The sequence below is a fragment of the Leptonychotes weddellii genome, chromosome 13 (genome assembly GCF_054177405.1).
Source record: "Leptonychotes weddellii isolate Sample4059 chromosome 13, ASM5417740v2, whole genome shotgun sequence".
NCBI classification, from domain to species: Eukaryota; Metazoa; Chordata; class Mammalia; order Carnivora; family Phocidae; genus Leptonychotes; species Leptonychotes weddellii.
The window spans coordinates 42698317-42770405 of record NC_138381.1 but is presented as its reverse complement, the minus strand read 5'-3'; positions in this window follow the sequence as shown (position 1 = coordinate 42770405).

The window sequence follows — 72089 nt, the reverse complement described above, 5'->3', positions numbered from 1 at the left end:
GGGTCCTGGGATCGAGTCCCACATCGGGCTCCCTGCTCGGCGGGAGGCCTGCTTCTCCCTCTCCCACTCCCCCTGCTTGTGTTCCTGCTCTCGCTGTCTCTGTCTCTGTCAAATAAATAAATAAAATCTTTAAAAAATAAATAAATAAAAATAAAATTCAAGTCTTTTAAATTTGCCCTGGAGGAACTTTAAAATATGTTTTTCATTATAAGAAAAGTAATATGTACCAATCATAAAAAGAAAAGACAGTAATAAAATAATTCCTATACCCAAGAAACAGACATAATTATTAGTTTGGTGTAGGTGTTTCTAGGGGGAAAAATAACATAATTCCATTTTTTAGAAACACGTGTTTGTATATCTAAACTTCTCACAATCTCCTCGGGTGAATTTTGCCCTAAAATGAAGGCTCCTATTCTAGTATGAGTAATTACTGTATCCTTCCCACAAATGGAGCTAGCTTATAAATACTTATTAAATTTTAAATAAAAAATAATTCATTTCAAATTGATTTAAAATACTTCAATACTTAATATTTAAGTATTTTTAAATACATATTTAAAAAAATTTTAAATACTTACTAGGTCATCTTAAATCCAGACCCAAAACCACTGGTATAATTGTCAGAACATTCCTTAGAATGTGGGTTCCTAAGTGTTGACTTTGGTTGGCCCGTTTAGAAATAGATTCAAAAAGAGTGAAGAGAGATTTAGGGATATAAATGCCACTTATGACAGATACTTCAGGTCTAGTCTTTTATTTTTAAAGATTTTTATTATTTATTTGACAGAGAGAGAGAGAGAGTGAGTACACAAGCAGGGGGAGCAGTAGAGGGAGAGGGAGAAGCAGACTCTCTCCTGAGCAGGGAGCCTGACTAGGGGCTCAATCCCAGGACCCTGAGATCATGACCTGAGCCAAAGGCAGACACTTAACCCACTGAGCCAGCCAGGCACCCCCAGGTCTAGTCTTTTTATGAATCATGAGGGTTTTGATTTAAGTAACAGAATAATCATATCTGTTTTACAGGAGAGCTTTTTGTGGCTGTTTGGTAACTATTTCTTGCAGCAAGGATCTTGGCATTTGAAGAAATTATTTTTCACATTATAATTTCAGAAAAAGAAATTCTAGCAGACAAAGTAAACTTTTGGTTCTAATGACTGTTACCAGTCAGGGTTGAGTCAAGAAAACAGAAGCCATGTTAATTATTTCAGACCGAAGGAATTTAATACACAGAACTCGGTGAATATTGGAAAGCTAAATGAGCAGGAAGTAGATGTTGACAGAGTCCAGACATAATAACTTAAACGAGGAACTACCATCTTCAGGAAGACAGAAATGAGAGAGAATCAAAGAGAATCTGGGATCCCAGAGGACCCATGCTTGGAGCTCTGACTGGTCCTCATGGCCAATAGTTAAGGCCTGGAGGGCCAAGGGGTGGGGCCAACTGGCACTCAGAGTTCCTGGGGGTGGGGCGGGATACTTACCTTTGTCATCTCCATTTACCTGTGGTTCCCCCCAGGCATGGCACTTGCAACTCCTGCTCTGTATGCAAAAGGGAAGAGTGATTCACGAAACTAGTGAGTCCCCCAGAAAGTACGAGCATGGCCTTTTCTGTTTGAAGTCTTCCGTTTTGGGGCTCTTTCAATTAGGATTCCTCTGGTTACAAGCGACAGAAACACAATTGGAACCACCTGCGCCGAAGTGAGCCTCTTGGTTCCTGTTGCCAAAGAGCAGAAAGACAATGGTGGGAGACAGTCCAGTGACTCTGTGACAACTTCATTTTATACTGTAGCTTCTCCACAAGGCTGGGATAATGAATGCTCACGTTTTCCATCAGATAGGGAAAGGGCCTCTCCTAGTAACTGTGAGAAAAAAAAAATCTTGGAAAATATTCATCGAGTGCCCAATGGTTATCTTGTGTTGGTAACGTGGGACCCATCCCTGCCGCGGAGACTAGATACCAGCACCGCCCTCTTGGGTCAGGTCCTCCTTCAGACTAATCACGGGCAGGGAGGTAGGGTCAGCCCATTCAAACCACGTGACTTCGCGAGAGGGAAACCGTTTCCTTAAATGAAGAGAGGTACGGTTGCCCAAAGAAGAGGGAAGAGATAATAAAAGTCTACTCCAAGGGCTATTCAAAAATTGAGGATGTCGGGGCGCCTGGGTGGCTCAGTCGTTAAGCGTCTGCCTCCGGCTCAGGTCATGATCCCAGGGTCCTGGGATCGAGCCCCGCATCGGGCTCCCTGCTCGGCGGGAAGTCTGCTTCTCTCTCTCGCTCTCCCACTCCCTCTGCTTGTGTTCCCTCTCTCGCTGTGTCTCTCTCTGTCAAATAAACAAATAAAATCTTTAAAAAAAAAAATTGAGGATGTCATGAAGATCTGATTGTCTTCCCTACACATTGCGAAAGGCTGCCCAAATGGACACAATTTTCTATCCCTTCCTGTATCCTCACCCTTTGCCACGTGACTTTGTAGCTCTTCTCACCAAGAGGGACTTGCTGTGGCCAATAAACTGTGGCTAATAGGCAGGTGAAGGGACGCCATGTCAGTGTCAAGCTTAGGTCTCAACAAGTGGCCTGTGCACATCTGTTCTACCTCTCAGAAACTTGCTCAGCTGCCAGGTGCACACACCCAGGCTAGACCACAGAAGGATGAGGTTCCACATGGAGCAGAATCAAGCTGCAGTAGCTGAGCCCGTCTTAGAGAAGCTGCCCCCCGCCCCCCCACCCCTATGCCCCAAGGCTGACTCAGCAGCCGAATGGTGGTGCCTGGGCAAATGCAGGCTAACCAAGACCGGCTGAAAGAAGCCTCGTGTGGCCCAAACCACTGTGCTCACCCAGAGACTACTGAGAACTGGCAAGACACTGCATTTGGGGAGTGGTTTGTATTCAGCAATAGCTAGCAGACATGGCAAGCGCTTTCCCTCCTGTGTTGATTTCAAGAGAGATGTACATATTTACATCACTCATTCTTCTTGGGGAACTGAAACCAGAGACATAAAAATTATTATGTAATAGGACAGACATTTTTTTAAGGCCACACTTACTTCCCCATGGAAACCCAGTTATTGCAAAATGACTTCATAGCAAGGACAAACGATTTTGCAACATCACAAACCACACAACAAAACAATAGTAGGGTAGATGCAACCATGAGGGTAAAGCTGCACTGTGCGGATGGAAGAGAAAGGGCATCACAAGTTCCCACAAGCTGTTCTTAGCTACACACGTCTCTCCCTTAATTGCCTCCTTCAATTTCTTCATGTTTCTATCTTAAGTCAAATACTGCAACCTCAGGACTGGTTATGGGGTTTGTATTAAATAGTCTCTCTTTTTTGGCTGCTTTTCTCCTTGCTCAGGCCTGTAGGCACATCTTTCTAGGCATAAACTTCTACTAGGAAAGAAGAGGAGGAGGGAGAAGACTTTAAACGGAACCAGCCAGTCTGGCTAGTGCTGAGTCGCTCTACGAAAGATGAGCAGCAGAAGCTGAATTGATCTCTCATTCAGATTTCCATGCTGCCTTTCTCCACTCTCTTACCACAGGTCACAAGGAGTGGGCCATAAAAGGAAACATCTTGCAGGAAAAGTTAAGGTGACTGTTAGTTAACCAGAGCCTAAGGGAGTTAACCAGACAGAGCAGGTTAGTTTACCTGCTGAGGTGGTACAGAGCCTAACTGACCTGGGGGAAGAAAGTACCCAACTCCAGCTGGCTACAGCCATCCTGACCCATTTAACTGTGGAGAAAAAAAATCCAGGAGCATTTGTGAGTTCCCAGTCTAGAGTCAAGGGCTCACTGAAAGACCCGGACCTCATCACAGGACTGAAGAACACATCCCTTTCCCCACACACCTCCCTACCACATTCTAAAGGCCTATTTACAGGAGGTCCTTTTACTCAGTACACCCTGTCTGGCTATCAGAAAAAATTTCGAGGCATACCAAAAGGTGGAAAACACAATTTGGATAGACCGAGCAAGCTTCAGAACCAGACATGGCAGGGACGTTGGAATTATCAGACCTGGAATTTAAAGTAACGATGATGAATATGCTAAGGGCTCTAATGGATAGAGTAGACAGTATGCAATAACAGATGGGCGGTGTCAGCAAAGCCGTGGAAACCGTAAGAAAAGGGAACAGTTGAAACATTTTTCTGATGTTCAGAAAATCTAAAACTTTTAATAGTCACAATAAAGACATAAAAGATACACTTTGCCCTTGATAGAAAGGCTTTTATCAGGTCCTTCTTAGAATTGAAAGACGAATGGTTTAAAATGATTACTGCATCCTTCCGGTGCTCTTGCCCCAGTCAGAAGCATCTGGGTCATGGCCAAGGTGGCAGTTAAGAAACTGGTTGGATGTTCTGCCTTTGCTAGCTTCCTATTTCTGGAATACAACTGTTTTGAGTTCAACCCTTGTTTCTGGGGTTTGTTCCTCGGGCTTCATGTGGCTCATGCTGGGCTAAAGTTCATTATTCTTACTGAGCTACGGATAGCTCTCAAGGGGCTGCCGTCCTCCTGGAATGGAGTGGGACACCATGGTCTACTCCTCGGCATTCTTCCCTCTCCCGCATTCACGAGAACCCAGAAGAGGATGGCCTGGAGTTCTGACCGCCACACTCTTGTACCCCGTTCTCTGGACTGAGGACAGTATCTGCTGCTTGAGGTATTAGCTTCAATGGGGTTCATACCACGGAAAGGGTACTGGGGGGCAGTACACCTTGCCTGTAAGGGTTACGTGTCATCTGGCTTGGAATCAACATGGACATGCACACAAATGTGCGCGGCCGTGAGAGACACAGCATGATGAATAGTTCCTTTTATAGCGATGTTTGTAGGGATGCAAGAGCTCGGCTCCATCTCTCCAAGCAACCCAGTCCCCCCACGGCAAGGCCACGTAGCTCCTCTCCCTGACCAGCACAGACAAGGCTTCGACTAGAAAAGGCTAGAATAGGATTTGCATGGATAACGGTAACGTGGAAATTTATGTACGTGCCAGACAGGATTAATGACCTGTTTCCTCAGAACACCGGTGTAAAAGGATACCGTTGTTATTCTTATTCCATGGACAGGGAAACTGAAGAGGACAGAGAGTAGATGACTTGCCCCAGCGGTACAATCAGGAGGTAACGAAGCCAAACGTGAACTCGGGGAGTCTGTCCCCGGAGCCCAGATGCGCGAGCCCCATGCCACACGGCCTCTCACCACGTATCAGATCTGCGCTCACGCCTCCCACACAGGGATGTTAGTGGGTCAGAGCTTTCACAAGGAAGGGAATGTAAGTGAACTCCACAAAACCCCAATCAAAGCAAATAAAAGCAAAACAAATCAAAATCAACAAACCCCAAATCGCAGGGTCTTTCACGACCTTCACAGCCGCAGTGCCTGTTTTCTCCACAAGATGGCAGTAATTCCGCATAGTTTCGCGCCCGCGTATTTCTGTTTGCGCAGCCACTGAATAAATACATGGGTAATAACTGTTTTTTGTTACAATTTAAAGAAATCTGATAACAGCCATCTCACTTGTCAATATTTTAAATGGAATTAACTCATAAAATCAGGGAAGGCTATCTAAACTCTGGAAAAACAAAACAATGACCTCTTCCCCCCGCCCCAGAAGGTATGACTGCCCCAAGGTGCTCACATAGGGGCACCAGTGTGCACATACGTACATCACACACACACACACATACACCCACACATCCACCTTGTCTCACACAACCTCCCACATCCTCCCACACACACACATCCAAACACCTACAGCAACCCATACACACGTCTATACACCCACACGCATATACTCCCCTCCACAGCCTCGTAGACATAAACACGCATACATACATAGATACACACATTTCAACAGGAATCTTTTTTCAAGGAATCTTTTAAAAATCCCTTAAGAGGAAAGAATAAAAGTTTTTCTGTGCCTATTTCATTAGTATTATTTGCTAATCTTTTCTTTGTAAAAACATTACAAATTACTGTCTTTTAAAAAAACACTGCATGACAGGACCTCCAATGCCTATACGAAATCTTTCTTCCCAAAAAGAGCTTCTGCAAAAAGAAACCATCAACAAAGTGAAAAGACAACCTATGGAATGGGAAAAATACTTGCAAACCATGCATTTCATAAGGGAAGGGGTCAATACCCAAAACGCATAAAGAACTCACATAACTCAACAGCAAAAAACCCCCAAATTACCCAATTAAAAAATGGGCAAAGGTTCTGAACAGACATTTTTTCCAAAGACGATGCACGAAAAGCCAAACACAAGTACACAAAAAGATGTTCCACATCACCAGCCGTTAGGGAAATGCAAACTAAAACCACAGTGAGATATCACATCACACCTGTTAGAATAGTCATCATCAAAAAGACAAGGGATAATAAATGCTCTTTGGATGTGGAGGAAAGGGAACCCTTGTGCACTGGTGGTGGGATTGAAAATTGGTGTAGCCCACAGTGGAAAACAGGATGAAGGATTCTCAAAAATTTAAAAATAGAACATACAATTCAGCAATTCCACTTCTGGGAATATATATCCCAAGGTAATACAGGATATCTGTACTCCCATGTTCAAAGCAGCAGTATTTACAATAATCAAGACAAGGAAACAACCCAAGTGTCCATTGATGGATGATGGATAAAGATGTGGTATATACATACAATGGAACATTACTCAGCCATAAAAAAACAAGGAAATTCTACCATTTGTGATGACATGGACCTTGAAGGCATTATGCTAAGGGAACTAAGTTAGATGGAGAAAGACAAATACTGTCTTATTTCTATGTGGAATCTAAAAAAAAAAAACCCAAAACAAAAAAACAAAATGCCAACAAACTCACAGATACAGAGACCAGATTGGTAGTTACCAGAGGTGGAGAGAGGTGCTGGGGATTGGAGGAAGGTGGTCGAAAGGTACAAGCTTCTGTTACAAGATAAGTAAGTACTGTGATACAGTGTACAGTATGATGACTAGAGCCAACACGGCTGTATGATATATAGGAAAGTCATTAAGAGAGTAAATACGAAGAGTTCTTAATGAAGGAGAACATTTTCCCCCTTTATTCTTTTCTTTCTATTGTCTCCATATGAAAAGATGGATGTTAGCTGAGTCTCTTGTGGCAATTTTTTCACTATATGTATAAATCAAGCCATCATGCTGGACACCAAGCCTGTGATATATGTTAATTATTTCCCCAAAGAATTGGAAAAAAATTTTCTTCTCCACAATTCACTGAAAACCAGTAATTCTTATCTTACAGACATACTAGCTTATGCCCGTCTTTCTGAAACTATTATTTTATTGGCATTTCTTTTTTTTTTTTAAAGATTTTATTTATTTATTTCAGAGAGAGAGAATGAGAGAGAGCACATGAGAGGGGGGAGGGGCAGAGGGAGAAGCAGACTCCCCGCCGAGCAGGGAGCCCGATGCGGGACTCGATCCCGGGACTCCAGGATCATGACCTGAGCCGAAGGCAGTCGCCCAACCAACTGAGCCACCCAGGCGCCCTTTTCATCTATTCTTTACATTTCTCGGTGATCCCCCAAAGTAGCTATTTCTTATAGTAAGATCGGTATACCAAAATATCCAAAACTTTAACAGTCAGAGGCAGCTGTGAACTCATGATCCTCTAACTTCGAAGATCTTCATAAAAACAAGTTTCACCTTTGTTTTCTCCTTTTGAGAAAGCACCACCTACTGACTAGATTTGGTATTGCAGCTCAGGTCTAGCTAATGTCCAGCCCCCAAAGCTTATATTATCAGAAGATAAAAAGAGAAATTATTTTAATTACAAAATAATTTCTAATTTCATGTTACACCGTGTTCCATGAGTCTAAGCCACATTTAAAATCTTTATCTTGGCCTCAATTTTCCATACCTTTTAATTGGGGCATCCCTCAGTGATGATAGGTCTTTTAGATTTACACACAATTTTGACTAAGGAGAGTTTCAGATACTGTTGATGCAGATTACACTTTCATTCCATCTCTATCAATCAACATCCATTTCATGTATTAAAATCCTGTGAGGTTTGTTTTGCAATTTGGGAAAGAGAAAGAAATTTATTTTGGGAGAAGAAAAACTGGCAAGAAAGAAAGGAGTGGGTAATAATGTCTATTCATCTTTCTGCCTTATATTTGAACTACTCCGGAGAAAGGAATGAGGACTGGAAGTTGATAAAATTATTTTACTTGAGGACTTCCTTCCAGGCAAGGGATGATCCAGAAGTTGATAAAAACTGTCAACAGAGACTTTGTGATTCTTTTGGTCTAACAGAACTGCCTTGGTGACCAGATGTCAAAATGTGACACAGAGCTAGGAAGGAAGCCGTTCTCCTCCACACTGCCAGGAACCCAGCACTGTTCTGAGAACCCGGCCTCCACTTCATCTGGAGTTGAGTATGACCACTGGATTCTCCTGACCGGCACTGGCCGTGCTTAGCCTTCCCCAGGCAGGAGGCTTCGCACCTGGTAGGCAAGGAGAAAGGAGAGCCAGAGATAAGAAAAATGGCGCTTGCCTCATGCTGACTGTGGCTGACAGCCTCGCTTGTGGGCATGTACCAGGGTGTCTGTCAGATAGGACAGGACAGGTACAGAAAGGTCAATGTATGGGGATCAGACAGGTGTGGGTTTAATCTATCACAGTTTCTCCAAAAATTAAATGCTTCTTTTTCTCTGTATATATTTATGATAAAATTATGATACCTACACATATATATTCATGTTTAAAGTAGTCACAGGCTAAGGAGGTCTGGGATATTGGGGCAACATCCCCTATCACCACCAGCCGCTTCAGTAGTAAACTTGTTACCCATGGTGCAATGCGAGCAGGTGTAATTGGGATAATCACCACCCCTGGGGGAAAGGGGTAGGGCACGGAACCCACTCTAGCTTCTCTATCGCCACTGCATCCAAGATTGGGTGGGAAGGAGAAGGAGGGTGAACGTGGGGAGAGGGGCTGAGGAGAACTGTTTTCAAACTCATGCCTGTAGCTTCACTGTTTACTTCTAGAAGTTTACTTGGCCATCGATCAGGGTTAACTCGGGACTTGGCTCCTTCCGTCTGAAAAGCACCCATTAGTTTTCACAATGGCGTGTCAAACGTCTAAAGCCGTAGAAGAACAGAGACGGGAAATGAAAGGTGATAAAGCCACAGAGCCCGGCCGCCGCCGTTCTCCGCAAGTCTGCGCCGCGTCCCCGCACAGGCCGACTTCAATGGAGGCTCTGTGCCTGCAGAGCTGCCCCGGTACCTGGCCTCCTCACCCCTCATCACATTCTGAGGTGGGCAACACCAGCTTTTGACTCAGGAAGCAATTTTAAAATCCGTCCTGTTTTGATCCCGCAGGCCTGGTTTCATCTGGTTAATAAGCTCTGCGTGCGAGGCCCCATCCGTTTACCTCCCCTGGGTAGCTGTCCTCCGCAAGCCCACCCTCCAAGGGTCTGCAGACAGGACCCTCTTCCCCCTGGTGACCGAACCCCCCCGGCCGCGCCGCCTTACGCAGAAGGACCCGCCCCGTGCCGGCCTGACCTTGCCGGGAGGAATTTCTCGCTCCAGCTTGAATTTCCTTCCCGTCTACCTTCAGGCCTTTACTGCTGGCCACGCTCCCCTTTGACCACCCGGAATAAATCTTCCCTGCCTCCCTGACAGCTGCTGATTTGGCTTCTTTTCTTATTTTATTTTATTTTTTTAATTGAAAGTAAATCTTCAAAGGGGCCCAGCCACCTGAGAAGCTCCGCCGAGCCCTGCAGCTGGGCGAGTGAAGCTCAAACAGAAGTGCTGCATTTTATGGTGTCCCCCCTCCTGCCTGCGGGGGGAGACGGGGATCGCGGGGGCTTTGTGTGCTGCCGGGGCCACTCAGCTTTCAACTCTGCTTTTGCATTAGAAGAAGGGAATTTGGACGTGGGTAAAGTGGTTGGGGAGAGGTTTTGAATGTGGCTGTGTGACCTGAGACAGGTGCAGAGAGAGAGAGACAGAGACAGAGACAGAGACAGAAGGAAAGAGCCAGAGAGGGAGGAAGAGAGACATTTGCAGAGGGAAGTGTGAGTTTGCAGGCAGAATGCAAGTTCAGTTTATTTATAAGAGAAATCTGGGGTGTCTCTGTGTTGTCTGCCTAGACGATTGGGGGTACGTTGCAGAAGGAAATTTATTTTATTTTATTTTTTTTCATTTTATTTATTTATTCATAAGAGACAGAGAGAGAGAGAGGCAGAGGGAGAAGCAGGCTCCCCGCTGAGCGGAAAGCCCGATGTGGGACTCGATCCCAGGACCCTGGGATCATGATCTGAGCCGAAGGCAGATGCTTAACCATCTGAGCCACCCAGGCACCCGAAGGAAATTTGTTTTAAAAAAGCGTATTCAAATTCAAACGATCAGTTTGTGGTACCAGGAAGCAACGATGTGTTGGACCGCACAGAATTAGGAGTCAAGGATCCTCCATTTTGTTCTAGGGTCTTCTTAGGTACTGTGTCATTGTCAGGGGTCCCTTCAGGTTTCTATATCCACCCCCAAACACAAGTTTTTATTACAGAAATTCAAAAATACGCGGGGCAAGTTGAGAAAAGAATGTAACAAATACCTTTGTACCCACTACCTCAGTTCAACAGTGGTTAACAGTTCTTCCATATTTGTTTTATCTTGAATTTATCTCTGTCTCTGGGTGTATACATTCTATCCCCCTCCCCACACAGGCATATTTGTTATTTGTTGAACTGTTTGAAAGTAGATTACAGACATCCTGACGCTTCATCCCTAAATACTCCAGCTTGCATTTCCTCATAAGGACATCCTCCTATCCAACTACATGGTATGATGATCACACCTAAGAAAGTTTAAAATGATTCCCTAATAACATTTCACATTCGGTCCATATTAAAGCTTCTGCAGTTGACTCCAAATGATCTTTTATAACTGATTTTTGTTTTGAACCAGGAACCAATCAAGAATCACCATAAATTTGGTTGTTAAGGTTTTTAGTCTCTTGGCCTCTCTTCTCTCCTTGAAGTAGAACCTCCATAGAAAGTGTACAGATCTCGAATGTGTATCTTGATGAATTTTTAAACAATTGATTTTGTTTTTAAGAGCAGTTTTAGGCCTTGATGAATTTCTATTAAGTATACTCCTATGTAAGCACTAACCAGATCAATACATCGGATATTTTCATCACCCTGGAAGGTTTTCTCATAGCTTTTCCTTGTCAATATCTCTTCCTCCCATCTCCCAGAAGGGGTGAGGATCTGGAGTTCTCATACCTTTTGGCTGGGAGTATAAACTGGTTCAACCACAATTTTAGGAAAATTGTTTGCCAGAATCTAAGAAATTTCAACTTGTACTGACTCTATGATCCAGTAATGCCATCTCTCCGTATATACTCAAGAGGAAATGATTGAATATGCCACTAAGAGACCTGTGCAAGCAGCTTTGTTCATAATTTCTCCAAACTGGAAATATCACAAATGCCCATCAACAATAAAATGGGTAAATATGTGGTGGTATATTTGTGCAAAGGAATACTACGCAGCAGTAAAAAGGAGAGCACTATTGAATCATGCAATAGCTTGGGTGAATCTCAGACATTATCTTGAGTGATACAACTTGATACAAAGAGTATAAAATATATGATCCTCATAGATAAAGGTAAAAAAACCACAAAAATAATCTCTTGTGAGAGGTCATTAGTTTTCCTTTAATTAACAAACACCACTTTTCTTTTCATGGCATTTTTTTTTTTTTTGAAGAGACTAGGAGAGTTGTTTTGTAGAATATCTCATATTCTGGATTTGTCTGATCATTTCCTTGTTTAAGTTGATCCTTTGCAACTGAAGATCCATGAGAGAACTGAGCTGTCATGTCCTAAGGCACCCATTTTATGTTATGAATTAACTTCTATCCCATGCAGATAGAATGGGACTAGTTGTGTTTCATTGGGAAGATTGAGTAAGTCATTACTCAACTCATTTTCTGTGGCCTCTGGTTCAGTTGAGGAACTCCAGTCGAGAAAGGCATTTCATGGCAGATTGTTCCATTATTAGTGATGTGGATGTGAAGTTTGATCACTTGGTTAAGGTGGTAGCAGCCAGATCGCTCCATTGTAAAGGACGTTTTCCCAAGTCTCCATGGCTTAACAACCTCATTTGTCAATATGAAGCACTCATAGGTCAGTATCTCCCACTTGATGAAATAGTTTATTTCCAGCAAATTTGGCTGCAAGGTAAGATTGTTCAAAACAAAATGGTTATTTCACCTACAGGGCTTCACCCTGAAATGGGAACTTCATAACATGAAAAAGACATCTTTTTTTTTTTTTTTTTACAAGACCAGTGCTCTAACCCCTGAGCTATGGAGCCTTTTTTTTTTTTTTTTAAAGATTTTTATTTATTCATTTGACAGAGAGAGAGACAGCGAAAGAGGGAACACAAGCAGGGGAGTGGGAGAGGGAGAAGCAGGCTTCCTGCGGAGCTCGATCCCAGGATCCTGGGATCATGACCTGAGCTGAAGGCAGATGCTTAACGAGGCACCCTGAAAAAGACATCTTAACCATAGTAGAACATTCTTAATCTTTGAGATTTTTAGGTGACATAAAATAAATTCCCTTGTTACTTGAGATAATTTGATAAGCATGATATTTTTGATATTAAAATTGCTTAGATTAAGGACACATGATACTGCATTTGTATGCATTTTGGTGGTGATAAATATTATGGGAGATAATGTTTAAATCATTGGCAGGAACCATACTAAGGATTTCATGTATATACCTCGAAGGCAGACCTGGGAGAGATGTGTTTCAAAGCATTTTGTATTTTCAAAAGTAACTTTTAAGAATTCACTTCTGTACTCTAACTTGAAGAAGGAAAAGTGGTTTAAACATGATTATCCACTGGCTTCATGGGAAAGAAATAAGTGACTTGGACAGGTTTTGGTGCCATAATCATCATACCAATCCAGAATAGTTTAGTGGAGAAAGCCCAATGGTCAAGTCTCACTTACTACCTGAGTAACCATGGCCAACTCACTCTAAGCCTTGACATCCTTCTGGCAGATTAAAGATAGCCACAAATTGATTTGTTGTTCCTTCCTTCAAGGGGTTGGGTCCATGTCTGCTCCCCTTGAATATTGGTGAGTTCTGGGACCACTCTGGCCAATACAATATAGCTCAAGTGATGATGTGTCAATTTCTGGACCCAAACCTTAAGAGACTGGAAGCTGCCATTTCCTGTCTTTTGGGACGCCCACTTTTGAAACCTACCTATCATGTTCGAGGAAGCCCAAGCAGCCTTGTGAAGAAACCCATGTGGAGAATAACCCTGAGCTGACATCACTGACTGAGCCACCAGCTGACAGCTTGTCCCACCTTGCCAGCCATGTGAGAGAACTATTCTTAGAGGTAGATCCTCTAGTCCTCAAAGTGCTGGTGCACGGAGCAGGGATAGCCATCTCCACCAAGCACTGCCCATAATTGCCGAGTGGTGAGTAACATAAATGAGTGCTCCTCTTAAGCCACTAGCTTGTTATTTAGCAAAGATAATAGCAACAATCTTCATTTGCAATATGGTGGTCAACCCACTTGTCTTGTACACACAAGGAAGGTCAAATAGGATTGGCTATATGAGAGTGCCTTGCACACCATAAAGCAATTCTATGCCAGTGTAAGGTGATAGTCTCTGAAGTAACCAATAGCATGGAAGGATTCTGTAAATATTATCAATCTGAAGTAGGCATATTGCTCTAATTTCTATTGAGCCCATCTCCTGAAGTTAGAAACAGTACCAATTACTTTTTTTTTTATTGTGACAAGATAGACATCACATAAAATTTACCATTTTAACAATCTTCAAGTGTACAGTTCAGTGATACCAGGTACATTCGCCTTGTTGTGTAGACTACCATCTATCCCTCTTCAGAACTCCAGTTGCTATTGATAACAGGAAATACATCTTCTTAACAAATATATTTTTCTATTCTAAATATGAAGTGAAGCTAAGTCATCTTAGCACTGTATATAATTATGGTAATTTCAGGAATGAGCCCATGTGCTGTAAAGATAGATAGGTTTCTAGAGAGACCGTAAAGAATGGCAGCCCACAGTCTGCAATGGAGACTCTCTTTCTTCCCAGAGCCCATTTTATTCCTGTAGAACCTCAATTAGTCATTAGTCAGCATGGGGATGGGGGAATATTTAGAGAGAAATGAGCACTTATTAAAAAGGGCCAAGAGAGCAAGTTTTCAAAGTTAGAACACTCCAATGAAACCATTTTATATATAAGCAGGCCCTCCAGAGTTAGCACACATACTTGCACCTGGGCCCCACCTGGACATAATTAGTTTCCCTGTGCTCAGAGCAGAGAAAACACCAAAGAAAATGATGTCAAAAAACTGAGCAATCTGTCATGATCTGTGCTGCACAATTAAAGCGGTGTGCTTTCTGTAAGAATTATGTAACACAGATGACATGGTATTTAGATAGCCAAGACTGGGAAACCATCTGGTTATGTTTGACTTCACAGCTATTATGTCTGTTTCCTGAATTGTTTGTATACTTCGGGGAGGGACTCATGTGAAGGAAGGATGAAACGCTCTTGGTTGATCTGTAAGAAGTACTTTTTATCTATCTGCAAATTAAAATGTTCTGGGAAAGACTTTTAATTCCAAGCAAGCAGAATCCTCAGGACTCGAGGACCAAAATAAAAGGTAGGCAAAGACTGGGTGGACCCATTCGTCACAGCAGCATGTTTGGGGTTGGAGAACAGTTAGCATATCTTGAAACAAATGGGAAAATGTATTGTGTAGCCTTATGTGATCCATCCACCCAACTCTCTCTTTTTGGCAGGGAGGAGAATCAGTGTCATTGCTTGTGGTCACAGACTTTCTGTCAGAGTGATAAAAAGCTTTGGATATACTGATGATGGTTGCGTAACACTGTAAATGTAATTAATAGCACCGAACTGTATACTTAAAAATGGTTAAAAGGACACATTTTACATGATAGGTATTTTACCACAACTTAAAAGAATTCGTACTATAATAGACCAAAACCCATTGAATTCTACCCTTAAAATGGGTGAATTGCATGGCATGTCAATCATATCTCAATAAAGCAGTTGCTTATACCTTAGGGACACTCACTTTTCCTTCACTCTGCATTTGGCCTACAGAGACCATGAAAAACCTGAACTGGAAAAATAATAAAGCACGCCTCATGGGGGAGAGGGATCTCCTCACAGCCTGAAGAGATTCAGATAATGAACTCAGAAGCTTGCCTTGCTTAAGAGGCTGAAGACCACGGGATATGGCCAGGGCAGAGCGTGTGGTTTAGAATCATTCCATGGTTGGTAGGGTTATTCTCCTGAAAGGTAACTTTGACAAGCATAAAGCTCTTCCCAGAGAAATCACCATGTCTAATGATGGCCTTGGCTCTGGGCTGCAGTGGGGGCATAACCACCTTTTGAGTATCAACCTGAACCCTCACTGGCTTGAAAAACAGTGATGTGAGTTTGAGTTGAGTCTGATGAGCCATTTCTTCCTGCTCTTCTCTGTGATGCTATGTCTGCGATGGAGAGTGATCAATGTTTTTAAAATGTGCATTTGGAGTTACAGGAGAGGCCATCCAGAGTGTCCACAATGTCACCGGAGGAGACAAAACCATTCATGGTTCAGCAGCAGCACACCAAGAAAACAATACCTCCCCAAACAGATCAAACCGCTGCTCATCAATCTGGTGCAAGCTGCAGGTTGCCTGACTAAATTACTGTCGGAGAGGCAGACGAGCACAATTTGTCAGTCAGCACTGAGTTTAAATGAGCAGAGATACACATAAAGCCAGCAATGCAATTGTAATTAAGAATTATAGGCATCAAGTTTCAACCGACGCTTTCTTAAGGTAGCAGTGACTGAGCTCTTAGAAACATCTGAGGGATCCAGAGTGAGATTAAAGCCAGAGCATGGGCTGCTCTACAGTTTAAGCAACTTGTCATGTATAAACGTGATGTGCTGATGATGGGGAATCCATGAGAACTCGATTTTTCCTCTTTTCTTAAAAAACTGTATATCACACATATGAAAGAATAATAATAATTTAATATTAATATAATAAAATGATGCTCTTGGACCCACTACCCGGATTAAGAACCAGAACACCTTGATTTGTTTTAATGGTGGTTGAGATCATTGTGAGAATTGACACATCTCTGGGTGCTGAGTTGAGCGGGGTTGAATACATGTTGCGTGCCGACAGTGAGTTAGCGATGAAGCGCGTGAAGATGAATAAAAGCAGCCTTGCCTCAGAGAGCTTACAGTCTGGAAGGGAGAAGAAGATGACAGCACAATTAGCTCTGCATCCCATGAACCCACAGGAAGAGTAGAGGCGTCACAAGAGAGGCAGGCAGCGTTATGGAAGCTTGGAAGAAGTTGGATCGGATGGGATGGGGAGGGCTGTGAGGACAGGAGCTCAGGGAAACCTTTGTGAAGAAAGTGGCATTTGAGCTGAACGTCACTGGTAAGCAGGGGTTTTACGAGATATGAGAGGGTGGAGGGACTTGAGACAAGCTGAGACAGGAAAGTCTCAGTCCTGTAAAAAGATAATAAATGTAATTTGTCTAGAATAAGAGAGAGTGGAATTATAAGATTGGACAACTGTTCTGATTCAATTTCTTATAAGACCCCCATGTCCTTAGGATACATTCCATCCTTGAAGGACTAACTTTCCTCGTCACCTAAAGACTAGCAAACCCAGAGTCAATCCTACTGAGGGGAATATGGGAGGGGAAATTATTGGTTTTGGCCATTCATCATCTATTCTGCCTTCCTAACAGCACCCCACATTTATTTGGGCAAACACTTCTTCCTCAATATTAGCCTGTGAAGCAGAGAATGGGATTGACTATATTTTAGCTCCAGGGTTAAACCTCCTAGCATAGTTGTTTGGTTTCGATAAAGGCAGGTGACCTAGTTAGGCCCAATGAGAGCAAGGCCCAGGGCTTTGGGGAGACTGTCAAGGAAGTTGAACATTTTCTTCTCTGCTGATCATAAAGCTGAGAGAATGTGAGGACTAGGGCTTCTGCAGACATCTTGTCATCATGTGGAGAGAGCCTGCCTAGAATGAAGTCAACACATTGAGGCAGGGTCAATATTCAGTATTTGATAGAGGTATGCCATGGACACCAATCAATCAGAATGGATACCAGCTGATATGCTCTACTGGGGCTCTGCCTGGAGGAACTCATAACTTTAAAAAAAGCTTTATTTATGATGTATTAACTCAAACAAAAATACTATCATATAGTGGTCTATCTATAATTTTTATTTTTATACAACCTTATCATTTTACTCCTAAAACTATTTATAATAATTTCATCTAAAACTGGTTAGATTCAGTTTTCCCCAGCTGTTTAAATTTTTTTCTTAATAGTTTATTTTCTTAAATCAAGAAATAAACAATATAAAAAGAAGTCTTTATGCTGGAAACTATTAGAAACAACGAATGCATGAAGTCATGGGTTCAAATCCTGACTCCTCCATTAGCTATGCCCTCAGACAGTCCACTTACCTCTTCACTTACCTCAATAATATCTAATTCAGAAGTTGTTGGGAAGATTCTGTGAAAATCAAAATTAACAGTCTGGGTGAATAAAAGAGGTTCCTTTGTGTGATGGTTAATTACGTGTCAATTTGATTGAGCCACAGAGTACCCAGATATTTGGTCAAAAACATTCAGGGTGTTTCTGAGAGGATATTTCTGGAAGAGATTAACATTTAAATCAGTAGGCTGAATAAAGCAGATTGCCTCTAATATGGGTGGGCCTCATCCAGTCAATCGAAGGCCTGAATAGAACAAAAAGGTTGACCTTCCCCAGAGTAAGAGAGAATTCTTCCTATCTCATGGCCTTCACACCAGGATATCATTTTTTCTTTTAATGCCTTTGGACTCAGACTGAAACACTGGCTCCTCCTGGGTCTCGAGCCTGCCAGTCTTTGGATTGGAACTACACCGTTGACCTTCCTATGTCTCAAGCTTGGCGACTCACCCTGAAGATCTTGGGACTTGCCAGCCTCTGTAACTGTATGAGCTAATTCCTCACAATAAATCTCTTTACAAACACACACACACACACACACACACACACACACCCCTTATTGGGTCTGTTTCTCTGGAGAACACTGACTAATTCACTCTGTAAGAAATGCCCACATCTCTATGACCAATGGTCCCCATGGTGTAGCTCCAGCACATCATCCCTTCTCTCTTTCCTCTGTCTTCTTCCATTATTTCTGAGCTTCTGAGGGGATTATCTGATGTGGGCTTATGAAGAATCTTCTCACGGACCTCTTCTTGTTGCTGAATGCTGTCCAGCAAACCGAGACCCTACTGCAGGTGCTCTTGCTCTGTTCCTGCTCCCTGGAAGGCACAAAATCCCAATGACCCCAAGACTCACCCCTTAAGTCTTATATCTCACAAAATCCCTCAAGAAAATAGCCCCAGCCAGCCCCTGCCTCCAGCCTCTTAGTATAGGGCTCAGACCTAGTCCCAAAGGCTAGGCTCCCAGTCGACCTTATATTGCCATATTCATATCAGCTTCTCCCCACCTCTGCTTGCTACAGGCTCCATTCCTCTGGATAGAAAGATCCTTGAGGCTGCTTGGGGGTCAGCCAGACACTTACTCCTCATTTCAACTCAACTGTGACCTTCTCTCTAAACCCCTTGCATAGTTGGAGCTCAACATGCATTAGTCTTCTCTTTCTTAGGTTTAGAAGTGGAGTGATTGCAACTTTAGAAAAGCCAGTGTCAAGACAAGAATATAGTCAGGCTTGCTCCTTTTTTAAGTATGTTCAAGGACTAGATATGGTTATACAGTCTGGGGAATATTTTAGTTTCCGAGCACATTTTTGGGTAGAACTCTCTAACTCTATGAACTAACTTTTTTATGCTCTTCTGTTTTCAAAATAAAGGCAGGTGATATCTAAAATTAAGAAATTACATCTTTATCTCTGGGGTTAATACCCAGTAGTGCAATTGCTGGGTCGTAGGGTAGCTCTTTCTTTTAACTTATTATGTGGAATATAAGAAAAAGCATAGAGGATCATAGGGGAAGGGAGGGAAAACTGAATGGGAAGAAATCAGAGAGGGAGACAAATCATGAGGGACTCTTGACTCCGGGAAACAAACTGAGGGTTGTAGAAAGGGAGGTAGGTTGGGGGGATGGGGTAACCAGGTGATGGGTATTAAGGAGGGCATGTGATGTGATGAGCACTGGGTGTTATACACAGCTGATGAATCACTGAACCCTACATCAAAAACTAATGATGTACTATATGTTGGTTAATTGAATTTAAATAAAAAAAAAGAAACATTAAGCTAAAAAATAAAACATAAGAAATTAGGTTTTACCTTATAAAACTATTTTTGTAGGTAAAACACGCTCAAGTATTGGTGATCTCATATGGCCCAACCTAAGCGAGGATCATTTGTAAGTGGGCCAGTTTAATTCTGTCATTCCTGTAGATGGAAGAGAACAGGATGGATGGAAGCGAAGTTATATCTAGGATGCTAATTTAGGTCCCCTAGTCTTTCCTTTCTTTGTCCATAGCTCCCCCAGTTTCTATTTCCCTTGTGTCATATGCTGCTTTCTGAAAACCCGGACCCAGTCATGTAGTCCAAGCCTGCTCCACTCACAGTGGCCTGAGTTCTAATACCATCTTTGTTTCTCCTTAGTAGGCCAATCTTCAGCCTTAGGAGGATAGAAGTCTGACTAAAATTTTCTTGCACTTAGGATGTGAATGACTAATAGCTTTATTTCACATTATGTAGCATCATTAATGTCATTCGCAAATAACTGGATTCTCTTCTCCTCTTGGGCATGTGGTGGATCACCTCTCCATTTTTTCCATTTTAGATGTAGTCATATGCCTTGACTTAGCCAATAAAATGTGAGTGGAAATGACACGCTGCTTCTAGGAAGAAGCTTTAAGAAGGGTACCATTGAAATACTTCCTTTCAAAAGTGGGGGTGAGGGGCGCCTGGGTGGCTCAGTTGGTTAAGCGACTGCCTTCGGCTCAGGTCATGATCCTGGAGTCCCGGGATCGAGTCCCGCATCAGGCTCCCTGCTCGGCAGGGAGTCTGCTTCTCCCTCTGACCCTCCTCCCTCTCATGCTCTCTGTATCTCATTCTCTCTGTTTCAAATAAATAAATAAAATCTTTAAAAAAAACAAAAAAACAAAAAAACAAAAAAACAAAAGTGGGGGTGATTGTGAAAGTGTGTGCTAAGATGATGTCCCTGTTGGCCTGGATTTCTGAGTGGCTGCCAGGAACAGAACCCCATGCCATGGCATCACGCATGTCCTAGCCATAAGGTCAACACAGTGGACAGGGAAGGGGATGGTCTAATCCCCATGGTTATTCAGGAACCCAAATTCCTTGCTTTGGGTTGTCCCCCTGGGGCAGGGTTTGGAAAACTATATATAGTCTGTGGGCCAAATCCAATGTGTTTTTGTAAATAAAGTTTAATTAGAACACAGGCACATTCATTCATTTACATATTGTTGATGGTTGCTTTCCTAATACAAGAACAGAGTTGGGTAATCACAGCAGACACTGTATGGCCTCCAAAGCCTAAAATATTTACTCTCTGGACCGTCATAGGAAAGAACTTGCTGGCTTCTATTCTAGGGTCTTGGAGGTTTCCCCTGAATTCTCTGAGTCTGGCTAGCAGATGAAAGAAGAGAACAGGGAAGATTGTATGGAAACTTTTGTAGCCCAGGCTTGAAGGTGGAGTATGCCACTATGATCCGCATTCCAACGTCCAGAGCTCAGTCACCAGGCTACATCTCACCACAAGGGAGACTGGGACATGTAATCTAGCTGCGTGTCTAGGAGGAAAAGGCAAATAACTTGGTGAACAATCTCTGCCAATTTCTGCAAAATCTGCCAACCTGTGTGGTCAGTTCAGCTGCTATGCTGTCTCTAATCAGCCTCCACTGGGGCAATAGCTGTTGAAAATTAGAAGAGACTCCTCTGCTCTTGCACTAAGCTTCCTTGCTCTGATCTGCTATAGTAGTGGGGATTCATTCCTCAACCCTGCCCTCACTCAGTGATTATCCACACATTCCAGTTCATAGTGAGCAGTGTTGGGTAGGGTCTCGCTGAACCATAGATTTCATTCTGTTCCAGGGAATGCACCATTGTTAGAGCAAGTTCTGCATCACAGTGCAAGAAACTGAAGTCTGGTGCTGGGAATGTTTTGATCTCATACTTGAAATGCAGAACATAATGGTATCAATCTCTGAAAATCAAATGAAATCTTGTGGGAGTAGGTTAGGTCCAATGAATAAAATTATATAAAACAATTTCATACTTGACATTTACTGAGAGGGGCTTAACTTTTCCTACATATTTTAGTCTGTTCAGCTGGCATTATTTATTCATGTCTCTTTCCCCATTTGGTTCACAATTTATCTTTTGGGAGCCCAGAATTAAACTGTAAAAATGTATATATGCTAGATACTGTTTTATGTTCCATCAATGGAGAAGTCATCAAAATCTCTAACAGAATAAGATTCAGCCTATTACAGGGGTGATTTAGCTGAAATAAAATGTAATGTTTAACTCAGAGAAGCTGGAAAAAATGAGATTTAAGAATATGGAATTGAATAATCACTCGGTGAAATGACAGTGGTCTCTTTGTCAATCTCCCAGTTGAAGGAATATTAGGACATCAAGATTATGAATGGCCAGAACCAAATGAGGATTCACGATAACCCAGCAGGACAAGATTGGCTTCTGATTCCAGTGATAACACCTTGTTCCCTAACACTGACAGAGTTATATAAAAGAAATTCAGTGTTCCGTGTCATAGCCTTTTGTTGCTCTGTCATATTTTGCAGTAGGGAAAGAATCAATGTATAACAAATTAAAAAGAAAAACACCAACCCTAAAGAACAGGGCAGTTTCTGACACAGACCACTGTGACTAAATATTTCATCTGATGTTTCATAAGATGAGGGGAAATTCATGCACGAAAACGTGAATGAGAGACACTGGGGAGGGAAGTTAGAGAAGGAAAACCCGTAGAGGGAAGGTGGAAAAGCAAAGCTCAGGGTATCCATTTCCTAGGGCTGATATAATAAATTACCACGAACTGAGTGGCTTAAAACAACAGAAATTTATTCTCTCACAGTTCTGGAGGCGAGAAGTCTAAAGTCAAGGTGTCTACAGGGCCATGCTCCCTCTGAAGGCTCTAGGGGAAGATCCTTCCTTGCTTTTTCCTAGCTGTTCATGGTTGCCGGCAATCCTTGGGTCTCTTTTGCTTGTGAACATATCACTCAATCTCTGCTTCCATTGTCATGTGTCATTCTGTGTGTGTGTGTGCACACATGTCTTCTCTTCTTATAAGGACACTCATTGTATTGGATTAGGGTCTACCCTGAGCCAGTGTGGCTTCATCTTAACTTGATTATATCTGCAAAGACCTCATTTCCAAATAAGGCCACATTGACAGGTTCTGGGGCCTAGGATATCAACATATTTTTTGGGGGGGAGGGGGACATAATTTAATCCACAAGAATCAGTAACTGAAGTCATCTATGATAGTGTCATAAGATGGGTGGAACAGTCCACAGTCCATCAGGAAATGCCACTTGGAAGGCTCCCACAAAATGCAAAATGAGGGAGAAATGGATTTTTAGTTGGTGAGAATGGCAGTACCAATGGACACTTCTAGCACTCTACACCTGCCATGCTAAGAACTTTACATTGTCTTATCTTGTTTAATTCTCCCCATGATCCTATGATATAGGTGATTTTACAGATAAGGAAACTGAAGCATAAAGATGCAAATGTGGAATTGAGAAAAAAAACCCCACTAATATAACGGGAATGGAGGATTTTGGGTGGCAGGAGAACTCAGGTGGGGCCGGCCAAATGCATCAAGAGCAAAGAGAGCTGCCCTTCCAGAGCACTATAGGTTACTAGCAAAGCTTCCTGGACTGGAGCATCCTTACATTTTGGATTTTCCTGCATACTTGGGGCTGCCTGACATTCCACAATAGGAAATTTATTCATTGAACCAAAGACTTAGATCCCAGTCAGTTTTGAAGGGATGTTGGATTTTTTTTTCTTTTAGAGAGAGAGAGAGAGAAAGAGAGAGCACGAGCAAAGGCAGGACGGAACAGGGGCAGAGGGAGAGGGAGGGAGAGAATCTCAAGCAGACTCCATGCCCATCTCAGAGCCCAAGGCAAGACTTGATCTCACAACCTTGAGATCATGACCTGAGTGGAAATCAAGAGTCAGATGCTTAACCAACTGAGCCACCCAGGTGCCCCAGGGATGTTGGATATTCTGTCATAAACTGTTTGAGTCTGTATTCAGGAATCTCAAAGACTTGGTATGTATTGCTCAGACCACAGAGAATGAGAGATGACCTGTCAATATATTCAATATATTTACTCTCCCCACCTGCTGAAATTGTCTTGAAAGAGGGATCTTTTGGATGATTATAGGGGTGTGTGTGTGTGTGTGTACACATTGTAAGCCCAGAGACAATAGATTGTCATGATTAAGATCTCAGTCCTGGACCTGGATGACCTACATTCAAATTCTAGCTTTGCTCTCTAAGCCTTGTGACCTGGGATGAGTTATTAAAACTTTTCTGTGCCTTTGTTTCCTCATCTATAAAATGGGGATGATAGTAACATTGTCTACCTCATAGAGTTGTTGTGATTAAAAAATATGTTAACATAGGCTTTAAAACAATGTCTAGTATATAGTAAGTGTATATAAGCACTTGCTTTTATTATTATCTATGTGTTATGGATGAGATGAGTAATATATGAACACAGGGAGAAGGTTCTAGAAAATGCACAACAGGGATAGAAGTTGAGGGGTCATCATTTTCATTTTACATGTGGGTACTGTTGCTAGATATACCTTTAGTTTATCTGAAGCTCAACGTCATTTCTGGTGCCTAAAGGTATCTGCCAGCCCCTCAGGACAAAACTCATCTGTATTGCTGCTTTTTATCTGTGATCAACATATCACAAAATTTTATGCTGCCTAAGAAACAGAGTTCAAAATATTTTTCTCTTCTGAGTCACCAGGCTCTCGGGCTGCATTTAGCATATCCCTCCTCTTGCAAAGACCAAGGTAGGATAAGGATGGGTGTCCTGGTACAGGCTTGATCTCCTGTGAGCTTATCAGCTGGTTATTGATTGATGATAGTACTTCATGAGGAGGTGAATCATGATAAAAATTTTTAGTTCTGCTTCTCTGAGATGAGTTTGTGTATAGAAACTGATCATCTATGGGGTCAGTCCTCAACCCTTTCCCACCCTGAAGTGGAGATCCCATCACTGCTGTGGATGTTGAGGAATTCCATACTCCTGGCTGCCACTGAATAGCAAGTGCTTTTGGAATTTTATTTTATTTCAAGCAATATCATCCATTACTATCATTACTATTTTGATGCTCAGTGAAAGCACCTTCAAGTTGGCTTCTGTATTCCTTTGACATGTCCTTTTCATTTTTGAACACTTCCTTACTTCCGGCACACACAAAAAAATATTCCAGGAGCATCTTTTCCTTTCCCTGCCCCAGTCCTGGAAACAGACTTTCTTTCAAATAACCCTTGGCTTCTTTTGGTGGAGAACAGTGTTCAGAAATCAAGATCTTAGTTCCAGACTTCTTTTTTTTTTTTTTTTTTGAGTTTAGGTATGAAATCAATCCATGGTCTGTGAGAAATCTTGAAGAATTCTTGTTCTGCATAAAGAATTCTGACCACGACTCTGGCCTTCCAGGAGTAAATACAAACCTTCTGGAGGCCTGTTGGTCATGGGCTTCCTCTGACCTTCCCCTCCCCCAACTCATTCCCTGTTTCCTAGGACAGCCAGCCCTCCTAGGGCATCAGCACTAAAATCTTTCTACAGTCCCTGAAGCTTCCTGCTGGTGTGGGTTTCAAAGGCAGCAGAGTCAGTGTGGAATTAATGCAGAGAGGTTGAGAAAGAAAACCTCAAGCCATGTGACAGGATCTCAAACTGTTGGGGAACAACAAAGCAGCTAAGCTGATAAAGAATTGGGTGTTATTAAGAGGGTTTATTTTCATGTTTTGAAGTCAGAGTTTTGAATCAAAAAGCACATTTCTCTTTTGCAAAATATTTAATATTTATAAAGGATTGGCTGTGTGCCAGGCACTTTTGAGCTATGCACCCTACGTGAATTATCTCATTTAATCTCCATGGCGACATTACATGGTGGCTCGCTTGCATCCCCATGGAAGCACAGAGACATTAAGTAGAAAATGATGGAATTGGGATATGTGTATCCAAGCAGACTGACTTCAGAAACTGTCATTGTGCTGGACTCCCAGTCTCATGCAGAGGGTGTGCTGATGAAAAGGTGGGCACTGATCTCTCGGCACCAAGTGCAGGCATAAAATGAAATCACTTCTCGTAGGATCTTACTAGAAAGCAGAAAACAATGTTACATGCAGTGTGAGAGGAAGTCCTGGAGGGCAAGGTTTCTGAGTCTGTCATTAGTAAGTAAGGAGGCCAGTGAATGTGAATAAGGGCACACAGATTTTAATTTTTACTCAATATTTTTTTTTCTGATTACTATAGTAAAAATACCCATCTTGGAAAATTTGGATACCCTGAAAAATACAAAGGAAAAAGATTTTCTGTAATCCCATTTCTTAGATATAATTATCCTTCATATTTTAACTTTTTTTCTATGTGTCTTCACTTGAGATCCCAGTGTATAAAAATTCTCTGGTTTGCTTTTTTCACTAAATCATATAAGCACGTTCCCATGTTGTTAAAAGCTCTTCATAAACATTTTTAAAGGCTGCATAATATTCCCTTTTATTAATGTAACATTATCTCCTTAACAGTTTCCTTAACGTTATGTATTTAGGTTGCCACCATTTCCTAATTATTAAAACAAAACAAAACAACGAACAAACAAACCCTTGTGACAAATATCTTTGGGCATATACTTTGGTCTGTTTCAGATTATTTTCTTAAAATAGAGTCTTAAGAAATGACTGTACTTTATTACAATATGGATATGTTAGTTATTATTTAAAATAGTTTAATAATTTAAGTTATTTTTAATAAGTAATATAAACATGTATAAAATACAAATTCAGAAGACACAAAAGGTCATACAGTGAAATCAAGTCTCCTTTCCACTCTGTCTCCCAGCCACCAAGAATTCAGCCTCAGTTTCTTGCTTTTTCTTTCAGAGAAATCTTTTATATTATGAGCACATATATCCTGGTGATCATTCCATGTCATATAAAGAGATAAATTTTTTCTTTTTTTAAAAAAATATTTAATTAATTTTTTTAAAAGACTTTATTTGAGAGAGAGAGAGCACGAGAGAGAGCACGAGAGAGAGAGCGCACACGCGCATGCGCCAGGGGAGGGGCAGAGGGAGAGGGAGAAGCAGACTCCCCGCTGAGCAGGGAGCCCCATCCTGAGCAGGGAGCCCCATGCTGGGCTCCATCCCAGGACCCTGGAATCAGGTCCTGAGCCAAAGGCAGAGGCTTAACTGACTGAGCCACCCAGGTGCCCCTGTGTTTTTCTTTTTAATAGCTGTGTAATATTTGAGTGTCTCTTGTTGATGGACATTTACATGAATCCTAATCTTTTCCTACTATATACAATGCTGTATTGACTGTCACTGTGTAGACTTTATTTCCCACTGTGTAAGGTACTAGGAGTGGAATTGTTGGTTAAAAGTTATGGACATCTAGTGATGCCTGGGTGGCTCAGTCGTTAGGCGTCTGCCTTCGGCTCAGGTCATGATCCCAGGGCCCTGGGATCGAGCCCCTCATCGGGCTCCCTGCTCCGCGGGAAGCCTGCTTCTCCCTCTCCCACTGCCCCTGCTTGTGTTCCCTCTCTCACTGTGTCTCTCTCTGTCAAATAAATAAATAAAATCTTAAAAAAAGTTATGAACATCTAACATTTTGATAGGTACAGAAGTCTCCCCTTATCTGGGGAAATATATTTGAAGCCCCCCAGTGGATGCTGACCGTAGTACCCAAACCTATACATACTGTTTTTTCCTAGACATACAAATCTATGATAAAGTTTAATTTGTAAATTAGGCACAGTAAGAGATTAACAACAACTAATAGTAAATAGAATAATTATAACAATACTCTCTCACAGTATCTATCTTATTGTATTATATTCACCCCTCTTCTTTTGTGATGATGTGAGCTGATAAAATGCCTATGTGATGAGATGAAGTGAGGGGAATGACGTAGGCACAGTGACGTAATGTTAGGCTGCTATCAGCCTGACCATACATCTGGGGAGCATCATCTGATTCCAGACTGAGGGTAACTGAGACTGGAAGGCAAAACCATGGATAAGGGAGGACTACTATATTACAAAATCATTGCCATTGAGGTTATATCAATCTATGTTTCTACCAGTAATATGAGAGAAAAGAGTCTGTTTTCTTATTCTCCCCATCTATACAATATATCATGAATTGTTTCGATCTTTGCCAATTTAAGAATTTAAAATGTTATTTCATTGTAATTTTAATTTCTTTTATTTTGGGTGAGGTTGATTATTTTTTAATAGACACTTATTATTTCCTTTTTTGGGGGTGGGCTATTTGGGGAGGTGTTTTCTTTTGGGTTTTTAGTTTTTTCCTTATTAATCTGTCAGCATTGTTTTTATATTGATGACATTTAAGCTCTTTGGTTGTGATATTATTTGCAAGCTTTTTTGTCCAGATTATACTTTCAGTGTTTGCTTTTGTTTTTGCCATTCAGAAATGCTTTTTTTTCCCCCAGAAATGTTTTGTGTGTATGGTTGTCTATATCAATTTTTTTTATTTTAAAGATCTTGAGTATTGTCATACATACAGAAAGCCTTTCTATGCTTTGAGATTTTAAATATACTATTCTCTTTTCCTTTGGTACTTTTATGAGTTTGTATTTTATACAAATTTTTGCTAAATCTAAAATTTATTTTTGTGTAAAGATAGGGATACAACGTAATTTTTTAAAAAAATATGTAATCAATACCATTTGTTGTATGATATAATTTTCCCCATTATTTTAAAATGCCAGCATTATCATGTATTTAAATTCCCATATATATTTGGGTCTATTTTTCATTTTTCTATTCTGTTCTTTGATCTTTTTTTCATGAACTGTACTTTAAAAATTTTCTAGATTTATAATATATTTCAATTCCTGGCATAGCTGGTGTCCCTTCTTTATTATTCTTTTTTTTTTCCTTCTTTATTATTCTTTTTCAGATTTCTTTCTTTCTTATTTTTTGGGGGAGACACTCTTATCCATTTATATTTTCCATAGAAACATTTCACACGAGTGAAAGATGCTTTGACAGTAATGGGAGTATCAAGGGTTGGATTGGCCCTTAAATTGTGTTCATTAAGTGTTGTATTTTTTTTTTTTTTTGAGGTTTATTAAGACCCTTGAGAGGAGACTAACGCCTTTCAACACAGAGAAATGAAGATGCTCATTTAGGACTATAACTTGTCTCCCCTGAGTTTTTTTAAATGTTATTTTTGACACACTTTTTTGGCATTTTGACATGCTGCTGTTACAAATCCAGTCACAGCACAGTACTTCCATTAGACAAAAACAATAGCATTCTTCTCTCTAGGCAAAAAAAGAGTTTGAATTGAGATATGAATTGACTTTCCCAAACTCTTCAGTGAAGAGAAAGAGTTGAGGAGATAAGATTAAGATGATATTTGTGTGATAAGAGGAGGCTAGGTCCCTACCTCGTCCTCCAGGAACCCCATCTCCACCAGCTGAGTCGCCGTGCGGGGCAAGATCCCAATAGCAGCACATCTTTGACCTTGTGCTCAAGCATTTTGGAAAGCAGAATATTTCACACAGGTACTGTGCATTTGCTAGAAAAATGGAGGGAGTTTGGCTTCTTGCCAGAGAAGAAGTTTTGAGTGTGACATCTCAAGGTTGCCATCCCGATGACTGGAATATGAAGTCTTTGACAATAGTTTAGACAGACCTTGGGAAAACTTGGGATGCAGAGAAGCCATTTCTGCAGGGTCTGAGGGCTATCTAAGCTCTGATGGCTACTCTCACCCCACTCCTCAGTCTCTTCTCTTCCTGCCTTTCTCTTTCCCTTCAATTTCCCCTCATCTGTATGGATAATAAAATAAGAGGCACCAAGTTCTATACACAAGACATCCACAGCAGGTGTCTGGTCCTGGTGAAGTGGAATCCTAGAGGCCCCTGAACCCACTTATACCTCTCACAAAGTTAGACCAGGAGAAGTGTTCTTAACTCCCTTGAGCTTCCATTTTTCAATTTACAAAATGAGGATAGTTGTATTTACCTCATGGGGTCACTGTGAGGCTTGATGCACTCGCCACCACATTTAGAACGAAGCGAGTGTTCCATCAATGTTTGTTTTTCTTTTCTCTTTTTCATTTATTTGGGGGAGAGGAGGTGTAAACTTATGAAAAAGTGATTAGCGTTAATGGAATATTTGCAGACACAAAAACTTCCAATCTAGACCTTCTTCATCAAGACAAGCTATAACCATGGCAGATTAAAAAAAGTGTTTTCTGTGGTGATGCACGTGCTACTTTACTCAGTGGTGGCAAAGCAATAGTCCTTCAGAAATGTATACAAGCTGGTTAAAGAAACAATATGAATTAGGATAAGCTGACTAAATTAAATGAATAAGAATGAGCTCATGGAGGAGGAGCTTAGCGAGGTTTTGCAGTTAGACCACCTGGGCTCAAATCCTGGCTTTGCTTCCCACACCTTAATAAGCTGTGTAATAACCTCATTCTGTTTAGCCTGCCTCATTCTTCTCCTCCATGTATGGGCATGATAATAGGGGATGACAAGATGAGGATGAACTGAGGTCATAAAGAATATAAAGCACGCAGACAGGCATGGTATATAGTCACTTAACGTTAGCTATTACTAATAATACAAAATGCAAGGGTGAGCAAGGTTGCCTCTTTACACGTTTGTGAGGGAATAAGGACAAGGAAACAGACTTTAACACAATTCAGGGTGTTTCTCCATACAAGTACTGACCATTCCAAAAGGTGTTAGGGCATTTGGGAGGTTGCTGTTTGGAAGGGATTTGACCAATGGCTAACAACCCTGCTTCCCCCGCCTCGTGCTGTAGATCAATGCCAGCTCTGTGTACGAAGCATTACTCATACTGTCTCTTCACACAGCAGTTAACCTTACTTGTCACTGCTTCCGGTGGGAGATCAAGCACATTGAAATTATGGAGGTGGCACAATAAATCATGGTCATTTCTTGACATGGCCAGACAAAGCAGCTGGAAAGAGTCTCACCACAATGTCAGCTCAAAGTTGAAATGCAAAGTTTTAACATATCAATTTTCTCTCTTTTTTTAATTGTCATCTTGATGTTTCCCTTCTTCCCCCAAGACTCAGATGAGTGAATTGGAGATTGATCTTGGCAGCTTGGTGGGTTAATTCACCATGCATGGTTTTGCTTTCTTTCTTTTTTTCTCCAAATGTGAACATTATGACTTGAGAATGAAATAATTGAGCAAACCTAACAAGAGGTTGTGAAAGAACTGTTTTCACCTATGAAATCTCAAGTTTCAGTCTCTCATTTTCTAAAGACAAATTCCCTCAGGCTATATCCTCAGGACTTAGTGGTGCCCCTGGGACCTAACAGGCACTTACCAAATATTTGTGAAATGAATGGATGGCAGTTCTAGCCTTCCAGCTTTCTCTGGCTTGCTTTTGTTTCTCCTGTTCTTTATCGAGATCTCCTCAACTGATGCCTCAAGTGTCTCCCAGGTATCGAGTATAAACACTTCCAGAAGAGTTGCCTTCTGGGTTTGATTCTTTTTCTACTCCACTCGGACTCCAAGATGGAGGACTTGAACTACACACTTGCCCTTAGGAGGGTTTAGAATCCTGACCCATCTCTGTTCAGTTGTGTTTTCTTGGCTCCTAATACTGGGCCATTGGATTTTATGAAAGCTATAAATCTTGCCCTAGAAAAATGCACAGACACACAAAGCACACATGGTTTGGCACGTGAGTTTCTGGGACCTTTTGGGAGCACATTCATGGGTCCAAGATAAAGACCTTTGCAGTTGCCTTTTTAATTATGGATAGCCGCTGCTGTAGGGCTCTGCTCTCCTGGAGGGCAGAGGATCTTTCTCAGTGGCTCTTCATTTCTCTATCCACCGCAGTAGGGTTTCTCTGCAAGAAGGATAGAGGTGCCCCAAGGGCCACTTCACTGCCAAACCTCATACCCAATCCTGGGTCACATGATAGCTCGGTACTGACTGATGTTATTGTCCGCTCTTCTCCCGGCTCTCTTTCCTTGGCTTTTGCAACATCATTCTTGGATTCTTCCTTCTTCATTTCTTTCCTGGCTTCTCTTTGCTCTACCCTTTGCTGGTGTATCTAAGGACTCTATTCTTAGTTTCCCTTTCCTCACACTCTACATCCTCTTTCCGAGGAATCTCATCTCTGTTCATGATTTCAAACACTACTGCATACTGATGGCATCCAGATGCACGTCCCAGCCCAGACCTCTCTCCTGAACATTCCACATCTCTTTCTCTGTATCTGCCAGTGGGATGGTCCCCTGAGATTTATGGAACCTTGCACTCAACATATCCATTAAAGGAATAACCCTTTTTTTTTTTTTAAAGATTTTATTTATTTATTTGAGAGAGAATGAGAGACAGAGAGCACGAGAGGGGAGAGGGAAGAGGGCAGAGGGAGAAGCAGACCCCCTGCTGAGCAGGGAGCCTGATGCGGGACTGGATCCCGGGACTCCAGGATCATGACCTGAGCCGAAGGCAGTCGCTTAACCAACTGAGCCACCCAGGCGCCCTAAAGGAATAACCCTTTTTCACTTCTGATGTTTTCTTCCAAGGGCAGTCATATCCATTAGCATAACACTGTAGCCACTCTCTACTCTCCACTTTGGAGAGGAAACACCTCCCTGATTGGTGAGCTGCTCTCAGAGAGCTCGTGCTCCTGATTGCTCTTGACCTGCAGCAAGCTTAGTGGCAAAGGTCTGACATCAATCAGAGGAACCAAAGGGCACCCAGTCCTCCCAGAGTGGGGAAGGTGGATCGAATTCAGGGGCTCCATATTAGAAAGCCCATTTGCCTGCCCGTGTACCTATGTTCTATATATAAACCTTATTTGGAATAGAGGGGGCGATTTGATCTTCTATTTGCTTTGTTCTTTTGTTTTATTTACTAATGGTTCAGAACTTCAAGAGTTTTTTCTTGGAAAAGGCATATATTTGGCTAGAGTAAATGGGATAGAGTAGGAATTTCAAGTGCTAATATTACCCTAAACTCAATTAATCATGTTCTCATATTTTTTTCTCTGCAATTTGCCTTTCCTTTGGTTTCTTTTGTTTTTCTTAATGCCAGACCTGTTTTTTTTCCTCTCAGTGGTCTTTCTAGAACTTAGCTACCTGCAAGAAAAATTTTCTGAAAACACCCTTAACCTATGTTCATTGAAAAACCGGGAGATTTCATTCAGGTTGCTTATTCTGTCTCAAGCACAAAGGACATGTGGATTCTTTTTAATGCTTCTGGAGGGAAGGAAAAACAGACTTCTCAGTCATGACTGTAACCCATGATTAAATGAGTGAAATTTCCCTAAGTATTGTGAGGCAGTACAAAGGAGGTAGAAAACATGGTTGTCATGAAGTTTATCATTTAAATAGAAGGATTGAGTAAACAAAAGATGCATAAAATCACAAATAATGCTAAAATATTAAGATATAGAGAAGATCTATACATAGGAGATCAGGAAGGATTTCAAATGGAAATGGGAGAGCAGGCATGATTAGATGGGGTGGGAAGGCTGACCATGTGTTAGTTCTTAGCACCTATTAACTACTATTATCAGCATTCATGGAGCTCACTGTGTTGTTGGAGTAGGTCAGGAGACTTGACTTACTCTTGCCTCTTGCCTCTTAAGTCCAAATAAATTGCTTTGTACCCCAAGACTTCTTAGTTTGAGCTCTGCACTGCTGCTGGTACTATTTTGGGTATCTTGGTGGCTTACTGTATATATATGGACCTGGTTTCTGTTTTAATTCCTTCTCAGGCTTTATAGTATACATCCTGACCTAATTCCAGCAGGTATGAACTCAGTCCATAAACAACAAGAAATATGACATTCTGTATTTCCTTTAAATCAATAGAAATCTGTCTCTGAGCCCCTATTCCATAGCACTGTCTGGAAATTCAATATTGGTCATTACCAAGGCTCTCTGCAGACTCCCAGTCCTGAATTTTGCAAGGGACTTGGGACTTGGAGCCTAGACATCAGGGAAGACCATCTAGACTCTTGGTGTCTTGATCTTCAGCTTAGGATGCTCTGTTCCTTGAGTATGGTTCTTACAGAAGAGGAATAACGGAGGAGGGTGAGGGACCTCTGGGTTTAAGTCTGTCCTTCTTAGTTACCCCACAGAGAGACTCCTTCGACATTGTATCACATTAATGCCCACCAGACTCACACACCTCTCTCTCTATTCCCCCAAATATATTTCTCTGTGTTTGGGCGAAGTAGTGTCCCCCCTCCCCTTTCCTATGTTGAAGTCCTACCTGCAGTACTTAAGAATGTGACTGTATTTGGAGGTAAGGCCTTTAAAGAGGTAAGCAAGTTAAAATAAGGTCATCAGGATGGGCCCTAATCCACTATGACTGGTGTCCTTATAAGAAGAGAATAGGACACAGACGCACACAGAAGGAAGACCATGTGAAGACAGAGGGAGGAGAAGGCAGCCATCCTATCAGCCAAGGAGAGGGGCCTCAGAAGAAGCCAGCCCTGCCTGCATACACCTTAAATTTGAAGCTGAAGCCTCTAACATTGTTATGTTATTTAGTGCCACCCATCTGTGGTATTTTTTATAGTAGCTCTAGCTGACTAATACACTTTGTCCCTTAACAAATTTTTTTTTTAAAGATTTTTTTATTTATTTCAGAGAGTAGGGGGAGAGACAGAGGGAGAGGGAGAGAGAAACTCAAGCAGACTCCATGCTGAGCAGGGAGACCGATGTGGGGCTCGATCTCGTGACTTGAGATCACAACCTGTGTGGAAACCAAGAGTCGGTTGCTTAAGTGACTGTGCCAACCAGCCGCTCCCCCCCCACCGAATTTTTTTTTAAATTACTTTGGGATTTTTCAAAAGACAGAAGAGCCATTGGCTTTATGTAGCTTCTGCTTTGTCTCTTACATTTCTATGGAAAGAAAATAGTAAGGACAGTGCTACTTGGAGGTAGTGTAGAGGAGGCAAAGAAGATGTACCGAGAACCCAGGCACATTGGTGACTTGGCAGGTGAGTTACCTGCCACAGTGTGCTCTCTGCTTCCCCATCTTTGTGTTTTCATGCCTGCTGCTTTTCTCTTTGTGACAAAACAGGTTCCCCTGGCTTCTCCTCTTCCTCATCCCGTCTTTATGAGGCATCTCTTTGTTTGGTGCAAAGTTCTTGGTGTATTATTCTCCTGGAACTGAACCATATAGGAAGAACTGGAAGATTTAGGGACAATGACATACTAGATGTTAAAATGACTTCTGACCACACTTGTGTCCCAGGAGGGAAGCGGGGTTTTCAACGACTTGTCCTCAATGGGATTTGTCAAAGGCTATTCCGTAGAAATATCCTCAATACGTATTGAGGCTCTGGCCAAGCTGTTAACCAAGTGAGCCAATTCATTGTCGATCCCAGTTTCCACATTCACATTAAAAGTCAACTGGAAAAGACAGGATTTCCAAGCAGTTTATAGCTCACTTTATTTCCCTCCCTTTTCTACCACCGTATGATTTTGGTAGCTCTAATACTCTGATTGGAAAAAATTGTTGTCTAAGGGTATTAAAATGTACGACCACTGATAAACTGTGAACAGTTCTTGGCTTTTTGTAAGACTGGGAATATTAAGATGTCATTAAATATTTTATCTCCCTTCCTTCATGCTATGACTTTAATGCTGTGTTCAAAGATCATTACTCAGTTACCCTGGCAAGCCTCCTCTCCTTTGAAGACATTCTCTATGAGAACATGTAATATTCATTATCATTCTCAGCTGCTTGCTTTTTCCCATAATATTCTCTCCCCCGTCCCCCACCCACCCCTACCTCCGAAAAGGTTTTCCTGAGGGCAAATTATCTTAGGTGGCACATATGAATTACAGAAAGTTATAAATACACACAATCCAGATTTTCCACAGAAATTTGTAGGGTGTATTTTAGATCAAAATGTGTTTTTACAGAAGTGTGGGTTCTGATTAATATGAAGGCTTATTGACTTTGGGGGCTGGTGTGCTGAGATTATATACACATACAACTTTCAAAAAGTGGGACTGTAGGGTGGTTCTTTCTTCATCTTTATGGAGTGGAGGGTTAGAGAACCAGCGGCAGAAAGGAGACAAGAATGCATGTAAAAAATCTGTGAGAAAGAACGAGTAAGAAGGAAAAGTATTTGCAGAGCTGTGAGTCACTGGACGGTGTGTCCAAGTTTCCCTCCCTAATGACTGTTTTTAACAATGGGAAAACCAACCATGTCCTACTTGGAGAGGGCTGAGGCATTGCCTTGAGAAAGGTTAAGAAGACGAAAAAGATGAATTCAGGTGCCGTGGAGGCTGGGTCTGATGGAGCCTCCTTGGGAGGCGTCCCCAGAGGGATAATCTCAGGACTTGACTCCAGCAGAGCTGCTCTTGAACAGTTTGCTTTCAATCTCACAACTCTTCGTCTTTCTGTCATTGGTATGGTCACTAGGAAGCTTGCAGTCATGCTCTGCGCTCACCTCCTGCAACCAGACAGGGTCCCATGCTGTGCACGTCTGTATTCTGGTCTTATCTCTGGGGTTTACTAACTTCCTGTCCTCTTTACCTTTGCCCTGATTCCTTCATCCATTTTTCTTCTTTTGTTATGTGTATACTTTTGCAAGTTGCCTGAAATCCTTTGTGGATTGAAGGGAGGGTGAATATAGGCAAAGAAAGAAAATGCCTTATGGAGTTTCTATTGTCCCAGCAGGACAGTTCTATGTAACGGGATGTTGGTAGTTTGGCCATGACGAGGGACTACTCTTTCCCGAGTATTTTGTGTTTTGTGCTTATTAGACACTTATAGCTACTTTTGGACACTACAATTAGGCCATTCGTTCCGAGGTAGGGTCTGACACATTGATAAGAGGGTAGAATATTTGCAATCATGCCTGCAAAAATAGAGGATGAATGGTCATAATACTTATAGATTAAATAATACATAGAGAGTAAAGGAGAAGGCAAGGAAGAGAGAGAAACTACTTTGTTTTATTTGACCAGTTACAGACAAAATATTTAAAAATTCATAACATTAAACTGCTACTTAGAATCTTTTTTTTTTTTTTTTTTACTAAGACTAAAATGTCTTTTGGATTGAAGGGATTTAATAATTTTTTTTAAAAAAAGACTATAATATTTTCCTTGTCAGTAAATAGTGCATTTGAAGATGTATTCTGCATCTATCCTTAACGATCAGATCTGAAATCTGAAATCCCTTAAGTCTGCTCATTCTCCTTTTAGGAATGACAACTTCAGGGTCCGCTGGACGCTATCAATGTGACTTTAACTCATACCGGGACAAAGAAGTGGGTTTTGGCTAGCGGTTGGTGCCTTGGCATTTCAGCCGTAATTCTGAATTTTACGGAGCATTAGTGTTTCTGTTTTTACTATAGAGCAGAGGTAGGGAAGCGCCTTTCACTGCTCTCCCCTGCACCCGGGAGACTCACTGCCGTCAGCCTGCATTCCAGTGCTCTGTCTCACGGCCTCTCCTGAGGTTTCTGGAGTTAATGAAGTAAATCAAAATCTCTGAGCAAAATGATTTCAGTCTCTGGAGGTAAAGTATGCCATGTGGGACGATGCCCAGATAAGAAACCATAATCACATGTCTCCATGGCAGAAATATTTGCTTAGGGTCTGAGCTAGGGCGGGTACAAAAACCTTAATCCTGAAATGTAAGAAGCTTTGTGTGCGCTTGGTGGAAATGCAGTCCTCCAGCCTAAGCAACGTTTTTTAGACAGCATATTGGCAATACAAAACATTTGAATAAAAGCAGTGAGGGCATTAGTCACAATCCACCCTTGTCCTTGAATCTCTAAGGATGTGCGTGCCTGAAGCGCATGCTAAAATACACTTAATCTAATCACCTCCGGAGATTGAGAAGCGTGTGCTCATATAAATGTCAAGTTGGGACATAATTTAGCTGATCTCTGGGGTTTATCGCTATTGCCAGACTCCCTTTTTATTTGATCTGGTGAAGAAAATGAAATGTGTCTCTTTGGTTTTAAACCAGGTAAGATCAGGAGATTAGAATCTGTGGGTTTCTTATTTGGGTACAATAATCATGCAGCCAGCCGTGATTTAAGGAGGCTGCAAGGTCCGTTGTATGTGCGCATAGGAAAAACGGGCAGGAACCAAGGTCACATTATCTTGGCCTAGCTGTTATCTGCTAGCTGGTGGCTGTCTCCTTGACAGCATTACTAGATGTATTAAAGGTAGGGAAGCAGAGGTTAGTTAAAAAACAAAAACAAAAGTGGACTTAAATATTAGAGGGGGAAACTCTCCTCGTGCACAGCTGGCCCTGGTCATTTTTCTTAGCCATATGAGAGCAGAACCTCCAATTTAGTGCATTTGAGTTGCTTAGATAAGGAAAACTCATCCAGAGACACAATGGCCTCTGCTTAAAGAAAATATAGGTGTTGACCGCATGTCAGGAAAATCAGAGCTCAATTATGCCTGCCCATTGGGCTCGGAGAATGCACCTTGAAGAACAGTCTGGGACATCATCGCTAACTGGGGTGGCTTTGCCCTGTAGTAGACATTTGTCTGAAGACATTTTTGGTTGTCCCATGTGGGGGGTTGGGGGTTGCTGGCATCTAGAGAGTAGAGGCCAGGGATCCTGCTAAACATCCTGTAATGTGAACCTGCAGCCCCCATCACATGAATTACCTGGTCTAAAATGTCAATAGTGCTGAGGTTGAGAAATTGGTCTAGTGAAACATTTATATTCCTTTTCCTTACTTATAGCATTTGCTGAACTAAATGAATGAATAACGAAGAAAAACAGAGGGACTCGTCTCATCTTTCTAAATAAATGCAAGTTCTATGATAACTGGGATGTTAGTATTCTAGATGTACTGCAGAGACAAATTTTCAGCTATGAGCTCTTTCCATTATATCACTAAGCAGCAAAGCAAAAACATTATCCTGAAATTGTGGAGCATACATATCTTTCTAATGGCATAAAAGGAATAAAAAACAAAGCTTATAGAGGTCCTGTTCACAATATGAAATAGGCACATCCAAAAGTTCAATTTGCAGCATCCCTACTGCTACCCTCCTTAAAATACGTTTTCAGGTTTAGTTACAAATAGCTGTTCCAATCATGTCGATATTCATAAGAACATGTTTCAACTTCCTCTATATGTAGACTCAGAACAGAACATTTTAGTGTGATGGGATATTGCATAAAGTAGCTGATACCTTGAAAATGGGTCATTTCATAAAGTGGTGCTGTAAATATTTTTGTTCAGTACACAAAATTTCAGTTGGCAGGTCCCTAACTTCGGTGCCTCTGCTGAGGTGTGCACATTTTTTCTTCTGGCCCTGCCTCTGTAGAAACTGCTGGCTGTAGGAAGAATCTCTAGGTAGCATGGCAGAGATTAAAATAACCACCCACACCTTCTAGTGATAGTTAGGGGAAATCAGTCCCTTCCACATGTAACCCCCTTGTATAACTCACTTCTAAAGTGGAATGACTTTTTTCCTTTTCATTAATTGTGATCCTGCACTTTGGCTTTAAGAGAAATGATTTACATTTAGCGACAACTGCCCCATGGCATAAACCAGATATGCATTTATGTGACTATTAGGGTTGTTTTTTGATTGGACAGTGTTGATGCTTTTTAGCTATTTTTTTCCCCTTAGGACTCTGGTGCCTGCTGGCTTGTTTTAATCATAAAGGCAAGTTGGTGTGATGTCAACCTGGAAATCTCTGAGGTGACCAGCATTCTTTAACACCCTATGCGTGACTGCACTTGCCTTTAATGCTGTCCAGTAGGGCTCCCATTCTCATGACGCCTGGACAAATAAATGACTCAGAGAGGCACAGCAGCATAGTGATTAAAAGTACTGGTTTTGGAATTGTGGCTCTAACACACTGTCATTGAATGGATGTTGAGCAAGTTATTTGATTTCTCTGGGCCTCAAGTCTCTTCATTTATAGAATGGGGATCGTAATACCGCATAGGTGGTCATGTGGCTTAATAAGGGCCCAGTTAATGTAGCTTTGGGAAATGAGAGACAGAGAGGCTATTCACTGAAGACCTTGCCTCCATTACCTTCCTTCCTTACACTGATGAGAAATCTTGGTCAGCGGTGAGAGGTAGCTACCTAGTCTTTCACAGTCTGGTCTTCCCTTCCTTAGTCCATCAAGGAATTGGCCAACTTACTCTTGTTCCACTCTTGATCTACACATTCTTCTGGTTGTTCTCTGCCAAAGGGCAGACGTCCTCAGCCCTTCCAGGTTTCAGAAGTGCTGGTGTTTCGTCACATCTCGTAGCCTGAGCGGTCTCTGGGTGAGCTCAAATCAACCCCTGTCTTCTGCCCCGCCTTCTGGGTCTCCAGGTTTTGTCTCTACCTCCTCTGCTCCTACCAGGGCCCTCCCAGGGCCTGATCATCTTTCTCATCATGGTCAGGTGGTGGGCCTTTTTTCTTTCGTGGCAAGGTCAGAAATCTGGTGATCTGGAAAGATCTGACTGCCACAGGATGCTCCCCTGAGCTCCACTCTGCACTTCGAAGGCCAGTTCACTTTTCCTTTTCTCGTCTTTTTGGGGTAACTGGTCTAGGTTGGCCCATGTTTGGATGTAATTGGTAATTTGAAGCTGCTTCCCCAGTTGGAAGTTTGGCTACCAGGTTTACCCTATCCTGTCATTCAATCCTAAGCCTCCTTCTTCTTGGTGATTAGAGAGATGGTGTGAGTCTTATTCCCTTCATAAGATTTAGAGGAACTCTGCAACATTTGATAGCAATCTACCAGATTATGAGCTTTTTGGATATGAGCAATGTTTTGTTCATCCTTTTATCCTGCAAGCCAACCATGTGGAAGGTGTGAAATAGATGCTTGCTTAATGAATGTAGAGAGCTGTTGATAAATGAGTTCCTTCTGTGATTTTTGTACCTGTTTGAGATGCTGAGTATTCTCTGGGGAAGGCATTGGGTAGGGAGGGCAAATGATGTGGGTAGCAGGAGGGAGGCATAGAGTGGTCAGGACATTAAGGTCTTATGTGCTGTTTCAGGCAGTTAGAATGTACGGGACAGGTGATGGGAAGCCACTGCAGAGATTTTTAGCTGAGGGATGATGTCTAGTTATTAAAACGTATCGCTGTGTCTAATTCTTTTAAAAGTTGCCTTGAAATCCTCAAAAATACTCAGAATATTAATTTAAATGGACTTTCATTTCAAAAGTTATGTTTCTGTATAGTATCTTTTATCTATTACATAATGAATTACATGAAATCCAGTAGCAGAGTCCAGCTGACATCCATAACTACGGATCCAGAAGACCTGCTTCTTTGGTCTCCAATGGTACCTTTCTCTTTTCTCTAATCTTTGGGCTTTGGGACCTTGAAAGGATTTACTTGTGCACACCGAGGGCTGAATAGGTTCTAGGATGCCGAATATGCTCTTGGGAAGTTGTGGAATTATGTACTATGTTAGAGGGCGAATGACACTTGGCTGAGCAGGAAGATTGCGTTGTATTTCTAATCATTCATTTCAGCAATTCGCGAATCTCACAAATCTTTACTTTAATCTAGACTGCAGCCCATCTGCACGGAAGATGTAGTAAAATCGTTAAATGAATTCATATGCACACTCTTTAATTTATTATTGGTTGTAATGTTGATATTACCGTATTTCATGTGGGGAGAAGCGTATAATAATTGCACTAACAATCCATATACACGTGCTTTTTCATGAATTAACAGTTTTGTAGTAATGGCCAAGAATTACCTTCTTAATACAAATGCGTGTTTGTTGTTCTAGGATTTGATGCTCTTTTGTAGTAATTACAGTTCTAGGAAGAAATCGCCTTGGATTTTTCTGTATTTTATTATAATTAGAATCTCAGACATACTACTGTTACCAAGAATACCATGTTTTATTACATTTTTTGGCAAGGTTATAGGGTGATGAATTATTACATGAATTGGAAATCATCACTTTTGACCATTTTTTATAGGCTATGGAAAAGTGCCATCCATCTGATATAAAGATTTTTTAACCCCTCCCCCGCCCAAGATGGATCCAGAGGAGAATAGTATAAGATTATTTGGACTATATTTTAAAATATTTAAAATATTTTGCTTTGTTTGTTAACCCTGTATCAACGTGATCAACAGATTTAGTAGTAAGAGCTTCTAAACAATAAAGATATTTTTTCTATGTACCTGGCCCCTAAAATGTTTTTAAAGAAAATTATCTATATCGAATGCTAGTTTCTTGTTACAAATATTTTACATAAAATGAGATAAACAATCCAAGCTACAGTGTATGCAAAGCCATCTAGAGTACGTCTGCCCAAAGGGCTCTTTAGATTGGCCTCTGATAAGTCTGGCTATTAGCACCCAAGGGAATAAAGCGGGAGCTGTCTGATCCTTGACCTTGGGGGCTGCTGCCTGCTACAGGTTCTTGTTCTATTCTCCCGGGCCACTCCTTAGTAGTGGGGCGGCTGCTGAATGCCTCGGTTAGCCAATCAGATAACTAAACATGTAGATTTTCAGTATAAACCACACAGACAAGGGATTTACGAACACTGCTCACTGTTCTGGTTTTTACTCTCAGACCAGTAGTAAGATCATTCCACATTTTTATCTTTCCTGCTGGTCTTCAGATGCAACCATGAGGGCAACATACAGATCAAAACTGGGCTGAGCAGACCCACCTAATCCCTAACTGGCAGGTCCTTTAGGACACAATGCCTGGAAAACCCTCCATTCATTCATTCATTTATTCGCGGAGTAAAAGACAATCGGAGCAACTGCTCTATGTCAGATACTGTGCTAAGTGCTGGGGATAGGACAGCAAATAAGCCAAAGGCCTGACCCTCAATGCAGTTCTCTGCCTGAGACCATTAATCTGGCCTCATTCTTTCAGCTTTCCTGTCTTTGTTCTGTGTTTGACTTATGGAATACCTTCTCTCCTTTTTTCCTCCGGTGTGCATTTATGGTTGTCCTCACACACTGTGCTTCCCGTGGCAACTCATTGCTGGCTCCAATTTGGCAGGTAGTTTATTACCTGCTCCATTTTATAGATGAGGCTGTAGAGAGCTCTTTTTTTTCTACATTTCAGCAAAGCCTGACTGTGGACATGAAAGCTGCAAGCCCGGAGACAGACAGAAGTATTTTCCTGCATTTGGGGACACAAAATTCAGGCCTTTCTTGAAGTTCTGAAGAGCCTCAAATTGAGTTGCTCACAAAGTAATTTTCCTGCTTCAATTGTTTCTAGGTTGGGGGCAAATTGCAAACCTCATCCAGGTATAACTTAATTGACCACTGGATGTCACTATCACTCCATATACAGTGAATACTGCGGCCAGCCACTAGGCTCTAGGATTTGGGAGGTTTTGTAGGTCTGTCTCTGCATTTTTAATACTCTTGCTTTGTCCAGTTTGCATTACAGTCACTTCAGAGCTTCTTTGAGACAAGGTTGGATGATAAATAAGCAACTCAACAAAGAAATAAACATCTTATCCAGGAGTAACCGTTGTTAGTGATCCGATTTGGGTGACAGAGATGATTGGGCACTTGCAAATCGTCTTCAGAATAACCCATTTGAAAGCCACCATTTCCCTTTTGTCTGAACACCTGGATCGTCGAGAGTCTGTGTCACACTCAGACCCGGCACTATACCCATGGAACTGGAGAGTCATGTCTGAGGGGCCACTTCTTCCAACATTCTGCCTAATGCAGGATCCCCTCTAGGACCTGGGCGAATGGCCTCCCACCTCTGTTTGAACACCCGCCAGAGACCTGGCTCACAGATTCACCAGGCAGCTCCATCTACCACCTACGCTGTGTGATGTTATAGGCTTGTTTGCAAAGGCTGCTGTGGAAGAAGTTTGGAAGAAGGGGCTTGGCTCAGCCTACACACTGTGGGGAAGATCAGTGCCTGGAGCAGGCTAAGTGGGGCCTGGGAGGGAGGCCGTGGGCCTTTTGGCCTCCCTCTGATCATACAGGTAGTAGATGCTCACCCCGGCTTCTACTTGCAGAAACCGTGCTCTTTATGGAGATGTCCCTGGCAAGCGTGGGAGGAGCCAGGCGAACTCAACAGTGGTTACATTTAATTAATATATTTCTCTCCCCCTAGAGCTCTGTAAAGGTGAAACCCATAATTGAACACTGCCTTTGTACTGGCTTCTGGTACAGAACTGCAGGACCACTGCTACATAGGGGTTTTGCCTTCAAAGCCAGGAGAAAGCATCACCTGTTTCTACCCCCTCACCCACAGCCACTGCGGGCGGGAGCATCTCCCCTCCCACTTCTCTCCAATAGAAACTCAAGCTCAGGGCCTCCACCGAGGGCACAGAAGTTGGAAGAGATAAAGAACTCCCTGAATTTTTACAAGCCCCCAGGTCCTCAGAGACAAGATGCTTTTTATCCATTACTAATGGGCAGTTAGCTTTTTCTTTGGCTCATTTCCAGTTCGGAATTTTAGTGAAATGCCTAAAATCACATGGAAGCTTTGGAATCCAACAGATACAGACTTAACTCTTGGCTGGTCTCTTTCTAGCTGTGTAACCTCAGGCAAATTACGTACCTTGGTTAAACTTCAGTTTTCTCTTTTGAGAATGAAGACAACAATAATCGTAGTATCAACCCTCCAGGCTGTGCTGAGGATGCTATGAGAATGCATTTCGGGGTGCGTGGCACGCTGCCTGGATGTGCCAGGCACATCTAGCTAGCAAGCCGCCAGTACGAAGTCGGATAAGAGGACTCAAGGAAAGACAGAGAGAACTTGAGGTTGACATTGTGACTATAAATCTCAGAGAGGCCCCAAAGGGCAAATAATCAGATCATCGGCGTTCGCTCATGTAATAAGCATTCCTGAAAGCCTTTTATTTGTCAGGCATGATATGTGGAGGAGGATCCAGTCTCTGTGTTCAAAGAGCTGACTCAAAGAGTGGCGAAGAAGACGTAGCAACAGGTAATTATAACACACACGGTGGATGAGTAGCAGATAAATGGCCAGGGTTGAGACAATACCAAGTGTGGAGACTCAAATTTCCATGGATGCGAATTTAATTAATAGATGCAGCTAATTGATTTTTTTTCTTGGCTGGATTCTGCTACTGCAAAATCCAGGAATTTGGATTGTTGGTCAAGAGGCATCCTGCAGAGTCTACGGTGCTGTTGCAGGATGTGGAGCTGTGATGTAAGCAATATACCTGAAAGATGCTTTGAAAAAAAAAATTAGACTTTTATGTTCCTTCACCATATAAATGTTTATTTTCAGAGCAATAAAATTAAGATTGCCAGAAAGACACCACAAGCACATTCATATTTCCAGTTGACAATACCTTTCCCATCTGAATATACTTCCTGTCATACTTGCTGGGCTTCTACATAAATCACCTCAATGTTTAAACCAGTTTAAACTTTATATGTGTACATACTGCATAGATTTAAAAAATATGCAGAATCAATTTCCTTTTACTCAACTAATTATTGTGGTGGTGCTATTTAAATTGCACACTGGTAACATGGCCCCTCAGGCTACATCCTTCTTGATAAATGTTGAATGTAGAGCTATCATTTTTATCTTCCTCATCTAAAATGTTAATTGAAGCCAAGACTTCAGACTTTATTTACCAGCAGCATATTTTTGCAACTATTCATTTAACCAGCATTATTGAGTACCTGCAATGTATAAAATACATCAAACATGAAATTGTAAATGGAGTCCCGTTTTTTCACTAAGCAAAGGCCAACATCATTTTGTTTCAGTTAACCTGTTGGCTTAACATGATGTCGACACCATCTGTATAGAGGCAAGGACCTAAAGTGTGTGCTTCTTAGAACAACTGTGGAAGCTTCTATGTGTTGGCGGCAAAAAACCATTGCAGTGACTCAGGTTCATTAATGGGGGGGGCCCCCACCCAAAAAATAATAGTGGGAAAAAAAAATCAGAACTTCCCACAAGTTTATGCAATGAAGAAGAAATATTGTTATGTATAGCTCACAGGACTTTTATTTTTATTTTTATGTATTTATTTTGACAAATAAAATTGTTTATATTTAAGATAGACAATGTCATATTTTGATATATGTTTACATTGTGAAATGATCACATGATCAACCAATTAGCATATCCATCACCTCCCATAGTTACCATTTGGATGTGTGTTCTGAGAACCCTTGAGATCTACTCTCTTAGCAAATTTCAAGTATAGAATAGAGTATTGTTAGCTATAGTCACCATGCTGTGCATGAGGTCTCCAGAACTTATTCATCTGATAACTGAAAATTTGTAACCTTTGATCAATATGTCTCCTTTTTTCCATCCCTCAGTCTCTGGTAACTACCGTTCTACTCTGGTGTTGCTATAAATTTGGCTTTAAAAAAAATCCACATACAAGTGAGATCCTGTGATATTTGTCTTTCTGTGTCTGGTTTATTTCACTCAGCATAATGTCCTTCAGTTTCATCCATGTTGTTGCAAATTGAGTGATTTCCTTCTTTTTAAAGTCCGGATAACATTCCATTGTTTATACCACATTTCTTTTTCCATTCATCTGTTGACAAACTCTTAGATTCTTTCCATATTCTGGCTACTGTGAATAGTGCTACAACAAACATGGCAGTATAGACATCTCTTCAAGATAGTAATTTTATTTCTTGTAGATATGTACCCAGAAGTGGGATTGCTGGATCAAATGGTAATTCTATTTTTAATTTATTGAAGAACCTCCATATAATCCACTCTGAAGAATGCTCCATGTGCACTGGGGAAGAATGTGTATTCTGCTGCTGTTGGATGGAATGTTGTCAATATGTGTGTTAGATCCATTTGGTCTAAAGTGTTGTTCAGGTTCAATATTTCTTTGTTGATTTTCTGCTTGAATGATCTACCTATTGTTGAAAGTGGGCTATTGAAATCCCTTACTGTTATTGTATTTCTATTTCTCTCTTTGGAGCTGTTAATATTTACCTTAAATATTTAGGTGCTCCAATGTTTGGTGCATATGTATTTACTATTGTTATTTCCTTTTGATGAATTTATTCTCTTATTTTATGTAATGATCTTCTTTGTCTCTTATAATGACTTTTGACTGAAAGTCTATTTTGTAGGATATAAGCATAGTGCCTACTCTTCCCTTTTGGTTTCTACTTGCATGGAATATCTTTTTCCATCCCTTTACTTCTAGCCTATGTGTGTTCTTGAAGCTGAAGTGAATCTCTTAGAGGCAACATATAATTGGGTCTTTTTTTTTTTTTTAAATCCATGAAGCCACTCTATGTCATCTGATTGGAGAATTTAGTCCATTTACATTTAAAGTAATTACTGGTCAGTTCACAGGACTTTTTAAAGAGGGTTTCATGTTGTGAAAAACCCTTCCATGAGCAACTAGACTTGTCTGATATATGAAGGGAGGACAAAAGCTGAATTTGGATATAGTCACTATAGAAAGAGAGTTGAACTTCTCTACACAGCAAAGAGATTAAGAATGGTGGTTTCTAAAACAAATCTAGGATGGAGGAACCATAGAATGACAGAAGGAAGGGGGAGGTGGGCAGAGGAAACAGGGAGATAGCATTGTGTTTTTTAATCCTATGTCCTGAGAGGACAACGGAAAATCCTGCATGAGGGGAAATCAAAGACTTATGAAAATGAGCATGTCCAAGGCTTGATGTAGTGTAAGGATTCCTTCCTTCAGCTCTCAATCTTAATACCAGTATCTTGCATAGGTAGATTGCTTGTTTGTTTGTTTTTTAAACGAAGGCAGACTTTTAGCACTAGAACAGTATTACCATAGGACTAGGGTGACATAAGTAAGACCTGGGGGAGAACCACAAACTGAGCTATTTAAGGAGAAGCTCTAGATGACATATAAGTAGGTTTAATAGTTTCACTGAATATCGAGGTTGGCTTTGGGCATCTGTAATTCATAGAATGTAGGTTTGAATCACTCTAACTCAGAGCTTAGGGACAATACATACTCACCTATCTAATATTTGGACTATCCAAAAATGACAAAATAACTTTTTCTTGATGGCTGACCCATTTAGCCACACTGGATGATAGCAACTATTTATCACAGCAGTACAGAGAAATCACATGTTGGTGCAGGAATGACTGATAAAACACTCCTGTTTATTAAATGGCTTCTACTTCTATGGTAGCTTGGAAAAATAGAAGTCATTGAGTAAAAATTCACAAAGTGGGAGAGAATCAATTTTATGCTAAATTATCCATTATAAAATATTTCTTCAAATTTCTCTCTTTATTATGAATCTTATAAAAACCAAAACTTTAATTATATATAATATAATTATATTAATTTTAAAAGTTTTATTAAACTTTTATCTATAAAATATCTTGTTAAGGACCATATTTGTGTCAAGGTTAAAGGTGGGAAATTAAGCAAGTCTTTTTTCCAAAAAAAAAAAAAATCAAAGCACCTAAGTTGTTTTCCTTAGTTAAAAATGGTCTATGGTATAGTCTGATAACACTGAGATACCTAATGAGGCTGACCTGATACCCTACAAGTATTAGCTAAGGTTAATGCACACAGCTAAGGCACTGGAAATTTTAAAATTTATTTTTGAATGGATAGAAAAATTTAAAAAGAAAAAATTCATATCAACATTAGTAATAATGTCTCATAAGTGAAGTGTAGCAGAGAATGACATCCCAAAATATGCTACCCCAAAATATGCCACTTTCACATACAGATTATTTTGAGCTGAAGGCAGTTGAGAAGAAGTAGATATAAGAAAAGTACTCTGTCTTCTTCCTATTTGCTGAAAAGCAAGATATAAATTTATAAATGTGTCCTTCCTCCCCCTCTCTATGAGGAAGGATAGAAGTTAATCACTGGACACAACTCTAGATCTTTATCAGGCTGGACATAGCACCAGAGGAATCTACATAACAGACTTTACTAACTGGCCCTTATCAGCTATTAGTTTCCCTATATATTTGCCTTCCCATGATTTGCTCCTCCTGGAAGCTCAAAGTTATTTTCCTTTGTCTTGTCGGTTCTCTACAAAATTATTATTCTTCGCTAAGATACTATATAAGTTCAAGTTTTGATCACCGCATTGAGTTACTCATCTCTTAATACTCCTGTGTCTATATGAGATGCACATGTTAATAACCTTAGGATTGTTTTCCTCTTGTTAATCTGGTTTTGGTCAGTCTAATCTGCAGAGTTCCAGCTGATGGGCCTAAGATGGGTAAAGGAAAAGGATTTTTTCCCTCTCTTATATAAGCACGGTGTTTAGGTTCCGTTTCATATGAAAGGAAGTATATGTGATAAAAGTAACACATTTTCTCTAAGAGCCTTGAGAAAGAAGCTAAAATGTCCAAGTAATAATTTAAGAAATCTACATTCAGCTGTTCTTATTTCCCAGGAAGAGAAATGTTTTCTAGTTTGACCTATATTGTTTAGAGTTTTAAAAAATTTTCTTATAAAATTAGTAAAACACACACACTATTAAAAATCAAAACATCTGGAATGACTAATTTTCAAAAGCACCTATTCTTATTTTCCCACCTCCTATGATTACAAAGAGAAAGCAGGTATCAGTCTTGAGGAAACAGGTGGTTTATATCGTCCATCATGGCGGGCAGTAGGTGGTGACCAGAGGGCAGAGTGGGAATGCCATCTTCCCAGTGATTTCCCTTTTAGGGCTACAGCTGTCCTACCAATGTTAGAGGCACCAAATAGTGAGGAAGGTACTTTGGACTCTCTTCCCTTTCTCTTTCTCTCTCTGGGTTTGGGAAAGGGGTTGCAAAATTTAAGAGCGTTTGAGAAGTTCTACAGGGCAAAGTAGGGGGAATTTTTGCTCGGTTGTTCTTGTTTTCTTTTTCCTTCTTTTAAAAAAATTCCTCAGCTAAAATGAATGTCACAATAGTTATTTTTGTATTATGCTTAAACATTATTGTATTCTGGATTCACATTTAACACAGAATCATTGCAGCAGATTTGAAAATCTCCTTAAAACTTGACCTGCATTGTTTGAATAACAGTTTGAGTATGAAGACACTCACACCATTAATTTGGACATAACCTTGGGAATTTGCCAATGTGTAGCACTTTAAAAAAAGTTAAAGATATACACAAGAAAATTCTATGTAAAACTGTGGACTTTAACAACCATTTGAATGACTCATCACAATTTATTAAATGCTTTCTGATATATTATTTATTGTGGCAAGTTTGAGTATACAGCCTTCGTCTCTTTAGATAGGAGCACCTCCTAAAGTGGGCTGAAAACTCCTTGGGAATACAGGAGGATCCACTACGTACCTCATACCAGCTTTAAGGAGAGCTGACTCTAGATAAAGCCCTGAGGGTAGAGCATGGTCTGCCCCTCTCCATCTCCCTTTTCTGAATCTCCTGCCCCTAGTTAGTGTTCCCTATGTGACAGATGCTCAGGTCCTGAGCTATTGCTATGCAGGAAAGAAAGGATCTAATCCAGGGAACTTTTTTTTTTTTTAGTACAGTGTGGAGTCCAATGCACGGCTTGAACTCAAGACCCTGAGATCAAGACCTGAGCTGAGATCAAGAGTCAGACACTTAACTCACTGAGCCACCCAGGTGCCCCAGATCCAGGGAACTTTTAACTTCAGGTGCCTAAACCCCAAGATTCATGGGAGGGCTTTTGCGAGGTTCTGTATGCAACTTCTAGGCCTGCCCTTTAACCTGTGTCTTGCTTTTCCTTTCTGCCGGCTCAATGCCTAAGAGCATAGTGACCATGCAAGCTGTATGTTGAAGATGGCAGAGCCAAAACAATGGGAAGCAGCTTGGGCTCCTGAGTCACCCCTTAGAAGAGAGGCACCTGAAGAGCAGGAGCAGCTATTTGGGACTTTACATGAATGAAAAATAAACTTCCATCATGTTTGAGCCACTGTACATTTTGGACGGGTTTCTTTTAGCAGCTGAAGTTACATTAACTAGTTTCAGGCTTCATGGCTTTCCTTAGATAACCAAAGAAGCCCATAAATATAGACAGTTAGGAACCTTGACATCATACTCTAGAAGCATAGAAGTTGTGGAATATTCTTGCTGGGAGTAAGCTACCTGCCCCATATTTGCATTACTCAGCTAGGGTCTGGGGTGTGGCAGATTTGGTGGGCGGGGGGTGAGGACACCGAGAGAAGTGGAGGTGGTCTGTGTGTCCGTGCTATGACAAATGTCCTCTCTAGGAAATCAAGCCTCCTGTTACCTAAATCCCAATTCCTGATGAAGACATTTGGATCTAACCCAGCCACCTCACCTTTTACTGAATCCCAGGATGGTGAAGATTCTTACCCTGGGTCTCAGGTAACTGGCATTCCAGACATATTAATTTAAATTATAATATTAGTGATTTGTATGCTATAGATCCTGTCATATTTGCATTTTAAAGTTTGTTTTTTTATTTAAGTAATCTCTACACCTGACATGAGGATTGAGCTCATGACCCTGAGATCAAGTGTTGCATGCTCCCCTGAGCCAGCCAGGGAACCCCTCATGTTTGTTTGTTTGTTTGTTTGTTTGTTTATTTATAAGTAGGCTCCACACCCAGCATGGGGCCCAATGTGGGGCTTGAACTTAACAATCCTGACAACCCTGAGATCAAGACCTGAGCTGAGATCAAGAGTCAGGGACTGAGCCACCCAGGCGCCCCACCCATATTTGCATTTTGAAAGAGAACTGAAGAAAAGAAAAATTTCTCAGTTTTAAATTCTGTTTTAAGCTGTGTATCTCTTCAGTAGTGGTAGTGGTGTTTTGGGCGTTTTGGAACCTGGGCTCAGGAGACATTCTTAGGAGATTTCAGGGGACAGCTGCAAACACCATCGCCTAATGGTACCTGCCTATTTGCTTACGTGTAAATTCATTCATGAGGATGAAAATTCACCTGGTGGAAAAGGAGTGCATTCTCCATGTTGTTTGAAGCAAATAGAGATAGTCTGATATATTGGGGCTATTGTATTGGAACAAAAGGGCCAGATAGCTTTGTGACCAAGAGAATTGTAAACTTGCCCTGGCAGGCTTTGAGGGGGCCTTCACTGGTGGATCATGTTATTTTTCATTAGCTAAGACTAAAGTGATTTTGGTTCCAGTATTTTTAGGCCAAAATTTTAATTAGCCATACCATGAGTTCATATTTTCTTTTGAGGACTTAATAGTTAGTTGTGCAACTGAATCTCTTGAAAATTACATTAGCAGAATGTTTTCGTATTCTGCTATAGATTAAGCCCTGCGGAGGGGCACCTTTGTTTTCTTCCCTCTCCTTAACACACACATTGGGTTGGGAAATGCTAGGATTTATATGACTCATTACCTCATTTCCTGCCTAGGCCTTTCCTGCCTATTGCCTCCTTCATTTTCATAACTTTTTTTGATGCGTGGGAGCCACTGGATATTTTCAGGCTGTTTTTACCTCAGGATTTGAGCCAGTACCTAGAGTCCAATTGTTTTAGGTATTGCTCTGATTAACACCTTCCTCCCAGGGCTTTTCATCCTGAAAAAGCTGTGGCAGCTTGAAAATCAGGGTCCTGATGTTAACTAGCCGTAGGAGAGACAAAATGATGTTCCCAGGCAGCATTATCTCCAGAAAATACCAAAGCTGCAAGAAACAAACATGTAAATTCAGTTGGAGGGGTTCAATGAGTTAATGAGGGGTTAAATGGGCAAAGATTTAAACGCGGGGGCGGTGTTTATCAGGGGAAAGGAGGACACCCTTTTTCTGGTTGGCAATTGAGGAGTTAAACTTTTAGGAGTGCAAAGAACAACAGTTAAAACCATTGAGAGCCCCACCAGCAGTTTTGACCTTTATCTCCAGGGTCCAAATCCAGAGAAGGGTCTTAATTAGCTGCAGAGAAATCTAGAGCTTTGGCAACATACCAGCACACATTAAAAACGAAAAACAAAAAAACAAAACCAACCAGTAAATAAAAGCCATTTTTTTTTTTTTAAATTGCAAAAGTTAAACAGGAGCAATATTTATATAACCTTCTGGTGTTCCTGTTTCCCAATTTCTCGCTTTATTTATTTATTTTTTTTCTGGTCCGATTCTTTTCCATGACCTTCATCTTATTCCCTCTTGTTTTTCTTATCTGTTTATAGTCCCTCTAGCCCTTTAGATGCCTTTTTTTTTTGCATTTTCTATATGTTTATTATTTTTTATTATAAAAGGAACGCAGACTTATTGTATAAAGTTTCCAACAATGCAAAATGCATAGAGTTATAAAGAACCTCCCACACATCCAGGATTTTTTCTATGCATTTTATATAGATGTGTGGGTTTATGTGTGAGTTCAATCATGTACATACACATTGGAAAAAAATTTTTTTAACAAAGAAAGGATTATATGTACAATTCTGCAACTAGCATTTTCTATTTATTCATATATCTTGTTATATCTCTATATTGGATTTATGTAGGTCGTGAGCTTTTCTATATAGATTTTTTTTATTTACAAAATTCCAGCATGATTTTTAAATCCCTGATCAGAATATTTTAAGCTGTATGTCCAATCAGATGCATGTAGGTGCTATGATTTATAAAATACGATTATATTTATAAATATAGCTTGCATATTATATCGGCTTATTTCTTTGTGCATTATTTTGGACATATAATCGATGTTTCTTTCTACTCTTACCATTATTATGAACATAATCTTTCATTCATTCAAATAATTATGGTTTTTTCCCCCCCTCTTTAAGTCTTGTGATTAGCTTTGTTTTTTATCGTTCTCATTCCATTTCTCTCCCCAACTTGGAAGTTGTCTACGCTATTTCCATTCTTTTAGTGTTTACAGTGGAAATTTTAATATGCATATATAAATTAATATAGTCATTTATTATCTTTGCTGTTTTGTCAGACACTCAAAACCTAAGATGACTAGGTGTGGTTATCCTCTTCTGACTTAAGTACTGTTACTGTTCGGTACTTTGGGCTCCATCTTGATTGCTTTTTAAGCCACAAATTAGACATTTTATTGTTTTATGCAGTTAAAGATTTTCTTCCTGTCCCCGTTCTTACTTGGCTTTTTGCATTCCAGACCCTACTCTGGCATACGTTTCTTTCTTCCTGAAATATATGCTGTAGAATCGCATTTTGTGAGAGTCAGTTGGTAGGAAATGCCTTAGTTATGTTTTTCTTTTGGAAAATGTATTTATTTGCTTTTATTCTTGATAGTCTTTAACATTCTGGATTGAGAGTTATTTGCTCTCAATTTGTTGAAATACTCCATTGTCTTCTGGCTTTCAAGGTTGCGGGGCCGTGACTTTGATGGTAAACTCTTTCCTCTCTGATTGCTTTTAAGATCTTTGCTTTGTTTTTGGTATCCTTCTCTATGATGTGATTAGTGATTTTTTTAAAAGTTTTTATTTTAATTCCAACTATTAAAATACAGTGTTATATTAGGTCCAGGTGCACAATATAATGATTCAAAAATTCCATACATCACTGGGTGCTTATCATGACAAATGCACTTCTTAATCTCCATCACCGATTTCACCCACCTCCCCACCTCCCTCCCCTCTGGTAGCCATCAGTTTGTTCTCTATAATCAAGAGTCTGTTTCTTAGTTTGTCTCTCTCTCTCTCTTTTTCTCTTTCTTTGTTTTATCTCTTAAATTTCACATGAGTGAAATCATATGGTATTTGTCTTTCTCTGCCTGATTTTGCTTAGTATTATACTCTCCAGCTCCATCCATGTTGTTGCAAATGGCAAGATTTTATTCTTTTTTTGTGGCTGAATAATATTCCATTATATATACATATATATAATATCCCATTATATATAATATTCCATTAATATATATAATATTCACACACACACACACATACCACTTCTTTATCCATTCATCAACCTATGGACACTTGGGCTGCTTCCATATCTTGGCTATTGTAAATAATGCTGCTATAAACATCAGGGTGCATGCATCTCTTTGAATTAGTCTTCTTGTATCCTTTGGGTAAATACCGAGCAGTGCAATTGCTGGCTTGTAGGGCTGTTCTGTTTTTAAATTTTTGAGGAACCTCCATACGGTTTTCCACAGTGGCTGCACCAGTTTGCATTCCCACCAACAGGGCAAGAGGGTTCCTTTTCATCCACATCCTCACCAACACGTATTTATTGTGTTTTTGATTTTAGCCATTCTGACAAGTGTGATGCAATATCTCATTGTAGTTTTGATTTGCATTTTCCTGATACTGAGTGATGTTGAGCATCTTTTCTTGTGTCTGTTGGCCATCTGGATATCTTCTTTGGAGAAATGTCTGTTCCTGTCTTCTGTCCATTTTTAAATTGGATTATTTGATTATTTGGTGGTTTTTTGTTTTTTTGGTATTGATTTGAGTTTTCGAAGTTCTTTATATATTTTGGATACTAGCCCTTTATCTGAGATGTCATTTGCAAATATCTTTTCCCATTCTATTAGTTTGCCTATTAGTTTGTTGTCTATTAGTTTGCCTATTAGTTTGTTGATTATTTCCTTCACTGTGCAAAAGCTTTTTATTTTGATGTAGTCCCAATAAGTTTATTTTTGCTTTTATTTCCTTTGCCTCAGGGGGACCTATCTAGGAAAAAGTTGCTACACTGCTGTCAGAGAAGTTACTGCCTGTGCTCTTTGCTAGGATTTTATGATCAGATCTCACATTGAGGTCCTTAATCCATTTTTTTAAAGATTTTATTTATTTATTTCTCAGAGGGAGAGAGAAAGAGAGGGAGAGAGAAAGAGAGAGAGCACATAAGCAGGGGGAGCGGCAGGCAGAGAGAGAAGCAGGCTCCCTGCTGAGCAAGGAACCTGATGTAGGACTCGATCCCAGGACCTTGGGATCATGACCTGAACTGAAGACAGATGCTTAACTGACTGAGCCACCCAGGTGTCCCCCTTAATCCACTTTTAATTTATTTTTGTGTTTGGTGTAAGTGGCCCAGTTTCATTCTTTTGCATGTGGCTGTCCAGTTTTCCCAACACCGTTTATTGGAAAGACTGTCTTTTTCCCATTGGCTATTCTTTCCTGCTTTGTCAAGATTAATTGACCATATAGTTGTGGATCCATTTCTGGCTTTTCTATTCTGTTCCATTCATCTATGTGTCTATTTTTGTGCCAGTACTATACTATTTTGATGACTACAGCTTTGTAATATTATTTCGAGTCCAGAATTGTGGTACCTCAAGCTTTGCTTTCCTTTTTCAAGGTTGCTTTGGCTATTTGGAGTCTTTTGTGGTTCCACACAAAATTTAGGATCGTTTGTTCCAGCTCTGTGAAGAATGCTGGTGGTATTTTGATTGGTATTGCATTGAATCTGTAGATTGCTTTGGGTAGAATGGACATTTTAACCATATTTGTTCTTCCAATCCATGAGCATGGAATGTCTTTGCATTCTTTGTGTCATCTTTAATTCCTTTCATCAGTGTTTTATAGTTTTCAGAGTACAGATCTTTCACCTCTTTGGTTAGGTTTATTCCTAGGTATCTTATTATTTTTGGTGCAACTGCAAATGGGATTGTTTTCTTAATTTCTCTTTCTGCTGCTTCATTACTGGTGTATAGAAATGGTGATTAGTGAATTTTATTTGTATTTATTTTTCTTGAGATTCACTGGGCTTCTTGAATCTGAAGGGTGGTAGATATTTCCCAGTTCTAGATACTTACTTCTCCCTCATTTTCTCTAATTTCTTTCTCTGAAACTCTGATTGGATTTTAGATCTCATTCTATGCTCCATGTCCTCTGACCCCTCTCATATTTTCCTTGTTGTTGCTTCTCTCTGTGCCACATTCTTGGAAATTTATTCATCTTGCACTGCAAGTTTCCATGTGCTTTCTTCATTGGTTCTACGCATCTATTGACCTTTTTCCACCGTCCATTTCAATTTTACATTTTAGAAGCTCTATTTAGTTCTTTCCTGAGCTTATTGGGGATCTTTGATACTATCTCAATCCTCATCATAATTTTGAAAACATTACGAATATTTCTCTAAACACGTAAACATATTAATTTCTAGTCACTATATTACTATTTCAAAATATTCAGGTTTGTGGTTCCAATATCTATGCTTTGCCATTTCTGCTGATTCCTGCTTATGGTAGTTGGTTTTCTCATTTCGCCAGTGATGGGAAACTCATGTTCTTTGTAATTTTATTTGTTCTTTAAGGTCTAAACTGTGTTCTGCCAGAGTAGATTTGTGGATTCCTCAACCAAGACCACTTCAAAGCAAAATTTTGGCTTGAATTTTCTTGGGCTCCAGCAGTAATGAATTCTGGCCCCAAACATGCATGAAAATGGGCTTATGGTTAGTAATTACTGGGGGAGAATCTTCTTTTTTATACTCTAACCAGAGGCAAGGCTGAGACATGCAGGTATCCCTGCCATCTCCCTCTCAGAAACCTTTTTAAAAAATACACCCCCTGAGGGTGTCACTTTTGGGGAGTCTCAACTTTTTTTTTAAAGATTTATTTATCCATTTTAGAGAGACAGAGAGAGAGATAGAGAAAGAGCACAAGTAGGTGGAGGGGCAGAGGGCAAGGGAGAGAATCCTCAAGCAGACTGCCTGCTGAGTGCAGAGCTGAACATGGGGCTCAGTCCCAGGACCCTGAGATCATGACATGAGCTGAAACCAGGAGCTGGATGCTTAACCAACTGAGCCACCCAGGCACCCCAGGGGAGTCTCAACTTTAATATACATCTCCTGCTTTACTTGGCCCCAGGTGTTTTTTTTCCTTTCTTGCCACCTATAGGTGGGTAAGACTTAAGAGCTAAGCATCCAGGAATGTGCATATATCCCCTAGGCAAATGGTGGTCTCAAACTTGGTTATCTTTTGAGTCTGAGATTTCTTTTTTTCTTAATTAATTTTCCAGTTTTATTTATATATTTAATTGATATATAGCACTGTATAAGTTTGAACTGTGCAGCATAATGATTTCACTTACATATATTGTGCAATAATTGCCACAATAATATCCATATATACATTTTTGAATGAATAAAGATTGAATAAATCTTTCTGTCAAAGTAGCATAAAATACTCCCTGTAATTGTAAAGAATGTTTTTTTTTTTTTTTCAAATTTACTTATACATTCAATGCATTCTTTTTTTTTGGAAATTTTTTAAAATTTAAATTCAATTAATTAACATATAATGTATTATTAGTTTCAGAGGTAGAGTTCAGTGATTCATCAGTCTTATATAACACCCGCTGCTCCTTATATCATGTGCCCTCCTTAATGTCCATCACCCAGTTAGCCCACCCCTACTTCCTCCACTCCAGGAACCCTCAGTTTGTTTCCTATGATTAAGATTCTCTTATGGTTTGTCTCCCTCTCTAATTTTGTCTTGTTTTATTTTTCCCTCCCTTCCCCTATGATACTCTGTTTTGTTTCTTAAATTCCACATATGAGTGAAATCATATGATAATTGTCTTTCTCTGATTGAGTCTGAGATTTCTCATTGTCTTTGGCTTTAAGGACTTTTGCTTCTTACCCATACATTTTAAAAGTGTTTTTTGTTACATCAACATTAAAAACTTCTGTGCATCAAAGGACACTATCAACAAAGTGAAGAGGCAACTCACAGAATGGGAGTAATATTTACATATCATATATCTGATAGTTTATAAAGAAAATATAATGTATATTATAAATATATATGTGTGTATATATTTGCATGTCTACAATATACTTAAAAACATATAAAGAACTTGTACAATTCAACAAGAAAACAAACAATCTGACTAAAAATTGACAAAGAACTGAAATAGTCTCTGAAGAAGATATACAAATGGCCAGAAAGCACATGAAAAGATGCGCAACATTACTAACCATCAAGGAAATGCAAATCAAAACTATGATGAGATACCACCTCACATCCATTAGGATGGCTGTTATTAAAAAGCAACAACCAGCAGATAATAAGTGTTGAGGTTGTGGAGAAATTTGGACCTTCGCACTGTTGGTGAGAATGTAAAATGGGACAAGTGCTAAGGAAACCTCTACAGCATTTCCTCAGAAAATTACAAATGTAATTACCATATGATCTAAGTGTTTCTGGGTATGTACTCAAAAGAATTAAAAGGAGATATTTGTACAGCCATGTTTATAGTGGCATATTCACAATAGCCGAAAAGTGGAACAACCAAATGTCTACCAGTAGTGAATGGATGAACAAAATGTGGTGCATACATATAATGGAATATTACTGAACCTTGAAAAGGAAGGAGATTTTGACATGTGCTACAACAGGGATGGACCTTGAAGACGTTATACTAACTAAAATAAGGTAGTCACCAAAAGGACAAATATTGTATAATTCCACTTATGTGAGGTACCTAGAGTAGTCAAATTCATAGAGACAGAAAGTAGAATAGTGGTTATTAGGGGCTGGGAGGAGAGTGGGATGGTACAAAATTTTAGTCTGGGATGAAGAAAACGTTCTGGAGTTGGATGGTGGTGATGGTTATACAACAATGTGAATGTACTTAATTCCACTGAAATGTACACTTGAAAATGGTTAATGGTGTTGTGTATTTTACTACAATTAAAATAATGCTTTTATAATTTATTCGGCATTTTCAGGATTCTATTCTGAGATATCTAGTCTTCTATAATGCTGGAATTAGAAATCCCCATAGGACTGACTTCCTGTATGTTCATGGTGTCTACTGGGCACTCAATTTTAGCTACATATGGAAACCCAGCCAGATTCCAACACTATGGAAACCAAGCTGATAACCCAAGAATTCACTGTTCTGCCTCACTGAGTGGTCCATATTGTTCCTTTTGTTCTTTGGCTAGCCTAGGTATTATTTTACATCACATTATTTACACATTTCCTGATGATATGTGATAGTACCTTCTTCCTTTGAGGACTAGATCCATATTTCACATCTGTAAAACACAGATAAATTTATGTGTCAGGATAATTTGACTTGAATTCTTATCACCTTTTGAGTATGAGTGTGTATGTGTGTGTGTGTGTAGGTCCTCCCTCCCTTCCTTCCTTCCTTCACTCCAGGAACACTCCAGGAACCTACACACTCCAGGTGTGTAGGTCCTCCCTTCCTTCCTTCCTTCCTCCCTTCCTTCCTCCCGTCCGTCCTTCCTTCCTTCCTTCCTTCTCTTACTGTTGTGTAAGTTTGGCATTGAGGATACAGAGGTAAAAAAGACAAATTTCCTGCCCAAATTCTAATAGGGGAAGAGACAGTATCCATCAGCGAATAAATAAACAAGGTAGTTCCAGGTAATCAGTTCACAAAGAATATGAAAGAGGGTAATGGGACAAAGTGTGACAGCAGGAAGGGGGGCGCATTAGCCAGAGTGGTCAGGAAAGGTGTCTCTGGGGATATCTGAGCTGAGACCTGATGTCCATGGTGAGGAGACTGTGCAAAGATCTGGGGGAAACCTCAAATCCAAGTAGGCAAGGAAGCTCAACTTGCTGAATATTATCCTTGATGTATACAACTCCTTAAACAATGTATTTATGAAATGAAAGCCAGAGCATCCATTGAAATCAGCAGCAGCTAATTTTCAACACAAAAATCAGTTAGCATTTTCCTCCACTTTTTTGGTCACTTCAGGCACCTGGGGAATACTTCTTCCACTACGTGCTCTAGCATGTGTGTATTTAATAGGTAAACTATGAGGACTGTAATGGTTTTGCTTAAGACTTCATAGTGACGACTAAAAATAAACTCATCTTTGTGCATGGACAGAAAATTATACACTCCTTCCGTATTTTAGGTGTCTCGAGTAGTTGGAGGACTGGAACTTAACAGTTTGGGCATATCACTCAAATTTACCATATGGCTGCAAAGTGTCACCTCCCTTTTATGCGTTTTAGACAAAAGCCACAGGGATAATCACAGAGATAGCATATAGAGATATCAATTTGCCAGTTCAGCTTTTATTTCATTGGGAACAAATAATAAACCCTGCGTATGTTCATATTCTGTGTTTCTGATTTATAAACTACCCAATTAGTGCCCCATTTAATCTGCTCACCTGTTGTCACTCTGTTCCGAATTTCATGGCTCTGTTTTTTTTTTTTTTTAAAGATTTTATTTATTTATTCATGATAGAGAGAGAGAGAGAAACAGAGGGAGAAGCAGGCTCCCAAGGAGCAGGGAGCCCGATGCGGGACTCGATCCCAGGACCCTGGGATCATGACCTGAGCCGAAGGCAGACGCTTAACCATCTGAGCCACCCAGGCGTCCCATGGCTCTGTTGTTTTAAACTCTCTTGCATACATTTTCAGAGTGAGGCTGATTACCACAACCCCTTGGTTTTGGGGAACTTGGAACACTGCCACAGTGTCTGAATTGCCTGAGTAAAGAGAAGTAGGTCCTGTAATTATTTTATTTTCTCCCCAGCATGTGATTTGTTATTGATGATACATGCGTAGGGTGCTCTCCCCACTACGCTGGCTGATCCCTCTACTATGGTGTGAATGTCACCATCACTGTGCTCAAAGCTATGGTTTGTTAAGCAACTCTAGCACAGGGAAATGAGCAGGTACTTTTTAATGTGTCTGAAATAGCTACACACCGACAGATGTTCCCACATGCTTGCTGATGTCATGACTGAGGCTCAGATAAAACCCAGGAAATTAAAAGAAAGAAGAAAATGTTAGCTGAGGCTCCGAAGGAGGGCTTATAGGGGTGGACACCAGGAAATTTTGATAAAAGAAAGCTTACCAATATATTAACTTTCAGGTCTGACCTTCCCCCACCCCATCTCCAAACAGGGATGCATCGAAGACTCAAAGTATTAGATGAGAGAAAATTCAGTATTAAGATAGATGTTTTTTTTTTTTTAATGTGCTCATTTGCAAAGTAAAACAAACATACAAACAAACAAAAACCCCAAATACATTAAGGTGGCCTTTCTTCCACGCCATCAAAAAATGCATATCACAGTGTTTACTTGGTAGACCAATTATTTTAAAAACTGGGTTTCAAGGAAAAAGTCACTCTCTGGCAGAGACCTTACATGACAAGTTCCGTTCCACAGTGGATTAAAATGGTTGAGAGGAGATGCTAACATAACTTCAACTACAGCAGTGTGAACACACCACTGTAATAATTCATTTAGAATGATGACACCTGAGACCTAATTTAAAAGTCCTAGATGAATACCAGTCTCACATTCAACCCTGAGGGCTGCTACACACATACCTAAGAAAGTCTAAGAACCATAGTGAGTCTAATTGAATTGGACTTAAACGGACCATTGAGATGGCCTCACTGAGCTCTGGGGAATTCATATTGTCTATCCTGTATCAGAATCACAGCTTGAACTGAATAACTGGTTACACTCAATCATGTTACTGTGACTCATGTTTGAGGTAAAGGGGAAACCTTTTGCTATCAGCAAGACTGGATGGAAAACAATTTCAAATCACTTTAAACCCAGTTGGCAACTACTTTGCCAATTATGGAATCCAGTGGGAAAGGTGTATGCGAAGGCTCAGGACTAAATGATTTATGTCAGGCATCCGGGCCTCCGGAGGAATGCCGGAGAGTGTGCGGAGGAGGGGCATGTGGCTAATTATTTCTCCTAAGAATACTTTAGCGAGGTAATTTGTGCTTGCAGATGAGTCACACTGCAGGCTGGATAAAAGGCGAGGTAAGCACATAAAGTCCTAAGATCCCATTTAGAGATGGAGAAAGAGAGAACTGAAGGATTCAATACACTTTCTCGTCTCTTCCGTCGGAAACATTTGGAGATATAAAATATAAAGAGCAAGCCTAGTTTTCCGGTCGAACGGGCAAGTTGGGATCAAAGACTGTAATTTGTACTGTAGAAATTGCATTGGCTATTTCTAACACAGAGTTACTGGCACCGATGACACGCTATAACTCATCAGATGAGCAAGTGTGAAGCTGGGGCCCTTGGTAATGACCCTCTTTTTTTTTTTTAAGTCCTAATTTATTTTTGATGGCTTTGGTTGTGGAGATGAGAATTCCTAGACTACCCAGTGCCTTCTAAAGAAAAAGGTCACCATTCTCTGGGATTCATGTATGCAACTGTCCAGCTGAGAGATGATCCTGAAAGTTGTCCCAAGAGTGCTGAGTTCCCTCGGCCCACCCCAAGCAAAAATTAAAAGTGATGACAGAATTCTACTTTAGTAACTTACGGAGGAGGCATACAGACTTATTGAGCAGTCTTTTCAGATCCTTTCATTATCTAAAGGATTTGAAAGGTGTTTTAGTAATCTGGAAGAGATTATTAATGCTATAATTATATTACAGCCGGCACTGGGGCTCTTGTTAAAAACCTCATGTGAGGGTGTTGGTACAAGGTTGGCACTCTGTTGCTTTATCGGCTTTCCTCTCCCTTAGCAGCTGCCTAGCATCATTACAGCTAATATAGTGGATTAAACTTTTGGGCTAGCTGGAGGCTCTGAGTATCTCTCTAATGGTTTCCATCGTACGCATCTCTAGAAAACACTTCAGACCAATGAACCCCTAGCTGCAAATGACATGGGCAAGCTTCATTGAAAATAACACCACTGGAGGGAACCTTGCACTCATCTGGGATGTTTTCTCACTGGGGAAAGAAGGCCATTTCAACAGTTACACCAAAAGGATATTGTCATGTGGCATTAACTTTTCGAAGGCACTGAACAAAGCAGTGGGGGTAGTGTGTGTGCCTACATGCTAGCTATGTGCTCAGCTGCGTGATGTCCAAATAAGAATCCCAGCATGCTCATAAGGGATTTAGAAATAGCAGTCTTCCTAGTTCACCCTCATACAGAATGGAGAAGGTGGATGTCAGACAATCCAAATTAAATCATGATCTATGTCTGGAACCAATCTTGTTTAAGTGTCCAGGTTGCAACAAATGGGAGTTAAGTACTGCAGAAAGGGGGAGGGTGGCAGGGGAAGGACCCTGGAACTGGTCGTTGGGGGACCTGGGTTCTAATTCTTGGCTGCAACTTAAGATGTATGATGGCTTTGGATGAGTTTCTTCACCTGTCTGGGTCCCCCTCACGTTCCTCTGTAACATGAGGAAGGTAGACCAGATGGTTCAACCTAATGCAACAATTGTTCATGTGGTGTTCGGTTTGTTCCAAGATTTGTGCTAAGAAATGGGAGACTATGGGAATGAATCAGGTACAGTTCATGTCCTTTTGGATTTTATAGGAGAGTAAGTTAGACTAACATTAAAAGAATAATTTTAAGGTGATATGTTTTAGGTGGGAAATGTATAGTGCTATGCCAATATGTGACCAAGTCTGAGGAGTCAGGGAAGGCTTTGAAGAAAGGTGTTTAGGTTGAGATGGAAGATAAGGAGGATTAGGTTGAAACTGAAGGACAAGAAGGAGCTGGCCAGGAAGAGATGGGGGTGAGATGGAATGGAGGGGCATCGCAGACAGACAAACAGCATTTGTGGAGGTTCTGCAGCAACAAAGAAGTTAGGACTGGATTATTTAACGTGAAGGAAAATGTAGGCCAGGTGGAGGGTTGCACATGGCATGGTTAGCATTTTGACTTTGGCTCGAGGGAAATGGGAAGCCATTGAAGGGTATTCTGTTGCAGGGTGGAGTTGATGTTTGAGGTTTCTTCCAGACCCATGATTCTGGGGCTTTCCACATGGTTGCTGGACCTCTCTAAGACCCATCAGAGGGATTCAATAATCAGGTGCAATCCAGAGAAGAGGGTACAAAGAAGAGACCCCAGAAATTTACTTCCAATCTGCATCTTGTTGAGGCTTGGTATGTAAAGATGGATTTGTATATGCAGGTTGGGTTTGGTGCTTTTAGCCTTGGCCTCCAGGGTGGAAATCAGCCCGGACCAGACTCTGGGTCACACTCTCTAGGGCTCTGTTTGATTCACCAGGGGGTTTTCAAAGAAATTAAAAAGTTGTATTACATGCCCAAGACTCCTCACCAACTAAGAAGATGGGGCAAAGCCCTTCAGAACTTCAATGATTTCTTGACCAACTCCCTTAGGCAAGATTTCCCGAGCCTCACATTTGTAGTCAGTCACTCTATCCATGCCTGGGGTGCAGAGGCATTTGGCAGCAACTGGACCTCATCCAGAGGAATGTAGCTTTAGGTGGCTATATAGCAATGATGATCATTTGTGGAGTGCTACTAGGGGAAGGTTTTTTTTTTTTTTAAGATTTTATTTATCTGACAGAGATAGACACAGCGAGAGAGGGAACACAAGCAGCGGGAGTGGGAGAGGGAGAAGCAGGCTTCCCACTGAGCAGGGAGCCCGATGCGGGGCTTGATCCCAGGACCCTGAGATCATGACCTGAGCCGAAGGCAGACACTTAACTACTGAGCCACCCAGGGGCCCACGGGAAGGTGTTTAACATCCTTGTTCCATTCGAACACCTCAACAACCCTGTGAACTAAGTGGAACAGGTATGCTCCCTTTATAGATGAGGAAATGGAAATTTGGGGAAGGTAGGCACCTTGTCCACATCATGTAGCTAGGAAGCCAAAGAGCTAGGAATCAAACTTGACGTTGCAAAGTCTCTGATCCAAAGTTTTAAAACAATCCCATGCTGCATTTTATGGAAGCTTCTGCTGTATATCTGCGGGTAAGAGAAGGGTGAATTTTAATCTCTTAATATGTTTGCTACTCTTTCCTTTTTTTGAGTGGTTGTAAGTATAATTAACCCCAGTCCTGTGGTGCTGTGGCCAATCTCTGCAGTGGGACAGGTGAAATATAGGACTGTGGGTGGTCCTAGCATGGCGAATGACTATTTGCACTCACCTGTCCCCACACAGGCAGCATCAACCAGCTCAGGTTTGTTTCTGTCACATCTGTGCAAAGTGTTAATTGTCCTCTGCCCCTCAGGAGAGATGGGTCATGTGGATGCTTCAGGAATTGTCCTTGTCTTTCAGGAAGAACATAAGCTACATTTTCATTTAGATAAGGCAGCACCTGCAATTGGAATCAGTCCTTCTCTGGTCTCCAAGGGTAACAACAGAGATGGCAGTTAAGAAACACCTCTTGTGAAGAAGAGAGCAGAGAGAACAATGACCTCTGTAGGAAGGAGGACAGAGTGTCATTCTCCAGCTTTTGGGTGTTCTCTCCTAAGGAGGGATATAGGTCCTGCTTTAAATCCTCTAGAAATAAAAGGAAAATGGGGAAAATGAACTTTCAATATTCACTGTTTACAGAGACTTGGTGTTACCCTTTTCCTTTCAAGCAAATAGACGAAGTTAATTTGAAATGAAGGCAGATATTGTCCAGGGTGCTAAAGCTCCTTTCAAGTTTTCAGTTCTTTGTGGTTATGGTGCTAATGTTTTCTTAACAGAACAGAGCCCAAGAATTAAATGCAGGAGGGCTGTGCATTCAAAGACTAGATGCTTCGTTGCTGTGATGAAGGAAGAGATGTAGTTTCTTTAAAATGTGTAATAAAGACTAGGTGTTTAATTTTTTGGCAGAATCAGTATGATAACCTTTTTCATGATAAATTGTTTAAAATATATTTATATATATATATAAATAAATATATATATATATAAATATATTTTAATTTAGAAAAAGACTCCTGGAAAATAATCCAGGGTTCAAGAAGCAATTTTGTGATATGCCAACATTGGGTCGGTAGTCAAATCTGACAGTGTTTCCCCTAAAATTTTCCACTGTACTGACATTAACTGAGGGGGATGAATATTTTGTGTTATGTGTTAAAAACAAGACAACAGGCCCAAAATGGCGTCACTTATGCTAAGCCCCACCTCACCAAACTGAGACTTAATTACAGTGTTGGCTCTTCCAGAAACAGAATCTTAAACCAGTCATTCAGGAACTACCTGATGAGAACTAGTGAGGTAATCTGCCTGATAGACCCCTGTGATCCCCTAAAGGAAAGTAACTTTGAAATAATCAACATGTTTTTGTCTAGTATAGCTTCCTTGTTCCTGCTTCTTCTGTCTGTAAATGTCTGTCATTTTGTATCGCTCCTTGGAGCACCTTTCTATCTGCTAGACTAGATGATGCCCAATTCGTGAATCATTGAATAAAGCCAATAAGATCTTCAAAATTTATTCAGTTGAATTTTGTTCCTCAGCATATGTAATAGAAAGCCCGACTTTAATCAAAGATAAGTTCAGGTCGGTTAGATCAGATAACCATTGGACAAATACACACTCTGGATTCTACATATAATTATTTTCTCTGGATTAAGAAATGAGACTTCCTCTATTTCCAGGCCGGAAAGGCCCATTCGAAGGGGTGCAAAGCCTGCTAGTCCTAGTATTTTTCCCATAGTGGTCTGTTCCAGGCACCTTGTGGTGGTTTAGGCATGTGTATTTTTTCTGTTTAAAATTTGCTGAGGAATTAAATTGATCATTGTAATTCACTAACTCATTAACAAGAGTTGGTTTGTTGGACAATTCAGATGGCACATTATAAAGTAGAGAGTGGGAAGTAGGACCACGAATTCAAAGGTAACAAAGTCAGAGTCAGCCCTCTGAGCATTCTGCGTCAGACACTGTAGAGACTAGTAAGGAGACGGTGACCACACTGAGAGCCCAGATGGAATTGGCCATGTCGCCTCAGCTTCCCGGGAGAGGGCTGCCTGTCTACATCATGAAGGCCAAGTAGAAGCCTGGCCTGCCTAGGCCATGGGAGTGGGGGGAGGGCCTGGGAATGGGAGCATATGGGTTGGGGTGCGAGAGGAAGGAGCTCTGAGGTAAAAAGTGCCCCACTCAAAAATGCTCACCTTTCTGGAAACAGGCCACGGGATGGGTGTTTGTAATGACTCGTCCACTCCCTCGCTGTGTGACCTCAGCCATGTCACGTCACCTCTTGGGCCCCATTGTGCCCATTGGTGCACTGAAAGCCTTGATTAGGGTCTCTCATGGACCACTCCACTCTTAGCTTCCAGGATCGAAAGTGGGTGCAGTGGGGTGTGTTTGTCTCCGTACTTGCACTTCCTCCAAATCTGGTGCTCTGGGAACTTTGTTGACAGCAGTTTGACAGTCTTGCTTGTTGAAACCCAGTTTCACAATCTCCTTGCTTCACTTTGCAAAGAGCTGGGGCATTTTATTTGCTACCCACTGCTTAATTGTGGTAACTCTCAGTACATTTAAGGTCTTATTGAGGAAGAAAAGGCTTTGATCACCTTTAACAACTCTTGGAAATCCCTCTAAGTGCCTCTGCTAATTCTCACCTCTTTTAATAGTGTGGATATGTTCAGTCACCCCTGTCCCACCTTCTCACAGACCCTCCCTATGGTTCCCCAGGCAGAGATGTTAGCTGTCTTAATTATCTTGGAAGCTATTGTTAAAATAATATCTGTGATATCAATAGCATTGAGTGTCCAAGTGCAGCTTGTGGGGAGGGAACAGTGCTATGAGCACATAATTGGGAGCCTCATTGCCAGCCCGGAGCAGATGGACTTCCTTCCACCTCGTGTGGTGGGGACGGTGGAGTCAGAGCCCAGCTGTGTTTCTCAGCCTGGGGGATAGCAGGGGAAATGATGGGGCTGGGGCTGGGATGGGAAGAAGAGGGGACTTGTCCTGAATCTTGTGGTTCTTTCAGGGGCCCACTTGATCTCAAGCCAGAGGAGCTCCTCATAAGGGCGCAACAAGGACTCTGCTCTCATGCTCAGCCAGCCATGCTCACTCCTCTGTGTGTGCCTCCCCTTTCTATTTCCCAAGAAGTGAGATTCTGATTGAGTGGGGTGTTCTAAAATATAGTGTCTGGATAGAAAATCTGGGGTATCGTTAGGTCAAGAGACCAGAGACAACTACCATTAAAGAGATAGTTAGCTACTCACAGTTTCCAAGGAGAGGGGCCACACTGTGCCTTGGAGGGCCACACAGGGAAACACTAGGGTCAGTCGAGAGGCAGACGGAGAGGGGGGACCTGTGGGCAGGAGCCTTTGCTGTGGCTTCCATGGGAAGGCACAGGCAAAGAAGGGTGAGCAGGCCTAGGACTGGCTAGTTTGAATCATTTCAGCAAGCTCTGGGGCTCAGGGGCGGTCCCTAGTTGTTTAGTAGCTGGTCCTGGGGTGATTAGGGCAGGTGGACAGTGGCCTGGAGTATGAGAGTCAATAAAGGAGGTGTTGGGGTGGATCGGTTGTTTTGTATTGGAAAAGCACACTCATGGATTGGTTGTCTACTATCTTTAGGAACTGGCTATCCCTGGGAGGGGCGGTCTGTCCAGGGTCAGCAAGGACCCAGATGTCAAAGTGTCAGAATACAGAAAATACAAGACATGGTCAATGTATGGGGACATCATGGTCTGACACAAAGCACCAGGCCAGGGTCGGAGCCATCCATTCTTCCTTTCCTTGTTTCTGCTTCCAGTACACATTATGAATTTGTCCCTATTCGTTGCTCCATACATCACCTTGCTTAAAACCATCCAGTGGGATCCTATCACATTTAGAATGAAACCTAAACTCATTTCTGTGGCCCATCGGGACATGCTTGCTCTGCCCCCATCCCCCACCCCTGCCCCTTACCCACTCTGCCCCTGCCCCCTCCCTGTGCACTGCAGCCTGACAACCTGCAACATCTCACCCTTCTCTTCCTGCTTTCATGGCGGCCCCTCATCCTTCAGTTTTCAGCTTAAACAGCATCTCCTCAAAGAGACTGATCACTTCATCTAAATGACATCTAAACACCCCTCTAAACATGTCTCTCAGAAATCTGCTGGTCACTAACTGTAATGTTAATTGGATATTGCTCTTTATTTATTTTCTGGATAACCAATAGACCACCACAGGGGTCCAAAGCAGAGTTCTGGGGGCAGACTGTCATGATTGAAGTCTGACTACACTGCTTTTCAACTCTGTGACTAGTCTCTAAATCTCCTTGAGCTTCAGTGTTTCCATCAGTAAAATAGGAATACTAAGGGTACCCATAGGGTACTTAGAATAGGCAGTACCCATACTCGTGAGGAGGACAAGAGATGATCCATGTAAAGCGTACAATGCACCATGTATTATAAAGACAGCTATTGTCATCACTGACATCTGAGATCCATGAAGAACGGGAACATTCTGTGTTGCTCACTGTTGCCTTCCTAGTCCTTCAAACTGCCTGGCTCATGAAGGGCTTCCATAAATATTTGCTGAATGATTGATGAGTGGCCCTTTTTTTGGCAGTGTTTAGCTTGGGTACAATCACTGCCCTGTTATCCCAGCAGGATGAGCTTTCCCCTACAACAAGAACATGCTGAAAGGGCCCTCTTGTTAGCTGGCACATTGAGGTTGCATCCCCTGTCCAGGACAGGCCCCTATTCCCGAGTGTGGGAGACTTGGCTTCTAGGGTTTGATGTGCCCCTGAACATCTGTGCTCTCTTAGGATGGTCACCTGATAACCTCTCTGGACTTCAGCTTTCAAATGTGCAAAAGGAAGGATTGAACCAGAAGACTTGTAAGGACACTTCCAGCCTTGACACTTTTTTTTTTTTTAAAACAGCTTTTTGGGGATATGTCACATACTATAAAATCCACCAATTTAAAATGTACAATTCAGTGTTTTTTAGTATATTCATGGAGTTGTGCAATGATCACTGTAATCTAATTTTAGAATATTTTCATCACCCCAAAAAGAAACCATGCACCCATTAGCAGTCTTGTCCCATGTCCTGCCCCCCAACCCCCAAGCCCCTTCTCCTAGGCCTCCTGGCAACCACCAATCTATCTTCTCTCTCTATAGAGATTTCTCTATAGATTTACCTACTCTGGACATTTCACATAAATGGAATCATACAATATGTGGACTTTAGTGACAGACTTCTTTCAAGTAGCATGTGTTTATGATTCATCCATGTTGTAGCATGTATCATTAATTCATTCCTTTTTATTTCTAAGTAATATTCCATTGTATTATACCACAATTTACTTACTTATTCATCAATCAATGGATATTTGGGTTGTTTCCACTTATTGACTATTATTAATAATACTACTATGAACACAATTCATGTACAAGGTTTTGTGTAGGCATATATTTTAATTTCTCTTGGAAATGAACCTAAGGGTAGAATTGCTGGGTCCTATGGTAATTCTATGTTTAATATTTTGAGGAATTGCTGAAGTATTTCCAAAGTGACAGCATCATTTTACATTCTTACAAGCAATTTATGAGGGTTCACTTCTCCACATCCTTGTCAACACTTGTTATTGTCTGTCTTTTTGATCATAGCCATCCTAGTGGATGTGAAGTGATATCTCATTGTGGTTGTAACTTGTCTTTCCATGATGACTAATGATATTGAGCATCTTTTCATGTGCTTATCGGTCATTTGTATAACTTCTTTGGAGAAATATCTGTTCAGATTCTTTGCCCATTATTTTCATTGGGTTATCTTTTTATTATTAAGTTGTAAGAACTCTTTGTACATTCTAGATACTAGTCCCTTATCAGCTATGTGATCTGAAAAAATTTTCTCCCATTTTGTGGGTTATCTTCTTGCTTTTTTGATGGGATCATTTGTAGCACAAAAGGTTTTAATTTTGATGAGGTCTGATTTACCCATTTTTTTCTTTTGATGCTTTTGTTTTTGGCATGAAAATGTTTTTAAGTATTTCAATATTTTAATTTTTTTGAAAGGGGAATATGTGCACATAGTAAGAAAAACAATACATAAGAGAACAGGAAGAAAAGAGCATTCTTCCATCCCTGACCTTACTCTCTCACTCTTCCCCCAAGATCATAACTGTGAGTTCCTTAGGAACTAGACATGTTCTCTCTATCTATAAATATACATGACTGTCTAACCATTACACACACACACACACACACACACATACATACACACACACACACACGGAAGCATCCTATGTATATTGCTCAAAATGCTCTTTACTCTTTTTTCACTTACAACATATCTTAAAGATATTCAGTTCTATATTCACACATTTTGACTTACCATTCTAAAAAATGACCACATTGTATTCAGTTGGATAAAGGTACCAATATTTAGTTAACCATTCTGTGGTGATGGGCATTGAGGTTGTTTTCATCTTTTGCTAGTACTACTAATGCACACTGAATACACTTTTACATAGGTTTTCACACTCATGTGCCAAGAATATCTTCAGGGTGAATTTCTAGAGCTGGAATTGTGGACTCAATGAGAGAGAGTGCGAGTGCCAGTGAACACTCCACATGCATCACTGGTTTGTTATTGAATTTTGAAATGCTAGTATGGAAGGCTAGACATTTTTATTTCATTATAGTTGTATTTATTTATTTTTATAATTGAGTTACTTTTTCATATTTTTTGTGAATGTTCTTTGCATATTCTTTCCCCCTTTTACTTTTTCTATTAAATTGCTATTTTTTAATTAATTTATTCATTATGTAAGTTGATATATATATATTAAAGATGTATTTATTTATTTTAGAAAGAGAGCGTGCATGCATGCACGAATTGGGGGAGGGGCAGAGGGAGAGAAACTTCAAGCAGGCTCCCTGCCGAGCAGGGAGCTCCACACTGGGCTTGATCCCAGGACCCATGAGATCATGACCTGAGCTGAAACCAAGAGCCAGATGCTCAACTGACTGAGCCACCCAGGTGTCCCATCATTATGTAAGTTTATATATTAAAGAGATTAATCCCTTGTCATTTGTGTTGCAACTGTGTTTTCATTTTCTTTTAAAAAACCTTGTTAAATATATTTGTATGTGTGACTTTATTATTTTTTTCCTGTGCTAAATCTTATTTTTTATGCAGTGAAAATTTTTATTCTTTTCTTTTATGCATGGAGCCTTTGTGTCTTGCTTAGAAAGACTTTCCTAGGGGCACCTGGGTGGCTCAGTTTGTTAAGTGTCTGACTCTTGATCTTGGCTCAGGTCTTGATCTCATGGTCGTGAGTTCGAGCCCTGCATTGGGCTCCACGCTGGGCATGGAGCCTA